The 57,811-nt window shown below is 34.9% G+C and overlaps 4 protein-coding genes across 6 annotated transcripts; 3 read left to right on the top strand and 1 right to left on the bottom strand.

Moving 5' to 3' along the window:
• Window positions 1–4,566: 4,566 nt before the first annotated feature.
• On the top strand, window positions 4,567–5,504 carry SOUL-1 (SOUL heme-binding family protein). Its single transcript, XM_088873373.1, has one exon. The coding sequence runs from the start codon at window positions 4,660–4,662 to the stop codon at window positions 5,422–5,424; it is 765 nt and encodes a 254-aa protein (XP_088729499.1). The 5' UTR covers window positions 4,567–4,659; the 3' UTR covers window positions 5,425–5,504.
• Window positions 5,505–16,745: 11,241 nt separating this feature from the next.
• Window positions 16,746–36,453, top strand: LOC18437786 (structural maintenance of chromosomes protein 2-1). Of its 3 annotated transcripts, none has more exons than XR_016060351.1 (21): window positions 16,746–17,459; window positions 19,718–20,398; window positions 20,617–20,760; window positions 20,940–21,230; window positions 21,422–21,607; window positions 21,735–21,899; window positions 21,985–22,044; window positions 24,656–24,718; window positions 26,909–27,000; window positions 27,279–27,375; window positions 27,924–28,040; window positions 28,242–28,569; window positions 28,906–29,046; window positions 29,198–29,365; window positions 29,752–29,936; window positions 32,823–32,916; window positions 33,016–33,104; window positions 33,482–33,707; window positions 34,816–34,890; window positions 35,250–35,392; window positions 36,002–36,453. XR_016060351.1 is itself a non-coding variant. In XM_006847985.4 (21 exons), the coding sequence occupies exons 1-21, from the start codon at window positions 17,142–17,144 to the stop codon at window positions 36,033–36,035; spliced, it is 3,588 nt and encodes a 1,195-aa protein (XP_006848048.2). In that variant the 5' UTR covers window positions 16,746–17,141; the 3' UTR covers window positions 36,036–36,453. The 3 variants fall into 3 exon arrangements, 2 of the variants coding, with proteins under 2 accessions (XP_006848048.2, XP_020525120.1); XM_006847985.4 differs by having other exon boundaries at window positions 28,351–28,569; XM_020669461.2 differs by lacking the exon at window positions 19,718–20,398 and having other exon boundaries at window positions 16,814–17,459; window positions 28,351–28,569.
• A 2,760-nt stretch (window positions 36,454–39,213) lies between these two features.
• FLN1 (fructokinase-like 1) lies at window positions 39,214–43,207 on the top strand. Its single transcript, XM_011626398.3, has 2 exons — window positions 39,214–40,755; window positions 41,878–43,207. Exons 1-2 carry the CDS (start codon window positions 39,457–39,459, stop codon window positions 42,568–42,570), a joined length of 1,992 nt encoding a protein of 663 aa, XP_011624700.2. The 5' UTR covers window positions 39,214–39,456; the 3' UTR covers window positions 42,571–43,207.
• Window positions 43,208–49,755: 6,548 nt separating this feature from the next.
• LOC18437789 (O-fucosyltransferase 19) lies at window positions 49,756–57,235 on the bottom strand. The gene is made up of 8 exons (XM_020669638.2): window positions 56,491–57,235; window positions 53,572–53,644; window positions 53,272–53,339; window positions 53,050–53,138; window positions 52,623–52,755; window positions 51,878–52,110; window positions 50,740–51,216; window positions 49,756–50,449 (listed from the first exon to the last, which is right to left on the bottom strand). The coding sequence occupies exons 1-8, from the start codon at window positions 56,896–56,898 to the stop codon at window positions 50,173–50,175; spliced, it is 1,758 nt and encodes a 585-aa protein (XP_020525297.2). The 5' UTR covers window positions 56,899–57,235; the 3' UTR covers window positions 49,756–50,172.
• Between the last annotated feature and the right edge of the window lie 576 nt (window positions 57,236–57,811).

The following is a 57,811-nucleotide window of genomic DNA, read 5'->3' as shown; positions in this document are numbered from 1 at the left end:
AAAGTTTGTAATTAAAGATGAAAATATATTTTAAGACTATCACAAAGATTTCCAATATTGAAACCACATTTCTCCTATTTGAAGTTGCGCGTTACTTTGATTGTTTACAGCCTCAGCGCTACAAAAACCGCACCATTTTTTTTAAGGGTAAAGTTGGCATACGGATGCATCCATAGGTGTAGAGGTAAGGTGCACCTTCAAATTTATCATGGTATATAATTTTGATGTAAAATGTTTTTAAGGATTATCTCAAAATCTATTTTTATATCTAATTATAAAATTTTAAATTTAAAAAATAGTTAAAATCAAGTAGATCTATAAACATATGAAAATCTTGAAAATAAACAATGTAGATAATATATTGTAAAATGTACTATTTTTGAGACTTAAAATCTTTTTATTTTTCATGGTCATACATCTCGATGTCGAGATGATCAATCAAAGGGTTTTTTAATATTAAAACTACCTTTTCCGATGGATTTTTTAGGTGCATCCGTAGTTCTATATTATAAGGTTGCATTTTTCGTTTTTTTAATACTTAATTGAGATGGAAATTGTGATTAATTTTTCCTTGGACAATTTGTTATTAACGAATTCAATGGTTTATGAAGGAATGTGGTCTTATTACTTGAAACTAAACGATATTCTAGTGTTTATGGAGCCTGTTTATAACCAATGGCTCCTCTCATATTTCTTCTAGAAATCGGTACTCTTTCACAGCAATATATGATAATATGTGAATGTGATTCAATTTCAGCCGCTGAGAAATTTTGGTCTTTGCATATGGAGTCCCCTGTGACGATATAAACCTTAGAGAGAGAGATGCAATGTGCTGGAAATTTCGATTCTTTATGAAGCCTGGAGAGAGAGAAGAGAGCGAGATGCCGTCTACTTACCGGTGTAATTGCTCAAATTGTCTTGCTGATGGGAGTTTTCGCGGATCTAATCAAAAGCAAAAAAAAAAAAAATAGTTAGATAAAATATAACCAAAACAATTGCTGATGGGAGTTTTCGCGGATCTAATCCAAAGCAAAAAAAAAAAAAATAGTTAGATAAAATATAACCAAAACAAATATTGATCAATGCGGGAAATAGTCCACGGTGGCGAAAACTAAATCCGGTAAAAAATCAACCAAAATAAATGTCTGACCAATTGTTACTAGCCAAACCCATTGGCCTTGTGCAATAAAGTTGGAAATATTTCTTTGTAATATATTTTATATTTTTATATTATTTTTTATTTTTTAAAAGATTATATACTATGAGACAATTTATCTTTATTACAAAAAACTCACAATCACTTGTGGCCATTATATGTTACATTGGACGACTTGAGGTGTCATAAAGTTTGAAAAAAAAAAAATTTGAATTTCAAGTGTAGTCAATGACACTCATACAATCATTTGATTTGGAATCTGACGGACAAGAATGATTATTATCTTCTTATACTAAAAATAAATAGTCTCTTTGTATACTTTCTTTGGTTTTAAATCTTATCAAACTGATCCGATTGATCAATTTTATCAATATTAATAAGATGGGACCCTCGACCATTTTAGATCCAATTATGATTTATATAAGTCCAGTTCTGATGACACTGTTTGTGGGACGTGCAGATGAAAATTTTTTATGAAAAAATATATAATTAAATCGTTTACTTTTGATACAAAGTGGTCACAATTAATCTTAACCATTGAATTGAATGTGAATTTGAGTGGCTACATTTATTCTATTGACCGAGCACAAAACTTTTTTTTAAAAAAAAGAAAAAAAAAAAAAGATTTTTTTTTTGAACTTTCTGAAACATTAAAGCTATAAAATTTCATACCAAATAGATATAAATACTTGTGACTTCCTTGTATCGTAAATGGTCTCATCATATACAATTCCAATTTTTATTTATTTTGTCAAAAAGGCTTGTGTAGAAAGAGACTAGGAGTAAGAGAGCTTGAAAAGGGCCGATTGAGTTTCAAAAGAGCCGTCAACTCGGCTCAGCGAGTCGTCTGAAAAACATGGAAGTCGACTCGTCGAGTCCATGTGGGTTGGATATTGGGTTAATTATCAGCCGGAAAGTTTGAATGTTAGTCTTAACAAAACCGAAAACATGGAATGCTGGTGAATGAATTGTGGTGCAACAGAGGGTAGGGTGATTGAGTTTGCATTGGCAAAACAAAAGGCAGAGTTGAAGTGGAGGAAACCGTATCTGAGCAGCTCAGCCCGAGGCGAGTCGCCTGCTACCATATATTTATGCTTAAAAAGTAGGATTTTGATATATATTTTTATCGACAATTATACCAATACTGCTGCTCCAAAAATCAATCTTTTAACACCTTATTTTTTATTAAAAAATAGTTCATTTGGATTGATTTGAGATTTTAACAAGGGTTTCTCATAAAAAAATGTTCTTCAATCCTAATAGTCAAATCTGCCATTATTCCGATTTCTCTCTTGATTTGAACAAAAAACACTTAGAAACTTATTCCAAATTAATCATACTTAAGCCCTTCAACAAAACCTCACTTCAGGTGGAAAACAAAAATAAGAGAAACCGAGATTCCAAATTTCAAGATTTTTCTAACTCAAATATAAAAAATCATCCCTCTCTCTCTCATTCTTTCACCAGATTCATTCAAATTTGTCCCAAAATGTTTCTCATAAATCTATAAAAGCCTAACAATTTTTTTGAATCAAAATAGAAAATCTCAAAAATCGATTTTTGGTTAATAATTCCGGCCATTATCTTTCCAAAATGCTTTTTTTATGTCAATTTTGATTTGTAGCTCTCATAATATGATTTTGAATTATTAATTTACATAATCTTCATATTTATCTCTTTTACTTTATTTTTCTATTTTGTGTAATATTACTTGAGTCGAGCCAAATTGGGGTCAGCCCAACTAAGACACGGTAGGCAAGGGTCGGGATTCCCAAGCCGTCACCAAATAACCAGTCCCCTTCTTCTCTTGTTTTTTCACAAGAAGGGAGCCATGTTGAAGGGCCTCTAACGAGCGTTTTAAAAAACGCCGAGTCGAACCGGACTCGCCCGGTTCGACTCGGAAATCGTGAAAAGGGGACCGGATCGCCTAAACATCGGAAATCGTTCGGTTCTAGAGAGAACCGGACGATTTTGTACAGTGAATCGCCGATTCACTGTACCGAATCGGCGAGTCCGTACGGTTTTTTTTTTTTTTTTGTAATCCATGATAGATTTTTTTGTAATACTTGATCGATTTTTTTGTAATCCATGATCGAATTGTTTTTGTTTTTTTGTAATCCATGATCGAATTTTTTGGTTTTTTGTAACCCATAATAGAATTTTTTGTAATCCATGATCGAAATGTTTGTTTTCTTTTCTTGTAATCCATGATCGATTTTTTTTTTTTTTTTTGTAACCCATGATAGAATTTTTTGTAATCCATGATCGAATGTTTTGTAATACATGATCGAAATGTTTGTTTTTTTTTTGTAATCCATGATCGAAATGTTTGTTTTTTTTTTTGTAATCCATGATTGAATTTTTTGTTTTTCGCTTTTTTTGTAACCCATGATAGAGTTTTTTGTAATCCATGATTGAATTTTTTGTAATCCATGATCGAACAGTTTTTTTCTTTTTTTGTAATCCATGATTGAATTTTTTGTTTTTTTTTGTTTGTTTTTTTTTGTAATCCATGATCGAATTTTATGTAATCCATGATCGAATTTTATGTAATCCATGATTGAATTTTTTGAAAATTTGTGATTTTTTTTTTTTAATCCATGATCGAATTTTTTTTTATAATCCATGATAGAATTTTTTGAAAATTTGTGATTTTTTTTTAATCCATGATCGATTTTTTTGAAAATTTGTTTTTTTTTTTTTTTAATCCATATTATTCAAAGAGAAAATGAGCGAGATGATGATTCTGAGGCCACCCTATCCCAACCATATTATTCACATATCGAATCCCAACAGTAACAGTGTAGGGTTGAGCACGAAATACTGTAAATTAAATGCTGAATGGTGGTTCATGCAGAGAAAGAACATATCAATATTCGCATATTCATTCAAAAACATGAAAATTCTTAATGGAGTACCTTCATTTTTTATTGAATTCCTAAAAAACAATATTTATAATGAATTTTAATAATTTTTTCGAATTTTTTTTAAGCTTTATTCGAACCGATTCACCCGATTCCTAATCCGGATCGCCGATTCGCAGATTCATCGATCCGAATCAGTTTTTTAAAAACCCGATCCGAGTCACCGATCCGTTTTTTAAACCATTGCCTCTAACCTTAACAGAGAAGGAATAAGGAAGCGTCCAGAGTGGCTCCACTCAATGTCTGATCAGAAAACTTCTAGAGAGAGAAAGAGAGAGAGAGAGACAGGGGGATTACTTGTGGACTAAAACGAGCCAAGTAGAAGGAACGAGAGAGAGAGAGAGAGAGACAGGGGGATTACTTGTGGACCAAAACGAGCCAAGTAGAAGGAACGACCCCAAAGCAACCAATAGGAGCCACAAAATGAAAGTCCAACACAAACCCTAGACTTCACTCTCTCTCTCTCTCTACAATAAATCTATCTTCTCGCCAGGATCGATTAAGAAAGCTGTATAGACCACTACAACCCCCCCACCCCATATCACAGACCCTTCACTCTCTCTCTCTCTCTCTCATCAAATGGGCACTGTGTTTGGAAAGATTGGGGTCGAAACACCAAGGTTCAAGGTCCTGTACACCGCATCCGAATTCGAGGTTCGAGAGTACGAGCCCAACATAGTGGCAGAGGTCACCTATGATCCAACCCAAATGGGAGGAGATCCTGATGCTGGCTTCCAGGTCCTTGCAAATTACATTGGTGCCCTTGGAAACCCACAGAACACTAGACCTGAAAGGATCGCAATGACCGCTCCTGTAATTACCCATACTTCGAATCCCGAAAATGCTACCAAAGTGCCCGTAGAGGAGCATGATGGTGACCAAAATGGTAAACCCGAAAAGATTGCAATGACCGCCCCTGTAATTACCCAAAAGTCGAGTCTTGGTAACAAATCCGAAAAGATCGAAATGACTGCCCCTGTGATTACCCAGAAGGTGAGCACCGCCAAAATGACCGAAATACCCCAAGAGAAGAAGAGTGGCCAGAGAGAGGAGCTGGTGACCATGCAATTTGTGTTACCATCCAAATACTCCTTGATTTCCAAGGTTCCGAGGCCTACTGACTCAAAAGTGGTCATTAGAGAGGTTCCAGGTAAAAAGTACGGAGTAATTAGATTTAATGGAGTTGCAGATGATAAGTTGGTTAAGGAGAAGGTTGAGAAGCTAAAGGGTGGACTAGAAGGGGCAGGTTATAAAATTATTGGAGATTGGCTTCTTGCTAGATATAATCCTCCTTGGACTTTGCCAATTTTCAGGACTAATGAGGTCATGCTTCCTGTTGAATGAGAGAGAGATGATTATGCTATAAAATAATGTTTATTTGATGTTATATAGCTTTGAGATAATGCATGTTATATTTATGTAAATCCCTAGATGAAAAAGGCGAGCAAACCCTCGTATCATTTCTTTTTTCTTGCATGGTACTATCAAGTTGCCATTTCAACTGCACTTCTCCCAATTTTTCTGATATGTTAGATTACAACCTTTCTTGGCAGTCATTTCAGCTAAATTTGCCCAAAGTAGACTGGTTTATTATGCACAGTGAAAAGATGGAAAGCAGCTGATACTTGTATTAAAGCAATCATCACTGTTATTGCCCTTGAGACATTCATTTAGATCTTACCCAGAAAAGATGAGAACCACAATGGCCAGTAAATTCGAAAGTATTAGAGGAATCCTGAAGACTTGAACTCCATAGACAAAGCTGATTAATTGCACAATCATCGACTTTGTTCTTCTCCCTGAGACTTCTGTGGAGCTGTAACTCCGAGGAGCAAGAAACCGATCTTCATTAAGTACTGCAAGAGCATTAGTTACAAGTAGGAGAGGCCTTTGAAAATTGTCCACAAACCCATCCCTGCATGACATATACAATTCCTTACAATATGTCATCGATATCAAGTACGAGCCCCAGGTTTGTTTGTAAACTCTTGTGTAAAAGATTAATTATCTCAAAGGAGAGAGAGAGAGAGAGAGAGAGAGAGGTTATGACAGTCTGGATGCCTCAATGCGACCATGTCCGAACAAGAGAGAGAGAGAGAGAGAGAGAGAGAGGTTATGACAGTCTGGATGCCTCAATGCGACCATGTCCGAACAACAAGCCTCAGCAACTCGATTTATGCATACAAGCAAACAAGACTCATCCAGGAGTCAGGAAAGTGAGAGAAATCTCTCTGGTCCTAAAAGCAGTGATTAGTAGCAGTAAGTACCTTAAAAACAACTAGTATTCTAGTAAGGCTAGGAGTCCATAGCTTCAGAGTCTACCATGCTTCGGATGAATCGAATTAAAACAGATGCATGCTGTCCATTAAGCAAGACGAGCCTTTCATGGAGGGAGTGCACTGGCATTCCTACCAACCATTTCAGCTATCAACATTGCAATGTGTCTGACAAAAGATGGAATTGCGCTCGCTCTCTCCACACATACAAATGCATAGACCTATGCTGCTAGTATCAAGAAAGTAAGTTATTTGCATGTTGCATAGTTGTTAGGATTGGGAGTGGTACCAGGATTGTGAAATGGTTGGGAACGCTAATTGTAATATGCACTAGTGGGATCTACATCCCCAATGTTAGGGATCGAGATGCCTACCTTCTGGGGATCTTGATCCCTTCATGAGACCTTGTTCCAAATCGTTTGAGGTCCTTGCTACCAACCTTAAAATTATGTATAATAAATACATTTGGGGAAATTTAGGTGTAGCACCAATAAGTGATCAGATGAGATAGAGTAGACTTAGGTGGGCTGGCCATATAGGGTGCAGACCCAGTAAAACACCTGTCAGGAAGTTTTACTCAAAAATAATAATAATAATTTACTCAAAAAAAAAAAAAAAATACTTGTTAGGAGGTGCAAGTTAGTTCAAATGGAAAGCTCAAAAATGGGAAAGGGAAGTTCCAAAAAGACATGGTTCGAAATAGTGAAAAAATATATGGGCACTTATATGACCTCATTGAGGGTATGGTCCTTAATAGTGTAGAATGGCAAACCAGGATTCGTGTAGTCAACTCCAATTAGTTGAGAAAAGGTTTTGATGATGATGATGATGACGATAGTTTAGGATTATAAAAACTCTTTAAAGTAGGGATATCTCTATTTATAACCAGCAAGCTATGCAACTATATTAAAAGTATAGTTATGTTTCTAGTTGGCTATAAATTGTTCTTATCATGGTCTTTAAGTTGGATCAAATCCCTAACAGTAGGAATCGGGATCCCTAACAGCGGGGATTGAGATCCCAAAGTTTAAAAATCAAGATGCCTTTACCAGACTGCTAAGAGGGAGGTTTTGGAGCAGAATCGCCACTATATTGAAAGATCCCCGCAACTGTGGTATGTTGCAACTGCATTAAAATGTTCAAGGAACATGGAACATGGCTCCACATCTTTAGAGAAGTCCAATGACAAAATTTGAGAAAAGTGGGAGCCTATTTAATAAGGAAAAAGTTTATATAAGATTGCAACCTTAAAATGTAGAATCTCGACATTGAGATGTAAGAATATGAAAAAAATTTGAGTCCCGAAAATAGTGCATCTTGCAACAAATTATCTAGACCATCCATTTTCAAAATTTTCATATATTTCTAGATCTACTTGATTTTAACTATTTATGGAATTTAAAATTTTCTAATTAGGTACAAAAAATAGATTTTAAGATAATACTAAGAATTTTTTATAACAAAATTACATGTTATGATAAAATTTTAAGGTGCGCCTTAATTGGATTGTTTAAGGTTGCATCCTTATAGAAACCGCACCCATTTAATAATATTGACATACAAAAAATCAATGATACCACTCATAACTGTATTCCCAGAATAAAGAAAAGTAGGAACCACATTAGACCTCTTCAAAATTAGGGTGTGACACAACAATTGGACCATTGCGTGTGGAGAAAATTATCACATAGTGTCCATCAACAAAAATACTCCAATTAAAATAAAATAAAAATCATTAAATTAGAGGAGAGCTAGAATCCCAGAAGTGCTACAATATGAAAATAAGTTTTAGAAACCATAAATTAGTATTTACACTTTACACCTATGATAACAAACCAACATAGAATGGCTTCATGGACGAACTCAGAGTAAGCCATAAATGAACATGGGCAGCAACTGATTAACTAAATAATTCAACTCATGTACATAAACCGAGTGAATAATTCTTGTGCACAGTGAAATAGAAGCACACACCAAAAACATGAACTTGCAATAAACAAAAGGGAAAATTACAAAATCCCACTAATTATAATGTTTTCCCCATAATGCCCCATTGAAAAGTCTATCATACCCATTGCCCTAAGAAACTTTCTTTTTTCATTTATCCCGCTAGTGTACTTCCACTAAAATTCACGACTAAAACACCCTCATTGATAAGGATACAAAGAAAACCATCTTTCTTTCCCATCTCTCTCTTCCTTTCTCTCTCTTCCTCTCCTTTTCCCATCTCTCTTCCTTCTCTCCCTTCCTCTCCTTTTCCCATGTCTTTCACTTCCATTATCTTCCTTCCTCTCCTTTTCCCATGTCTTTCACTTCCATTCTCCTTCCTCTCCTTTTCCCTTCTCTCTCTATGTTCCTCACTCTCTTTCCCATCTCTATCTTTCCCCCTCTCTCGTGCCCGTCTTTCTCTCTCTTTGGCCAAGTGGGCATTTGCAAGCAGAGAGAAGGGAGGAGTGGAAAAGAATGGAGCCTCTTGCAAGGAAAGGCAAGGGCCCCACTTGTCTAGAGAAAGAGAAGAAATAGGGAGAAGAAAGACTGGAAAGTGTGGGGGACACAGGAAATAGAGAGACAGAAACTGAGAGAGGGAGAAAGAGAGAGTGGAGAGAGAAAGAAAAAAGTGAGGGAGAGAGATTGGCGACAAAGAAAAAGACGAGAGGAAAACAGGGAAGAGAGAGAGAGAGAGAGCAAGGGAGAAAGGTTAGACGTTTTCTTTTTTTTTAATTTGTACCCTCATCAATGAGGGTATTTCAGTCATAATTTTTACTAAAAAGGTGCCTTGATGGGTAAGTGAAAAAAGAATAGGTCGTATTAGGATAATGTGTGTAAGAGACTTTCTAACAGGGGGGATCATAAGGAGAACACTACACCTAGGGGCGATTTAGTAATAATCAAGATTATAATATACTCGGTAATAACTTGATCATAAGGGAGTACTTATTCCAAACTAATTGAATTCCCTTATACAACAATAGACCCTATTCCATCTATACATGACAACATTAGAACAACCTAACTTCCATTCAGCAAAACCCCAGTGGAATTATCAGATGAACACCAGAACAATCACAAAACATGCCATTACATATTTCCTTTAGCAAGCACCTGAACATATCTCCTCAGTATCCTATTCTTTTCTTTTCATAACAGTTTGGGAATGTTTTATTTTTCTCATTTGCATTCCAATTTTCTTATACTGTTCTGACTAAAAAGACGCATGCAAGTAATTTTTACAGACTAAATGTTTTAACCCGCTGCAAATAGATAAAACTAAATAACCCTTCTATTTTGGAAGATTCAAAATTATTCCACTCGGCTGCAGTTTGTTCATAATAATAACTTTTTATGACCCAAGTTGATTCCTTTCATAGAACAATGCCTAATCAATGTTAATGTAAAAGTATTTTCAATCCAATAAGAGAGAAATACCAGTAGAAATCTCTTTCGAACCAATAAGAGAATGAAACATCATAGCAATGAAGCTGAAGGGGAAGTTATATAGAACAGTTGTAAGGCTAGCTTTGCTTTATGGGGCGAAATGTTGAGCAATCAAAAAACAACATACCCATAGGATGAGTGTAGCCGAGATGAGGATGTTGAGATGGGTGAGAGGCAAAACAAAAAGGGATAGCATTTGAAATAATATATTCGGGAGAACATAGGCGTGGCTCCAATAGGCGATAAGATGAGATAAAGTACACTTAGATGAGTTGACCATATGCAGCACACACCCAGTATAACACCCGTTAGGAAGTGCGAGTTGGTTCCAATGGAAAGCTCAAAAATGGCAAGGGGTAGGCCCAAAAGGAAAAGATTAAGTATTGGCAAAATATATGAAAACTTATGGCCTCACTGAGGGTATGGCCCTTGATAGAGCAAAATGGCGAATCAAGATTCATGTAGCCAACCCCACATAGTTGGGATAAGGCTCTGATGATGATGATGATCTCTTTAGGGATTGACTATTACGTATTCTGAGGATACTCTACTTGGTTTCCTTTTAATAAGGCACAAAAGCGTATTTGTTTCTGTCTTATTCTCAATTTCATCCTATTTGCCCATGTTTACATCATGCATGTGCCTAGTTTGAAAAGTTTGAAAAAGGGGAATTTTGGTGCCAAAATTATAATTTTGCATTTAGGATCCACATTTGACACATTCCTTAAATCCATATATTACAATAAAAAGTGTATGATTTTTGTGGTGATTTATGAACTAAAATGGCAAATATCAATTTCAGATGGTTTTCCAAATTTCAGTGGCTTTTGAAGAACCACTCGCATATCATAATCAGAGGCTGCACACTGAACTCCATCGAAGTAAGGTGTAATACTGTACAATACAGGGAAAGGCCAGAAAATACAATCATGGGATTGGTCAGCACTGGCAAAAAAGTGAGTTGGACAATCAGAGCCATTGAAAAGAAACTCTAAACACATAGATTAATTTCAACACTTGAGCTTTCTTGATGCAAATTCTGCCATTATAAAAAATATTTATCAATAAAACCACAATCTCAGGACACTGACACCCAATATTTTAGGAGTTTAAGAGCACATGTGAACCATCAGAAAAAGAAAAACAGATCTGAACCATAACTCACCAAATTTTGTTTTTAACCAAAATTGGGCAAGACGGCTTTCATCGGCAAGCAAACATCACTAGATCAGATCTTGGAATGGACCACGTACCAAGATAAATTTCAGTCACCAATAGCCAAATTTAGCATCAAAACCATGAATAGTGTACTGTTCATAAATGACAAATAATGAGCCTCATTCTAGTCATTCTTACCAACATTCTTGATAGTTCTAAAAAAACCCAAAACAGTGGAGGTTAACACAAATCAAGAAGCAATTCTATTCTGATCAGGCAATGCGAAATCATACCAGAAACCCATTGAAATCTTATAGACACTGGAAATATGACATTGTATTAAAAAAGAAAGTCATTGATCCGAAAATTTGATCTCTGAACAATAAAATATCAAGAACTCACAGAATCTTAGTTCTCATCATAATTCTAGAAGAAAATAAAAAATGAAGTACATAATAAAATTTGCTAATCAACAAAATCATAAAAGAAATCATCCTAATTATATAACTGGACAATACAGAAGTTCAATATTACAGGTGCAGCGAACCCATTACTATATTATATTAAAAACGAAGTTGGACAATATCAAATACAAGACAACTCGGAATCTCAGTTTTCCTTATAATTACAAAACAAATAAAACAAGTAGGTAAAAGAAATAGATGAATAGATACACAAATGAAACAAAAGTGATCACTCCTGAACAATTTGTTAAAGTATGCAACTTGTCAATCTTTAATAGAAGTTTAACATATCCAATCATTCTATAGAAATTAATGGAAACAATCAACTCTTATTAGTTGCTACTGCAGAAAAAACTTCAAAATATTTATTTATTTCTTTATTTTGAAACTTCTTTTTTTAAATAAGTGTGAACTTTTATTTTGAAACTGTTAACTGTAAACTTGCAAATAAATATTGGAACATTGCCTTCAACACACCAGCTTGCACTGCATAAATCAAAGAATAAAATAACCATAATCATAGAAAAATCCAACACACAATAAATACCAATTTATCTGGAAGTTTTGGATTATATTAGCAAATGAAGGTTAAATGGAGTCTAAACACTGGATAAACAGAGACACAGAGATAAGACCCTGAAAGGCTAGAACTTAACAGATGGAGACAAATTATTGACATGAATAGACCTGTGGAAACCCTAATCGTAGGTTTAGAACCTTGATGATCAGCGAAACCCTAGGTCTCAAATCGCCTAAATAAGGCCGATTTGCAATGTAAATACCTGAACTGTCACGGCATATGATGCAGAGGAGACTGAATCACCGCGCCAGCTGAGAGGGCATAGAGAGAAAGCGAGACAGGAGAGTCTACAAAATCTATTTCTATATCTAATTATAAAATTTTTAATTTAAAAAATAGTTAAAATCATAAAATTTTTAATTTAAAAAATAGTTAAAATAAAGTAGATCTATAAACATACGAAAATCTTAATAAAGGAGATCTATAAACATTTGAAAATTTTCAAAATAGACCGTATAGGTAATATGTTGTAAAATGTACTATTTAAAAAACTTAAAATCTTTTTATTTTTTAGAGTTCTACATCTCGCGTCTCGATATCAAGATGACCAATTAAAACTATTTTTTAGATGCATCCGAGAGGTAAGGTTGCAACCTTACGTAAACTTTTTCCTTTTAAAATTCCAAAACCAGCTCTCTGACCTGTTCTTTTGGATAAAGTTTAGAAAGTCACAGCATGATTTGTATGGTCATGATAACAGCATGACCATGAGTTTATTACCGTCAAATCAATAAATTGGATGGCGATGAAGGGAAAGCGGGATGCCCATGGCATGTGAAGTGTGACCCACTCCGTGATACCAGGTGCAGTGATACATATTGGGATTGTATACTTAGGGGTGGCAACATGTCAGGTACAGGTTAGATCGAATTGGACCTATACTCGGACCCAAATGGTATTTGGATCCAAAATTTAGACCCAAACCTAAACCCATTGGGTTTTGGGACCTGTCGGGGGGTCTCGAGTCTAATCGGATCCATTGCAGCCTTATGATTATGAGCTTTTTTTTCTTTTATTTTTTTGCTCTTTTTTAAACAATCATATACCATGTAATTATGAGCTTCTTCTTTTATTGCCAATAATATTGTAAATGTTACCAATATTATGACAATATGAACACCCACCTAGAGACACATGATTTTCATCATATATCCTATTACTACAGATACGAGTCAGGTATAGGTTCGGGTCCCGCTCGAACCGGACCCAAATAATATTTAGGTCCAAAATTTATATCCATTCCAGACCCGAGGTTGGGTTTACACGTGGGGTTCCAAGTCTGGTCGGGTCCTTGCTAGCCCTTTGTATACTACAATACCGTTGTAGTTCCAACTCTACGAAGAAGCTTACTAAATAGTATTAAAAAAAAATTGAAAAAAAAAAATTAAAGCTTAAAATTTATTTATTCATTTCAAGCTAATGATCACCTAGACTGGTTTGAAACAAACCTATGCCATGGGTCGTGCCCGTTGCCGGCCCAGTGATTCACCTTTTTGTTTGTTTTTCAAATAATTTGAACCTTCTCTCATCCAAAGTGACATGTCTACCACTAAACCAGATCTCTCAAAGGGCAAGGATTAAATGTTTGGATGGAGGCTTTCTTATGTATATATTGTAAAAGGGACTATATTGTAAATGGTGTTTATAGAAGGTTAAGGCTCTAACCAATCAAGGCAAGGCTCAAATAATGTCCAAAGGTGTTGTTTTGGTACTATAAAACTTTATGATGGCCTGAAAATTTCCTTTCATCTTTAATTATAAAAATTAAAGCTTAAAAAATAGTGTAGATTGAACATATCTATAAACACTTTAAAATCTTGAAAATTGACAGTTCAAAAAATGCATTACAAGATGCACTATTTCCAATATTTGAAATTCATTTTTTCTCTTCTTTATACATCTTGAGGTCGAGATGATCGATTTGAATATTTTTGGACATCTAAACAAACTCTTATAGTGAATATTTTAGGTGCGCTTCAATTTCATTGTTTAGAGCCTTGCCCTTATATTTTTTTTTTTTTTTATAAAATCTTCAATCTTTAGCTCAAATGATGTCATAATCCCTTTTATAAATTAGATGTGAAATTTATAAAGAAGTCTATTGCAAAATTTCGAGGAAATTTAATTTGAACTTTATTGCCAGTCAAATGAGATATCCTAACTAACCAATTTCATGTCTATTAATAAAAAATAAACGTGTCCTCCTCATGCCAAAAGTAAGTGGACATCTTTTTTAGCAAAACTCTTTCTAATGCTCATAGGCGAAAATGTACAATAATTTTGCCCCTGCAACGGCTCTCATTGTGGTTCAAGGTGGAGACCCTTCGACCGTCACATACCTGTTATGTTTATGACACCACCGCATTGGCTCTATTAAAGCCATTGCAGTTCGCAACAGCTTTAATATAGCCAATGCGGTGCCACATCCCCACCATCCGTGAAAAATGAATGGAGGTGAGACTATAGGTAAAATTACTGTACAATTTCGCCATAGGTAATGCAAAGTGCTTCCCTATTTTATAAATGGGTACAATCCAGTTAAGGCGCACCTCCAAAATTTATCATAATGTGTAATTTTGTTGTAAACATTTTTTAGAATTGTCTTAAAATCTATTTTCATATCTAATTAGAAAATTTTAAATTCCAAAAATGATTAAAATCAAGTATATCTATAGACATGTGAAAATCTAGATAATGTGTTGCAAGATGCACTATTTTTGGGACTCAAATATTTTTTTTTTCATATTCATACATCTTGACATCGAGATGATCAATTAGAGGGTTTTTCGGCATTAAAACAACCTTTCAGATATATTTTTGAGGTGCATATGTAATTCTACATTTTAAGGTTGCCACTTTATACAAACTTTTCCCTTTATTATATTTCCATTGCATAGGGAAAAGGGTCTAAAGCACCATTTTAGTTAGCTATCTATTTGGAGTAGTTACATCTCAACCTTTCGATAAAATAAACGGATCTGAGCTTCCCCAAGGCACAGACTAGTATTCTTTTAAGCCCACAAACAAAATAACAGCACTTTGAATTTCCACCACGACCGAACTGCGAAATAAAAAGACATGAAAAAATATGACTTTCAAACAATGTTTTAAAATTTGGCGATTCTCGATCAGGATGGGGATTTAGTCAATATCGAACTGGTTTTTTGACGATATGAGTCCCGACCCTGTTCCCCTTAAAACCTGGCCTTTAATTTTTTTAAAAAACTTATTTAAATTTTTCTTAGGTCCTTTAAATCCCCATGCAATAAACCCATACTTTAATGTTTTATTTATTTTCTTTTATGTTTTAATAATGTTATAGATCATTGATTCATACCAATCTGAATCATTGATTTATAGATCTACTTGATTTTTAACCATTTTTGGAATTTTAAATTTTATAATCAGGTTTGAAAATAGATTTTAAGACAATATTAAGAACTTTTTACAATAAATTACATGTTCTGATAAATTTTTAAGGTGCGCCTTAATTATATTGTTTAAGGTTGCAACCTTATAAAAACTGCACCCTTACTCAATATAGTTAATTTTCCTTCAATAGTGAACACAAGTAAGATTGGCAATGGACCTAGACCCGACCCGACCTGGGACCCACTGGGTATACTTGACACGAGTTCGGGAATGGTGCAATATTTGGACCATACAGGTCAGGTTCGGGTCCAAGTCCAAAACTTGGACCCGAACACTATTCGGATCGGGGTCTGGTTGGACCCGATCTGTACTTGAAATCTAATGGCGGGTGATTGTGACTTTGTTGTCAATAATATGAGTATCTGATGGTAAAAAATGGGCAAAAAAAAAAAAAGCTCATAGTAAAATTGACAATGGACCCGACCAGACTCGAGACCTGATGGGGGACCCAATGGATACTGGGTATGGGTCTAACTTTTGAACATGACAGGTTGGATCCAATACTATTTGGGTTTGGATTCGGGCCAGTTACCACCTCTACACAAAAGGTATTTTGAGAACATTAAATGGAAAATAACACTGTTCTTACTGCTTGGAATGGCACAATTTGCCCCAAGCCCTATTGGTTTTTTTGGCTATCAAATCAGGTTTTCTACACAGACGCTCTCTCTCTCACGCACATTTTCTATCTCTTTCCCCAAAATGCAACCGGTTTGGACTTTCAAACCCCGAAAATAAAGCATTAGCAAATTAATTAAAATATCATGATTCTACATGGGTTTTCTGCCCCCATTATGTTTCGGATTTTAAAAATCCGAACGGCCTTTTGGTTCAGATTTTCAAAGTCCATAACCAAATCCTCACAACCCATCTCGTACCCTATCTCTTGTTTTGTCCAAAAACATTATTCGGATTTTCAAAAATCAAACCAGAATGTGGACAAAAAATTGGTTTGAAACTATAATTTTTAAAATATTTTTGTTATTACACTCGATTGAGATTTGAAAATTCCAAACCAATAGCATTTTGGGAAAAAAAAATAGAAAAAGCGGAAAAATGAGGACATGAGCCTAAATTACAAAATATCGGGCCTAGATTTTTAATTAAAAAAAAATATAATCATAAATTTCGCTAAACTTTGGACCCTTCACCTAGTTATTTGCACATGAAGAAATCAGCTTTGTTTTTTAAACTACAAATTTTATGAAACAAACGTGGAACGTAACTACAGTGTTATTCTCATCGAGGGATACGACAGGCATTTCGAAAATTAACAAGCATACATCACATATTAATGAGGAAACTCAGTGTTATTTTAGTAATTTCTCATTTCCACTAAAAAAGTTAAATATCTACTTCAATATATTTCCCGCCCTTTTTCATCTCTCTGAAATCACTTGGGTTTTGGCTCTCTCTTTTCACTCTCGGATCACATCAAAAAAAAGTTGCAGAAACCCGAACCCTAGTTTTTATTAAATTGTTTATCCTCCATTTCTTTTTAGCAAATTATCCATTTTCACTTCAACTGTTTCACCTCAGAGCAAAATCCATTTCCAGAAACAAAAACCCTAAAAGGTCATGTGTTTCAATCAGATATCTGCAACGCTTCAGGCCTATCTCTCTATTTTGGAGAAAATTCCATTTCCAGATACAAAAACCCATAACTTTATGTGTTTTTACTAGATCTCTGCGACTTTTAGTCCTCCTCCACTCAAAATGTACATCAAAGAGATCTCTTTAGAGGGTTTCAAGTCTTACGCGACAAGAACTGTTGTTCCTGGTTTTGATCCCTATTTCAATGCTATTACTGGTTTGAATGGATCTGGAAAATCTAACATTCTGGATTCTATATGCTTTGTGCTGGGAATCACCAATCTACAGCAGGTTAGGGCTTCAAATCTTCAAGAGCTCGTGTATAAACAGGGCCAAGCTGGGGTGACCAAAGCCACAGTCTCAGTTATCTTTGATAATTGTGATAGGAGTCGGAGTCCCCTTGGCTACGAGGAATTTCCAGAAATTACAGTCACTCGTCAGGTATTTTATTCCTGTTTGTTTCCCTCTCCAATCCAAGTTTTCCTTGTTTGCTGATTTTCAGTGGATGTAAGAGAGTCCAGTCCGTAGATTTTGGTTTTTTGGAGTTCATTAAGTTTGTGTTATCTCCCTCTTCTTTATTTCTCTGGTGAGTTATCCTGGACATATATTTGTAGAAACTGCCTGTGTGGACATGGCCATTTTCTTTTACTGACTTCCTTCCTAAGCTGAAATTTTTATATGCTTGTGTAAACCCTGATCATCAACATTCTTCTAAAATTTTGTGTGGTTTCATTCGGATCATTGGTTTAGGTGTTATCTCTACCACTATTTCCTTTTCCAGTCTCCTGCTGCTTTTTATTTATTTGCAGCTGAAAGTAATTAATGCATAGTAGTGAATTTAAATCCTTTAAAAGTGTTGTCTTTTGGGATTGTAGTTCAGGTTCTATGTGTAGGATTTGGGCCTGGATTTCTTCTTTTCGCACATTGTTTGTTTCTTTTTGTATTGACTACTGATTTTTGGTGCTTACTACAAGTAAGATTTTTTGGTTTGCATTGTAGTGTCTCCAGCTGATTCCTTTAAATAATTTTAATGAGCCCCTGTTTACCATGTTCTTCATCTCAAGGTGGGACTCTTCTGGTTTTTCCTTATATTGGATTTGAAATGCTGAAGAAAATACATTTTCCTATGATATGTTTTCTGGTAAGACATTTGTATAATCGCTTGTTTTTTCTCGTCATTTCCAATTCTATATCAACAAGAGATAAAGATTCTATTTTTATCCCCAATTCTCTCTCATTACCATTATTTGGTTGTTGAACACTGGAAACCATGAATTGCTGTATGATGTGACCTTATTCTGAGATTTTTGGAGCTAGAGGCTTGCATTTTATTTGTGCATTTTCTGTATTTTATATCTTTATGGGCCTGTTTCATTTATGATGCTGATGCTTTCAAGGTATGTTTCATGCTTATCATTTACGTTCTGCGAGCTTCAAAATATGCATTTACTTTTGAACTACTCAAAATAATTATAAACTGGGGAAAATGCTAGTGTAGGCCAGTGGGCCTACAGCTACATATGAGCCCAACGGCCCAGATTCAATTTGGGCCGATCCAATGATCATGATTGCATTTCGTATTTGAATTTTAATTTTGTTCTAAATCCAAATCACTTGAAATTTTGGGCTTGTGTTCTTAAAAAATAGGAGAATCCAATAAAAATATCAAAAAAATATTATGTAAGAAATAAATTGACCAAAATAACCTCGAAACTTTTCAGGAGTATTTTGGTAAATTTATATATTACGAATGATTTTTTTTAACAATTTTATTAGGTCATCTTGATGAGAAGAACACCGACCTAAAATTTCACGTGATTTGGATTTCTAGAAAAAAAAATTAAAATTAAAATACGAAATGAGGTCGTGTTCGTCAGATCGGCCCAGATTGAATCTAGGCCATTGGGCTTATTTGTAGCTGTAGGCTCACTTGCCTACGTTAGCATTTCCCTATAAATATGTATCAGATGCAAGATAAAATTATGATAAACCATTAATAGTTAGTTAACTTCTATTTTCTGTAAATTGAGTATCACGTAGAATATATTGCTTACTTAATTTCAATAGAACAAGCTTATCCTAGGAAGTTTGTGTTATCTGATAACTAAAAATATCTGACTTTTGACTTTTCTGATCCCCTTGATTAGTGGTCCTTATTTTCTGCTTTCCCTTTTCATATTTTCTTTTAATTTTTTTGAAAGTATTGTAGTTATAGTAAGTTGTAATTCTTTCTCTTGTGGATGCATGGTATTTCGTTTTCTATGTATATTATTTTTGGTTTGTTTGATGGGTTGATGTCATTTGTTTCCATTAAAGGTCTTCCCTTTGGACCATGACCATAGGTCCAGAGAAATGTGTAGACATGCCACACTTAGTATTTGTTTATCTTCATCTCTTTTGAAATATAGCACTTTTAGTATTCCCCACTACAGGTCTGGTATACACAACCTGTAATATGTGTTCAATTAAAGGAATTTTTGGGTGTTGCTGCATTTGATGTCATGTAGACTCATATTTGATCTCAGTAGAAAATCAGTGTGCATTTTACCCAAATTTCATGCCAATTTCATTTATTTCTTATTAGGTTGCGCTGGAACCTGTAAAATGTAGAATATTGTTGTTTCTTCATTGGCAAAACCCTAAACCCTATCTCATTACTAAATCAGTACTCAGGAGAATTTGTTTATTTGATATTATAGATTGTTGTGGGTGGAAGGAACAAGTATTTAATCAATGGGCACCTAGCTCAGCCCTCTCGGGTTCAGAACCTTTTCCATTCTGTGCAACTGAATGTGAACAACCCACATTTTCTTATAATGCAAGGGCGCATAACAAAGGTCTTAAACATGAAACCACCGGAGATACTATCCATGCTGGAAGAGGCAGCCGGGACTAGAATGTATGAGACAAAGAAAGAGTCGGCCCTAAGAACACTTGAGAAGAAACAGACGAAGGTCGATGAGATTGATAAGCTACTTGATCAAGAGATACTGCCTGCTTTAGAGAAACTTAGGAAGGAGAAAGGGCAGTACATGCAATGGGCAAATGGAAATGCTGAATTAGATCGACTCAAAAGATTTTGCAATGCTTATGAATTTGTTCAAGCAGAGAAAATAAGAGATGCGGCAATTGGTGGAGTGGATCGGCTAAAGGAAAAGATTGCTGATATTCAGAGTAACATGGAAAATCTGAAGGCCGAAATACAAGAGAAGGAGAGAACAATTGCGACTTTGAGGAGTGAAAAGGAGGCAAAGATGGGTGGGGAGATGAAAGCTTTATCAGAGAAGGTAGATGCTCTCTCACATGATCTTGTGAGAGAAACATCTGCCCTTACTAATAAAAAAGATTCTCTCAAGGCTGAGCAAAAGGCTGCACAAAAGGTAACAATTTCTTGGATCAGGAGATACCCGGTACCTTATCTCGATTTCTATGTTGTGGATGGCACTGACAAGATAGTAAATTTGCATTGCTGTTTCTGCTCCTTTTCCACCCTTTTTTGCTTCTTTGTTTTGTTTTATCAGCTTATGGTGTACGAGGCATGTGGGTTGGGCTTGCTTCATCTATGAACTTACTATTGATTTATCTGGTTATCTGACAGATTATCAAAGGTATTGAGGACAGCGAGAAGTCTATACAAGAAAGAGATGCTGCTGTTAAAAGAGCAGATGATGGAGCGGCGGATCTTAAAAAGACAGTGGAGGATCTTTCCAGGAAATTGGAAGAGCTTGAAAAGGAATACCAGGTACATGTGTGTTGTCAGTGCTTTCATGGGCATTCGGAATTGTGTTTGATCTCATGAAGTTTACCTCTTTTCTTTATGTGATATTTGCACTTTTGAAGATATACTACATTATTCCATCCCCTTCTTATTCATGCTTTGGAGCAAGTGGTGGATGATAACACCATGCTTACCATTTGTAGGGGGTTCTTGCTGGCAAGAGCAGTGGAAATGAGGAGAAATGTCTCGAGGATCAACTAGTGGATGCTAAAGCCTCAGTTGGCAATGCTGAAACAGAATTGAAACAATTGACTACAAAAATAAACCACTCCGAGAGAGAACTAAAGGAGAAGAAGAAACAGTTAATCTCCAAGTGCCAGGAGGCCTTGGCAACAGAAAATGAGCTGAAATCTAAGAGGAAAGATGTGGAGGATGCAAAATCTGCACTGGAATCTGTTGTTTACGAGGAGGGTCAAATGGAAACCTTGGAAAAGGTTTTGCGCATATCAAGACTTGATCGCCTTCTTTATACCTCTTTGGTGTTTATCTTTGATAGTAGTTGTTATCTGGTCATGTGCTATATCCTCACTAAGTATATCACATGGAACTCTTTTTTAAAATCAAGAGGCCTGCTTCTACTTAATAGCCTTATTGGAAGAACTAATTTATTGGAAAATGTTACCAGGAGCGTGTTGAGGAATCGAAGCTGGTTCAGAGGTTGAAGGATGATAATCGGGCTCTCTCAGCACAGTTGGGAAATGTTCAGTTCACATATCGTGACCCCACAAAGGATTTTGATAGATCTAAGGTGAAAGGAGTTGTGGCTAAACTCATTAGGGTGAAGGATAGCTCTGCATTGACTGCTATAGAGGTTGTTTTTCATGACTCAACTCATACCATATAAATTGTTGCCCCTTTCAATTTCTTCAAATTTGCAGTTATGCAGACCAATTTTTTTTCCCAAGGACAATACCTAAAGCAGCTCGTCCACTCTTTAGGTTACAGCTGGGGGAAAGCTGTATAATGTTGTTGTAGATACAGAACAGACAGGAAAGTTATTGCTTGAAAGAGGTGACCTTCGAAGACGAGTAACAATTATACCTTTAAACAAAATCCAGTCCAATATCATCAACCAAAGGGTGCAACAGGCTGCAGTCAGGATGGTTAGTTTATGGCTTTGTGCTTTGACATTTCTAAATGTTTTATGTGGATTTCGCATGGCTTAATGCATGCTTTAATATTCTGCAGGTTGGCGAAGGTAATGCTCAATTAGCACTTTGCTTGGTTGGATATGATGAAGATGTAAAGGTATGTTGTACTTTCACCCGAAAACAGGTCAATTAAATGCAAGTTGTTGTGTTTCCAATGAATAGATTTTCATTCACCCAAACCTTGTGCTGTATGGATGACAAAAGCAGCCTTCAAACTGCAATACAGGCACTTCAATCTCTTTGCATGATGATGGCAAGATTGCCCATTGAATATGGTGCCATTGTTCCCCAGTGGTCAGATCAATTGGGGTATTCATATATGTGAGAGTGAGACAATACAATACTACTTAATGGAAAGGAAATGAATGAAATGATCACTTTGCAGTGCCATAATTCTCAAATCAAGTTTAGAAACATTGATTTAGTCCTGAATTCTCAATGAGACAACTACCGAAATCTAAATAGAAACATTTAACTAACATGATTACAGCATCTCCTCTTGATGTCTGTAAAGTGTAGACCAACTCACTTGAAACACAATTCAAGATAGCTTCAAAGGCCTTCATTCCAATTATATACTAGCTCGCCATTCCCTCGTTATCTGATTGTTGGTGAACCTTAGTGTTTGACATGCTCTTTTGGATTTGGAATGTAAAAGTCACAAACACAGAAATACCTTATGTATATTATGTGGAAGAACACAGTTAGCAAACAATCTAGTCTACATTGCACAAAATATTTGGAAAAATTAGTGCATTATCCCTAAAAGGTAGGTCTTGAGTATAGCTATTGCACTTACATGTATCCGCTAAATCACAGCGGCGAATATAGTTACATAAATAAGATCTATTGGCTTTTTGGATCAGGTATTTACTGTTATTGATACCGAGTTTCATCCTTTGGATTTGGCTTGAGATTTGTACTTGGGGCATGCCAACTCAACCTTTATAGTTGAGCTGAACCAACTGAACCTGCTCCTAATTGCAACAAACATAGGGAAACACCCTCCAATATCTGAAGTGAAGTTAATTACTGGCTCGAGTTGGGGCTCCCAGGCATGATGAGACACCTCAACTGAGTATGTTCTCTGAGGCCTCACTAGAACTATCTAAAGATTCTAAGCTAGACTATTATCGGTTGTGAAATGCATTGAGTTGCTCCTATGTAAAGGAGTAGTGCATTCTAGTCTGCTGCTAGGGAGATCGATTTCTTAACAGTTAGGTTAAGGTTTAGATTCTAATTTCTTTGACTGACCCAAGAGATTGTCCATCTGAACTTCTGAATGGTATAATACCGATCCAAAGTGTCCTTCGGGAAAATTATGAGTTATTAGCATATCTAGCGTCATAGCCACTTTACAAAACCTTCCTACCTATGAAATTTTAACAAACTGTTGTGGTTTTAATTTGGCACCGTGATGATGTGAAAGAAGCACGAGAAATTGAATCTATATTTATTTAAATCCTTGAATGATATGAATTCAACAAGTATAAGGAGGAAGAAAGCACTGTTAATTGAGACGAGGGTTGTTGAGTCTTTCGTAAAAAAAATAATCAGGTCCAAAAACATTAATATTAGCATCCTAGGGAACTTCCAAGAGAGTTATTTACAATACAAGCAATTCAACCCCCCCCCCCACACTCCCCCACCAAAAATAATAAAAATAAATAAATAAAAAAACCTCCACCCATGAACTCCCACTCTAAAAAATTCCATGCACTTTTCCTACCAAACCACCAACTTTGATACTACCTACAATTCAGGACCCTATCTCAAACTCGTCTATGTACTGACCCCTTAACTGTAGGAACCCTGTCTCAAACTCATATATGTACCGACTCCTTAATTTACGACTTTCCATGTGACTATCTCTCTACCTTTCTATCCATATATTTAGGTTTCTCTACATGATAACTAACTTCAGAAAAGAACTGCAACAAAAAAAAACTATCCACACTACTAAATAAGGCCTTTCCTAAAAATCCTAAACAAGCAGAGACATGCTATTCTTGACCCTTTTTCGTGAAAATATTGGAATACTCCTAATATGTATCCAATCCAATAAGGACATTCTACCCTATCCCAAGGAAAAAATAATTTTACTAAAAGCTACTTTGCATGCCACCATTAATAATAAAAATCCTTTCTAATCCCCCTGTGCTATTTGACCCAATCTAAACAATAACAAATAAATTAAAAATCCATCCACATCCCTGAAATTAAAGTTAAAAGGGAGTAGAAAAAAAAAAAAAAACTAAAAACTCAAATTGAGCCCTCCTCTTGATCACGATTTGCATCATGTTGTAGTCAAGTATTTATTTTGCTTGGGACATTAATGGATGCATTTCATTGTTTAGCATCTTCTATTTGATCTTTGGATTTTTCTTTTAATGTTTTCTCTTTGATTGGTGGTAGTAGATTTTAATCAAATGTTATTCCTAGCATCGACATAATTAAAATTTCTTTGAAAAAAGTTGATGAATATTTGCAAAATGATATCTATTTGAATTCCTCTAACTTCTCATTGTTAACCGTTGACATTATACAGTTTAGAGGTTTTTTTGAGTTATTTTGATGTAAGGAAATGTTAGGAGAACTTTGTGTCCTTGTCAAAGATTATCAATGGAACTAAATGCTTTTTTTTTTCCCCCCTAAATCATTCTACTGGGCAAATGTTCTGATAGTTCGTACTGCAATATGTGTTGTAGAATGCAATGGCCTTTGTGTTTGGGTCAACATTTGTGTGCAAAAGTTCTGACATTGCAAAGGAGGTATGTGTATGTTTCTATAGATAACTCAATTGTGAAAATAAGGTTCATGTAGCTTGTTAAGGCCTGTGGTCATTGCCTAGAGTATTATATTGTCCTCCTGGACCATATTCAGCTTTTATTTTCTGTCGCATTTAATTCATGTTTTCCTTCATATTTATGATTTTTTCATTATGGTGTTTGTATTCTTGCTTTAATCATATTTCACAATTCAGTAGTACAAAAGACAGGAGTATTCATATCAGTTGGAAGGAGCGAATCATTACTTGACCTGAAGTTTTTATTTGGGAAATTGTGGTTCGATGATTCAATAACTTCAATATCATAACAATTTCACTGTAAACTATGCATGGGTGATGATTTGAGAGAATGAGGGTTTTAGGTCGTAATGCATTCTTCCTTTCATATGCATGTAGCAATTCTAGAATAATTTACATCACTTAAAATGGAAATGTCCGGCATGTACAATCCTTTGGTTAGTGAACAATGAAATGATAATGGTTCAATAACTTCAACATCATAATAATTTTTTGGGTAATTCAGTGGCAAGACCGGCCCCTACCTGTGTTATTCAATAGATTAGGGAGTTACATTTTGAAGGTGGTAATTGGGGGTGTCAGTCGTAGGAATGGATACCACAATGTGGTAACTAGGTGTGGGGATGCTACCACCACGACCCCAGCCCCTTTCCTACTCAACATCATAATAATTTCACTATAAATTATGCATGGGTGATGATTTGAGCGAATGAGCATTTTAGGTCGTAATGCATTCTTCCTTTCATATGCATGTAGCAATTCTGGAATAATTTACATCACTTAAAATGAACATGTCTAGTATGTATACTCCTTTGGTTAGTGAACAATGAAACGATAAAAAATTCTTTTGGTTTGTGCTTGACATGAATGTAGTTAGAAATCTTAAGCTGTGCTTTGCTCCACCTCCTTGCGGACATTTAGGCTTTGGGTATCATGTCGACTCAATATCCCAAATGTCAGTGGCAGAACAAATTCTTGAAGAAGGTGCCACACCTGGTGTTCATCAAGGCTTTTCAGCAAGTTTGCATTTCTAAGACACTCCTTGCTGTTTGCACCTATGTTTTTTGAACTGTTTGCTGTCTGCACTAATCTATGGCTATATAATTTCTTTGTGATTTTGGTGTTCTATTTTGGATTATGGAGCAGGATTAGTAATTTCAATATTGTGGAAGATGACTCTTCGACGTGTCAAAGTAGTTGCTTTTCCTTGGAAATGTAGATGCCAGAGCATGGGAATCTAGTAATTTTATATTTAATTAATTTGCAGCATTTCGCTGTGTCATGGATGCATAATAATAAAATGGCAGAGGACATTTCTATGCATATTTTCAATATTGAACAAGGGCAATCTAGAATCTTGAAATCGAAGGTTCATTGAAATGTTAAAAAGTTCTTAGGAGTTCAAGGGATAGTAACAATAAGAATGTCAAATATGGAATTTGATCTTACTGGTTTCGTATCTTATCATTGAAACTCAAAGCGTATACAAGTGAGTAACCACCTGTGATTTGCAATTGCACTAATGAGAATACTCGTTAGAGCAAGTAAGCATAAAAGAGATAAGACTTTCAGAAATTCACAGTGTATAGGCATTAACTTATAAAAGATTAACATAACAATTGTCTATGGCTCTTTGCTTTAGAAAAATGCATGTTGCTGTTTTGAATATCCTTAGAAAGGAAAAGTACTAATTTTCTCGAAACTGTTGTCAAAATGGAAAAGGCATGTGGTTTTAGGTCTTCCTTAATGCTAAAAACAAAGCTAATACCAATTATTGAGAGAACTAGCAGCAGGAGTGGTGTGCTGATTTTTCTTATCAGTTTCAGTTTCATCTTACAAGAAAGTGAAAATGCTTTTGGCAAACTTTTATTCTTGCTGAAAATATTGACTTCTGTAGTTTTATTTTATGAGCATGGTGAGACAGCTAAATTTTCGCCCTTAGATGCTTATACTCTAAAAGATTATTCAAACATCACTAATGAATCTAATTGCATAGTTTTTCTTTACATCCTATGGGTACTGTATTAATAAAAGTTGATTCCATAGTTGATGTGGATCTTTTGCTTTGTTATCAATTAACTTGTGTATTATTTTCCTGGTTGAGTATTAGATATTAATGGCGAGGTGCGTTTCAATTTTCGGATTTTTATTGTAGGTTACATTCAATAGAGAAATCCAAGTACGCAGTGTAACTCTTGAGGGAGATATTTTCCAGCCAAGTGGTCTTCTTACCGGTGGTAGTCGCAAGTTAGTATTGCAGCCCTGCTACCCTCTTCATTGGCATCATTTTTCTTTATAGATTTTTCCAATGTGACCATTTTTTTTTGTATTTGGTAATCATTCATGTTGAGTTTTTTGGTTTTTTTTTTTACTCTGTTTGTTAACGAAATTGATTAACTAGTGTTTCTTAAATTTTACTTTTAATTAAACTATGCATTGTTGGAAGCTCATTTTGATTTAGTGATGTTGCCATATATGCTTTTTTTTGTCTGTTTAATGAATTATGAACTAGTTTATGTTTTTAGAGGTGGAGGTGACTTGTTAGGACACCTTCATGCGTTATCAGAAGCAGAGTCAATGCTCCATAGACATCAAGAGAGACTATTGAAAATCACAGATGAGGTTAGTGTGTGCTTCCATCTCTGAATGATCTTAATGCTTCCCATGGACCTGCACTATTTGCATATATCTCTTATGGACACCCTTAAATATTGAACGACACTAAAATTGATAGAAGGCATGTGACTTTGGAGCATGACAGTTGATCTCTCCATCTTAGGTATACAACATCTTACCTTTGTCCGAAGTATTTTCTTTTTGGAGTATATGGATACTTTCTGTGCTATTGCAGAGTTTAATGGTCATTGAGGATTTTTTACATCTGGCTGTATTTTTCTAAAGTTGTCTAGGTCTTTAAATTCCTCAGAAACCATGTAATCTATATACCTCATGTTAAAATGCTGGATCAGTACTTTATGTCCCAGCAAGTACAAAATCTGAAGTACATGTTTCTGGTTTGCCTTTTCATGCAGAATGAGTGAGTTGTGTTACGTACTGCTCTACTTATATGTCTTCAAACCTTTTTTTTTCTATCTACCTTAGTTATGTTGCATATACATGCACGCACATACACATATTTGTGTTTCTTATGTGGTTTTCTGGTATTGCAGATTGCCCGTCTTCAGCCTCTTCAAAAGAAATTCATGCACCTGAAGTCACAGTTGGAGCTGAAGTTGTATGACCTCTCGCTTTTTGAGGCTAGGGCTGAACAGAATGAGCATCATAAGGTAAATGAGCATTTAAAAAATGAAATTGAAAAGGGTAGGTTAGATTAGTTGACTTTTGGGTTGAGCTTCAAGGGTTGAACTGTCAGCTGCCATCATGCAAACCAGATGTCTTATCATTAGAACAGAGCCTAAGGATCACTGTCTCTAAATTTTTTGCTTGAGATCCTATGACTTTAGGTATTTACAAGACCTTATTTGCAGATATCCAGTTTTAGTTGGACCACCTTGTTATGGGAAGGATGCTTTTTGCACGTTTGTTGATGAATTCAGTGTCAGAACATGATGAACTTGGGGTCTTTGCATGGTACAGCTTGGTGAACTGGTAAAGAAGCTTGAGGAAGAGCTTGAGGACGCAAAGCTTGAAGTGAAAAGGTGTCAAGCTCTGTATGAAACATGTGTTGCTAATGTCTCATCTCTTGAGAAATCTATAAAGGACCATGGCAAAGATCGCGAGGGTAAACTAAAAACTTTGGATAAAAATATAAAGTCGGTAAAAGCTCAGATGCAATCGGCTTCTAAGGATCTTAAGGTAAAATATGCTTATTTTTAAGGTTGTATGTTTCTATTTGGATGTCTGTTGTGATATTATAAACATATTATTAATTCATCATCTTCAAGTTCAAAATAATGGTTACTAAGATGGCCTCTTACTTGTTTCATGCATATTTTCTGTTGCATCGGTGTTTGAGATCTTCAGAGAAATGTCCTCCTTGTGATCCAATGAGCTGATTAACTTTCTTGTAGTATGGTGGATAAGCAGAAAACAACAGCTTCTACCATCTATGAATTTCCTTTTGGATTGAATGTTGTTTGACATTTTTAGGTAATATTAATATTATTGATGTTTGGTTGTGCATGATGGCAGGTACATGAAAATGAGAAAGAGAGGCTTGTTATGGAAAAGGAAGCTGCTGTTCATGAGAAGACCTCTTTGCAAAGTCAGTCAGCTTTTGTAGAGGCACAGATTAAGGTTATGGCTGAAGAAGTCGATGGACTAACCAGCAGGGTACTTCCAACTTTTTGGAGCTATTAGTAGCATCCTTTGATGACAGATCATTTCTTTTGTGTTTTTTTTATTATTAATGAGTTGATTTTGTGGCCAATCTGTGGCATAATGCCAAATCACATGTACTTTGTCTTCATCATTCCTATCATAGGTAGATTCCATCAAGAAAGAGTATGATAAAGCTCAATGTGAACTCAATGCATGCCGGACAAAGTTGAAAGATTGCGACGAGGATATTGTTTGCTTTACCAAGGAGCAGCAGACACTTCAACAGAAACTGAGTGATGCAAATGTTGACAAAAAGAAATTGGAAAATGAGGTATGTCTATGGTATACTTTTCTAGTTGTAATCCTACAGTGAAACTTTTTCTGAAGAATTTACTGTTGAAGTAATTTCTTTGGGTAGATAGAGCTAGAAATTAACAAAGAGGTAAGAGAAATAGCGCTTTTATATTTTTTTCTATTTTAAAGATTTCAAGTTCATTGTTTTCTTGTCATTTTTAGAACTGAGATATTTTAGAAAATAAGAGAGGAAGTTAACGTGAGATATCAAAAGGCATTATATTGTTTAGAATTATCATATTTATTTGTGAGTTTTTTTTTTTTTGTCGTCTTTAAAACTGAAGATATTTTTTGCTCAGCATGGTGCACACACTGTACAAGGACTTTTTCTATTTGATGAATGCTTACCTTTTGTTTCGACAGGTGAAACGGATGGAATTGGAACAAAAAGATTGTTCTTCCAAAGTGGATAGACTATCGGAGAAGCATAGCTGGATTGGTGCTGAGAGGCACCTTTTTGGCAGAGGTGGTACTGATTATGACTTCTCATCTCGTGATCCCCATAAAGCAAAGGAGGAATTCGAAAGGCTGCAGGCTCAACAATCTGGGTTAGTGGTTTTCCTTTTACCAGCACTGAGCATTCTTGCTTGATGTTTTGATTTTGAGAAACATTCACGTATCATGGTTATTGACATTGTTTTTGGGAAAACTGTACATGTGACCCCACCCACGTATAGTGTATATGTGACCCTTTCTCTTAGCTGTCAGATCTGAGTAGATGGTTGGGATGGCTTGAGTCACAATGTTACAAGTTACCTCTTGAACAGTAGATCTTGATCCAACAGCTCAGAGTGCTTTATTTTTAATTTTTACTCTATAAATCATTTTGCAGCAAAATTTGGGGCATGCATACATCTGATAGGGCACACATGATGAAAATAATAATAAAATATTTCCTTTGATAAAAATTATTGAATATCAATGTTTTAAAAATCCGTGATTTGGATCAGAACTGGCCGATCCAGACGGGTGTCGGTGAAGCTGATCCGGATCCTGTTAAATATTGGGAACATGCCGGTTCCCTTTGCAAACCGGCCGGTTCGAATCGGCTCTCTGACAAAACCGGCAAGTTTTGAAAGCTTCTGTCGGAGAACTGGCTGACAGAACTAGTCGGTTTTGCATTAAATTGGCTCAGGTTCCCTTCCCACATTTGTTTTGTAGCATTTATTATATGAAAGCAGTCCCACCTCCATTTAATGGATTTTTTATTGCTTTATACCTTTATCCTCTCATACTTTATTACATAGTGGGCCCACCTCATTATAGAGGAGAGGCCCAACTCCAACCCATCAAATGGGCAACATTGTGATGCCTCTACGCCTTTTTTGTGTCTCGACTTTCATACCACATCTTCAATGTGGGATTTTTTGTGTATGTAAAAAAATATCACCCTCCTTTTGCTACATATTTGGCAAAGATCTGCAATGACTAAATAATTTTATGAGATAATGTTAAATTGGTAGGCGTATTACCTTACAAAGGAATTCTTTTTATCTGAAATTTTCCTAATCATCCACAATCAATTTAAAAACAAAATTAGAGCTAAAAAATGCTCCAAATTAGGAACCAATTGTGAATCATTCATTTGAGGACAATTTATCAAGATCTTTCTTTGAGTTTTACAAGAGAGAATTTCTCTTTTGTTTTAGGCATGATGCAGCAAATGGGTTTGTGCATTGTATTTCTTTTTTATTTATACACAAACCTATAAAATGAAACCCACTTTGTGTAAGTGGCATTCGAGATTGTAAAAAAAATAAAAAAAAGTGGTGTTAGAAACCATTTCGTGCAATTGTGGATTGTGTACCATGGAATGACATTTTGTGAGAACCACTATCACAACAAGGGGCAAAATATTCATGATCTAGAAGGTGGGACGGATTTGAAAAATGGGAAAAATAAATTGAAAAAGTTCATGTTTTGGGAAAAACAAACTAAAAAATGCAAAGAAACATAAGGTAGCCCCTCTTTTGAAAATTCTCATTTTAAATAATGTTAAATTTCTTTACTTTCTCCTAAGGAATAGTTGATTTACACAATCCATGATCTTTTTTCAGCCCCAAAACGCTCTAGAAAGCGAAATTAATGGTCAATAACATCAAGACAGGGAAATGACATCTCAATATTTACGTATTTTGGAAAAATAATGGGAGTGCATGATGCTCCATTCTCAATTTTTTTAGAACTCACATAAAACTATTTTTAGGGATTTTCAGTGAGTTTTTTAAATTTTTTTTGAGGTCATAACCGGCCCATTCTTTGATCTGGATTGCCGATAGGACCCGCTTTTTGGGATGGCCAATCCAGGTCATCAATCCATTTTTTTAAACTTTGATATATATATATATATATATATTATGTGTGGGTGTGCTTTATGTAAGGCGTTAGTCCTAACCTATCAAAGTAAGGCACACCTTCAAATAGTGCTGAAATATGTTTTTTCACTATCATGAATCTTTTTGATGGCCCAGAAATTTATTTTTATCTGTAATTATAAAATTTAAAGATTAAACAACAGCGTAGATCGAGCGGATCTACGAACACTTGAAAATTGATGGTCTAAATTATATATTATAAGGTGCACAATTTCCAAGATTTGAATTTTTTTTTTTTTTTTTTTTTTCTGAGTTCGTACATCTTGTGAGTGACATGAACGAATTGAGGGTTTTGTAGCATCAAAACAACCACTTCTTGGGAATTTTTGAGGTGCGCCTTAATTTGATTGTTTAGGGCCTCGCCCTTATATAAACCTTTACCTCTATATTTATATGGGTGAGGGTTGGATAAGGTGTCAACCTTATATTATTGAAGTAAGGTGCACCTCAAAACTATGCCGAAAATGCAGTTTCGGTACCGTAAAGCCTTGCAATGATATGAAAGTCTATTGTTACCCCCAATTATGAAATTTAAAGCTCAAAAAATGGTGACGATCAAGCAGATCTATAAACATTTGAAAATCTTGAAAATAGATGGTCCAGATAATGTGTTAGAAGATGAACTATTTTTAGGACTAGAAATCCCCTTTCTATGAATCTCAAGGTCTAGATGATCGATTTTGGGGTTTTTCAGCAAGGAACAACCTTCTCTAGTGGGTTTTTTAGGTGTACCTTACTCCTACAATATAAGGTTGACACCTTATGTAAACATTTTCCTATATATATTGCTAGGTGCGCCCCAATAGGAAGATAGAACATCCCAAATTTCTCTAAAAAATGCTTTGTAGAAAAAATTAAAAATCCAACAATATTTGGCGTGATATTGTGATATGAGCAATCCTAGCCATCCATTCAAATTGAATGGTTGATAAATGGGGTCACATATAATTTATACGTAGGTGGGGTCATATAGAAAGCTTTCCCTTTTGTTTTATGTGTTTTATTGACATAAAATACCCAGTCATATTTTTCTCAAATTGATTTATTTTGTTCTTGAAGCCTAGAGAAGAGGGTCAACAAGAAAGTTATGGCAATGTTTGAGAAAGCTGAAGATGAATTCAAAGATCTGATATCGAAAAAAAATATTATTGAGGTAATCCTTCTTCATCTCAATGTACCAGGGATACTTTCATTAGTTCAATGTTATTGACATTTTGAGTGTGATTGTTTCAAATTTGTTTCTCCTCCATAGAATGACAAGTCAAAAATTAAGAAGGTGATTGAAGAGCTGGATGAGAAGAAAAAGGAGACCTTAAAAAATACATGGGTTAAAGTAAACAAGTGAGTAGTTGCATTTTAGAGGTTTGATTAGTTTTAACTTCTCTATCTCAACTGACATCTGAAATTTGTTAAGTATACAGAAATGCATCAGACTATGGAAAACCATAATCCACGGGATTCATCACCTTCACTTGACATGGTGGATGGTTATAAGAGGGGAGCAGCACCCTCCAGAAATGTGCATGATTTCAATGGTGGCTCTTGCCCTCCTTTTTGCCATCACCCACCATTTCATTGGACAGTGATGACCCCAGTGGACTACAATTTTCCACAGTTTAAATAGAATATTTTCCTTTAAAAGATTCCTGTATATCTTTTGCCCACATGTATGAAATTCATTTCAATATTCTTCTTTGATTGCTTCTATATATTTGCAGAGACTTTGGATCCATCTTCTCTACACTTCTTCCAGGAACAATGGCAAAGCTTGAACCTCCAGAAGGTGGAACGTTTCTAGATGGTCTTGAGGTGCGTGTTGCTTTTGGAAGTGTTTGGAAGCAATCACTATCAGAACTTAGTGGTGGCCAGAGATCTCTGCTTGCTCTCTCACTCATCTTGGCTTTGCTGCTCTTCAAACCAGCACCGCTATATATACTTGATGAGGTAATGGCAGTCTGTTTTGTAGGTGGATCAAACATTAGATATCATCTGTATGCATATCGAACAATAGATAGACAGATTAATATATATATATATATATATATATATATATAGGATGCGGCTTCTATAAGGTTGCAACCTTAAACAATCCAATTAAAGCGCACCTTAAAATTTTATCATAACATGCAATTTTGTTGTTAAAATTTCTTAGTATTATCTTAAAATCTATTTTCATACCTACTTAGAAAATTTTAAATTCCAAAAATGGTTAAAATCAAGTAGATCTATAAAAATATGAAAATCTGAAAATGGGCGGTCTAGTTAATATGTTCCAAGATGCACTATTTTTGATATTCAAAGTTTTTTTTTTTTTCATATTCATAGATCTCAATGTCGAGATGATTGATTAGAGGGCTTTTTCAACATTAAAACAACATTTCAGATAGATTTTTGAGGTGCATCTGTGATTCTACATTTTAAGGTTGCAACCTCATATAAACTTTTCCCATATATATATATATATATATATATATATATATATATATTTATAGATGGAAAGATAGATATCATGAATCTTTCCATTTTCAGCTATTTTCGTGCTGTTGACAATACTTGGATACATGTCTTTTTTCCGTTAGTATTTGTGGCCAAAAGTGCTGCTTTTGACTGAATACTCCTTGTGCAATAACAGATACCGTTTTCACAATATTCTTTCATGCATGGCTTCTGAATATCAGAATATCTATCTCAGTCGAAATACATAATGTAATCAAGCATATACAATTAAGAGGCAAGGGGCTGGGGTCGTGGTGGTAGTATCCCCACACCCAGTTATCGCATCGTGGTATCCATTCCTACCGCTGACACCCCCAATTAACACCTTCAAACTGTAACTCCCTAATCTATTGAAAAAACGGGTAGGGGCTAGTCTTCCCCATTGAATTACCCAAAAAAAAAAAAAACATGTCTAATCACAAGTTTGTTTCTGCATCTCATTTTTAACATGGCTGTCATTTATGTGGCTTTATGTTGGCAAACATGTGGTGCTATTCGATGCCTACAATTGCATCACATACCTTGTCACATTTTGTACTTTCTTCCCTTCTTACAGGTTGATGCGGCTCTTGATTTAAGCCATACGCAGAATATCGGGAGAATGATTAAAACCCACTTCCCACACTCCCAGGTTGGTATATTATGTATTTTTAAATCTTTCCCTTCAATCTTCTTTGAAAATGTTTTAGGTACACAATGCCTTTTCCCTTCATTGGAAACCAATTCTGGACATGGTTACCTATTATTGTTTGCTTGTGATAATAATACAATTTAACCATAAATAAATGCTCGAAACTTCTATTTGTAAAAAGTTCTGGATATCTAAACATTTTCTGAATACATACTCTTTTTTGACTTGCAAGGAGTAATGAGGTAAATAAAGCATAATGGGCTGCAATTATATGTATTTAGATGCATGCACGTAGATGAAGGATGTTTGCTGGTTCCTTTTAAACACAGCATTTGGATTCTAATCTATGGTGGATGCAGTTTATTGTGGTTTCTCTAAAGGAAGGCATGTTCAACAATGCCAATGTCATCTTCCGGACAAAATTTGTAGATGGGGTTTCCACAGTCCAGAGAACTGTTGCACCAAAACAGAGCAAAGCATCTTCTGGCAAGACACCAGCTCGGTAAAGAACTAAACTCTACGGTCTTCACTGTTTAGTTGTTTCTCTCATGTGTGTAAGCATAAATATATATTTAACATAGATCATGTTTACTTGTGTGCATGTGTTTTTGTGGTGTACCCATGAGAAACCTCTAAGATTTCTTGAACTGGTAAAAGACAATACAACTGGACTTTTCATGGAAGGTTTTTTTCATGAAAGTTTAGATAATACGGTTTATGAAAATTACAGATAACGCTGCTTTATTTTGAAATTTGATATTACTTGCTTTTTCTTCTTTTTTGAGAGAGAGAGAGAGAGAGAGAGAGAGAGAGAGAGAGACTCTCTTTGCTAGGGTTGATTGAGGGAAAAAGCCTCTGTATGGTTCCTAGGATTGGGGTGGCTCTGCTATAGCCTCCCATCAGTCCCCTTTCTGCTCCTTTGCTTCTCTCTCTCTCTCTCTCTCGCAAGTATTCTCAGAGCATCAAGTGAATGAGGAGAGAGAGCCCCCTGTGGCTTTGCTTTCAAGGTCTGCACAGCCATACAAAGCAAGAACATGGTCTTTAGGAGTTGTGTACGTAAGTTTTGCTGGCTATGACACCAATGCATTGAAATGCTTGTCTATTGTTGCAGAATGCCATTATCTGAAAATCAGACCTTGCAGTGATCGGTATATGGATAGAACATCCTTAGAAGTTTCAATGGCAGCAAAGCAGGTTTGTTTCCTAACAGAGAATCAAAACTTGTAGTGTCTGGCTTTGAGCTTGAGCTATTGACTCTTGCATTACTGCATCCCAAGTATGAATCCTATCGTTGAACTATTGAAAACGAAAAAGGAAAATAAGGAAAGAACTAAAATTTCAAGAATTCTGGTGATTCTTTTGTGAACTTGTGGAGAATTTGTTGCCAATTCTAAGAGGATACATTGGTGGTTGTTGATTTTGTGGAAGGCTTTGTTGTGTTTAATTGTTAAGCTCACATGGCTTCCATGTAAATGTAATAGAGTTATGTATGCCTTGTAGAAGTGCTGTTTTGGAAAGAGGAACTGGTGATGCCTTTTATTACCAAGCTAAGATTGTTTTACATTTGAGTCTCTCTCTCTCTCTATCTCTCTCTCTCTCTCTGCTAAGATTGTTTTACTTTAGAATCTCTCTCCCATCCCATCTCTATAACCATGGACTCGAAAGAAAACAATTTTAAGCCTAAAAAATAGTTCATTTTTCTTTGGTTTTTTTTTAATTGTTCATCTTGCTTTTGTCACAAAAAATAAATAAAAAATCATCTTGCACAACCTCCTTTGGATTGTTGATTTCAAGTCTTTGTATATGTTCCTCAGATTAAAAAATATGAATTCCACGATTAGGGGTGGAAAATGGATATGGAAGCAAGATGTGTTTCAGATCCTCAATCCATGTCCAAAATGTTTGTGGAAGGTGCTGCCTCATGCAGCTGTGAAATCTTAAGGAACTTTTTTTAGTTCTTCCTTGTGTAATGGTTAATGACATGTTTGGTAGGACCGCCCCACTGTGAGAACGAGATGTCTAGGCTCAAGGGTTTTCAGGAACTAAAATTGCATTTTTCAATGAAGTTTTGAGATCGGCAGTGATTTAATAATAGGGCGAGTAGTTTCTATTCGGCTAACTTACTTGGGCTGGGGTCCTAGTTGAAAAAATATAAAAAATAAGTAACTTATGTTGGATAATATTTTTATTTTTGTTTTTGTTTTCTATCATTTTGACAAAGGTTGGAAAGTGTTTTGGCTATAAATGGTTATTTTTAAATTTTCTGTTTTTTTGGATAATTCTAAAGTACCCCTAGCGACAAGTTGATTTTTTTAAAATCAATTGTTTTTACTGTTTTTTAACCTTATTTTTATGTATGTTATTAATTTTACTTTAAACATACATTTTCTATTTTTTTTAATTTTTTAATAAATTTTCAACCTTTTGTTTTGCTACAAGATTTGGCACTACTGGCCGAGTTACTTGGACTCGGTCCGAGTACTCAGATCAAGCATGGGCTGAGTGCCTGTTTCCAACATTGGAGATGAGTTTCACTAAAAAATTAGAAAGTTGTTGCGGCCCAACTAGAATAGACGATGACTATATTTTTACTTAAGATGCAGTTAGCATGCGGCCAAGCCCGTGCATGTAGAAATGCGGGCTTGGCAATTAATATATATGTTAGATATAATTTGATCTTAATTTTTGGAGAATATAGAATATTTAACATGGAGATCATGAATATAAAAAAATAAATAAAATTTCAAAACTAGCAATAACAATTTTGATAAGAAAACATCTAGTTTCAGTTGTGTTTAGTCGGACCACCCATTTGCAAAGATGAATGATTTATACCTTCAGATTGCATGTTGTAGCATATATGCGGTGCAGCCTGCATGAAACAATTGTTCTATTACTTATTCATATTACTTTTTGAATGCTCACCCTCTTAACATCTGTACGTCCTCTCGGTTTATGGAGGGGAATGCTCAACTTCCAGCTATTTGATTGGATAGGGGATAACCCACATGCAAGCTTGTTATCGTGATTATATGAATCATACCATATTTTTAAGGGCAAAAAGACCTCTTTAAAATTATAATCTCAAATGACTCCTTGTTGATGTAAATCCTATTGTCCTCTCTAAATTAAAAGAAAATAACGTTTTATCCCCTCATCTTGTCCAAATTACAACTTTTACATTTTTACTATTTTTGTATACACGCATGTTTAAATAGAAAATGAGATGCCACTTTTAACCTACTTATGAGATTTAGGTGATGTGAGAGAGATATGAGGGTTCAAATGAGGTTGAGAGAGAGATAGGGGAAGAGGTTCACGAGTGAGGAACATACAGAGAGAAAGCAGTTTTTCTAGGGTTTTTATGTATGAGTCATTGGAAAAAACAAAGGCATATTATAATTTAGAAAAGGTTTATATATTGCAACTTTATACTATTGAAGTGAGGTACACCTAAAAAATCCAACGGAAGAGTGTTTTGATGTTCAAGAAACCTATAATTCATCATCTCAACTTCAAGATGTATGTACATGTAGAAAAGCAAGAATTCCAAGTTCAAAAAATAATGTATTTTTTAACAAGTTATCTAAATTTTTATTTTCAAGATTTTCAAAAGTTTATTGATATGTTTGATGTGTACTATTTTTTGAAAATTTTTATTTTATAAATAGATATGAAGATAGATTTTCATGCAATCCTAAAGTTTGGCACTGGAATGACATCTCTAAGCAAATTTTAGAGATGGTATCTTACTTCTCCATTGCAAGGAGGTAACCTTATACAAACCTCACTCTTAAAAGTTAAATAATGAAACAGGTGCTTAGGAGGCTTGAGGTCCTTTTTTTTTTTTTTTTTTTTCCTTCAAAAAAAAAAAAATAAAAAATTAAAAAATAAATATAGGGTCCGATGGAGTCAATGGGCTTTCTTTGAACTGCAAGGTTGCTTTGTATTATGATGTTGGGGAATATATCGTACACATTTGGTTAGTGTGAAAATATTTTGAAGTACAAAAGTTTTCTCACATGATTAAATGGGGAAATATTTTCACATCAATCGGTCACGCCATCTCAGCAATCACCAATCGATAACTAATGAGTATAAAATATTTTTAGCAATCACGAATCAATAACTAATGAGTATAAAAGTATTTTCACACCTAATGACACGAGAGGATGCCAAATGTGCTAACTAGCTTTTTGCCCTATTTTTTCAAAATAATAAGGGTAATTTCGCTATTACCTAGTAGGACTCGCCCTAAATAGCACCTTCCCTTTAGATAACGAAAAATGGTCTTTTAGGACGCTCCGCATGAGAAGCTCATTCAGTGAAGCTTCGAGCTCCATTGCCATGCCTCACTGATTAGGCTTTTTCTTCGTTGATTCTCTGCAACTTTAATTGCTCCTTCAATTCTTCTACACATTAATATGAGTTGCTTTCAACTATTATTAGGGTTTCCTATGTGAGTTTTTCTCTTGCTCTAATGGCTTTGGCAATGATTCTGAAAGTTTTTCATCTCAGGCGTGCTTTCCTGGATTAGGTCTTATTTATAAGTTTTCTCTTTCTCTAATGGCTTCTCCAGTATATCTGCAACATTCTTATCAGGTACCCTCTCCTCTTTCTGTAATGTTCTTGAGGTGCCCTCCTTGCCATGAAATTCTAGGGAAGTCACTGAAAGTTAGCTCTGTTCGTGCTTCAAATGCTTTGAATTCACTGAAAATGGAAACTGTAAGTCCCTGTAGAGTTGTGAAACTTCCGTCAATAGATGACCTAAGGGCATCACGTGCACTGAATTTACCTAGAAATGAAGTATTTATGAAATCTAGTGTGTTGCAATTGCCTAGAACAGCGATGGTTAGATCCTTGAATGTGTCGAAGCCATGGACGAATGAGTTTTTTAGCACATCAAATGCCCCAAATGTACAGAAAATGGAGGCTCCTAAGGCTTCAAATTTATCTGAATTACCAGAAATGGATACCAGTACAGTGTCAAAGAGAAAGAAAGCAAGTGCTTCGAAAGTGTCACGAGCATCAAAAATTCCCGAGAAAAGGACTACTAGGGAATCAAATGCATTTAAATTACTTGAAAAGGACAGTGTTGAGGCATCAAGTTCATCAAAATTCCAAAAAATGGATATTGTTAGGACATCTGAATCACATGTAATGGAGAACATGACTTTATATGATCTCTTGAAATTACCAGATATGGAAACTGATAGTGAATCAGATTCACCGCACTCTCTAGAACCAGAGACACTCATGACATCCACAACTACCCGTCGTACTCGAAAAAAAGATCCATCTTCTTCTCCATCCCCAAAAAAGGCTAGGCGTTCAAAAAAGACTGAACCTGTGCAAGAACCAGAAGGCTCAAAAAAAATACAAGAATATGAAGAAGAAGGAGATGGTGATGATGAAGACCCAATGGATTTCCCTTATGAATGGCCTCCACTAATCTGTTGTTTTGGAGCAGCCCAAAGAGAGTTTCTCCCTACTGTTAGAGTTGCAGAGAGGCAAATGCACCCTGACATCTACTCGACGTGGAAGGGTTTGCAATGGAGCCCACCTGAATTTACTAGGGCACCTGGGGGGCCTCCATTTAATGTGGCCATATCGCATGTTCGGTTAGGTGGGCGAGCTGCTTTTATGGGAAAGGTCGGAGGGGATGACTATGGGGATGAGTTGGTTTACACCTTGAATAAAGAAAAGGTTCAGACTCGTGGGACGAAGATTGATCCATCGGTTAAGACTGCACTTTCATATATGAAGATTGTTTGTAAGGATGGGAAGCTGAGTTTAGAGCCGGTGAAGGAGTGCGCTGAGGATTCATTTTGTAGCTCAGAAGTGGACATTGCTGTGCTGAAAGAGGTAAGCAGTGGGGCTTGTAGTCCTATGACAAGGTATAACGCAAATCAATGGGCAATAGATCATGGAAACCATTTTTCATAGAAGTTATTGCTGACCAATGAAATGATGTATGATGACATTGAGTGGGATTCATTGCAATAGGAAATAACCCCAATGCTGACCTTGCCATCTCCATTACTGTCCATTTCATTTGATGTGTGACAGCAATGGCCTATAATTTATCATAATCCATTGGGTTAGGGTATTCATTCCTTTCCTTTATGTTTATTATATGTATTATTTTGTAGGTGAAGTTGTGGACAATTGTACACTATACCATAGCCTAATTTAGACCATATTATGTGGAACATGGCTCCCTTCATAGATAGCCTTTTCGTCTCCTCTAACATAGGTTTGAGGCATTTGCAGATAAAACGTTGGCAAAATTACTCCTCCGATTGCAAGGTCCATTTAGGATGAGAATTTGAGGAAGAATCCCCTGACTCTCTCAGATTTCCTCAAAACAATTTCACTTAGAATAAAAGCTGAAAAGTACCTGGCTCTTGTTATATGGTAACCGCCTCTACTGATAGAAGTGAGCAACTTGTTATATTTGTAACTAGGGATTACGGAAGAACCCAACTATTGATCTTGATTATTGAAGTCTTATTTATGTGGGCCTCTGTATTTACAAATGCGAGAACACTCACTTAAGAAAGACAAAATAGTTAACATCTATACACATGAAACACATTCAATCATCCAAGGTATTTGAATGTTGGTCCTTGAATGATAAAATTACTCAATTCACCTTGTGAAGATGTCCGCTAGTAAAAAGTGCTAGACCAAAATATTCTGCTCTCAAAACCTGTTATGTGTTTCTGAGTTTATATATTTATGGTTTTAAGATGTGATTGATAGAAATGTATCAAATATAAAACTTCTTACTTGATTATGATTGAGTTCTTTCATGAAGTCATATGCCTTCTCTTAGTAGGTCGATCTTTTTATTCTGGGTGAAGATATTCCATTCTTTTGGAAGTTCTCATCTCACCATTTATTCCTCGTCCATATTTCAAGTGAAGCTGTCAAAAGACACTGTAGCTAATTTCTTTCAATCTTTACTTGCCCAAAATCTTGCAGGCAAAGATATTCCATTTTAATGCTGAAGTTCTCACCTCACCATCTATGCATTCTGCTCTATTCAGAGCAATAGAACTCTCAAAGAAATATGGCGGCCTCATATTTTTTGATCTGAACTTGCCATTGCCTCTCTGGAGGTCCCGTGATGAGACAAGAAAAGCTATTCAAGAAGCATGGAACCAAGCAAACATCATTGAGCTAACAAAGCAAGAACTAGAATTCTTGCTTGATGAAGATTATTACGAGAGGAAAAGAGAATATAAGCCCCAATATTATGCCGAGTCCTATCAGCAAACGAGGAAACAGCGTAACCATTACCACTACACTCGAGAGGAGATAGCCCCACTGTGGCATGATAACATCAAAATCTTGTTTGTGACTGATGGGACTTTTCGAATACATTACTATACACCATCTTTTGATGGGGCAGTTATTGGGACTGAAGATGTGCTCCTCACCCCATTTACTTGTGATAGAACGGGTTCAGGTGATGCTGTTGTTGCTGGTCTAATGAGAAAACTTACCACACATCCTGAGATGTATGAGAACCAAGACATTTTAGAGAGACAACTTCGCTTTGCCATTGCAGCTGGGATCATATCGCAGTGGACTATTGGTGCAGTGAGAGGGTTTCCAACTGAGAGTGCTACCCAAAATTTGAAGGAACAGGTATATGTCCCCTCTATGTGGTAGGGCTCTTATAAATTTTACATGATCCATGTCATCAGTTGTGAAAAGTGAAGTTCTTGGAAAAGATTCATACTGCTGTTTTATGGGGGAAGTTATTTTATGAGAAAGAAGTGTTCTTATCTTAGAACCTTCTTATGGTGCAAGTCCAAATGGATCCCTACAAAAGAGATTCTTGCACTATTTTGGCCTATGTTCGCCCCATTAAGTATCAGGTGGGCCTTTCTGAATCAAATTTGTAGTGTGCGAAGCTTACCAGTTGTTGCCAAGAAAATTTTTCTGCCGGCATGTACTCAGCAAATTTTGACCGAAATATGAATCTTGTTTCTCTAAGTTTGCACTGACGTTTGCTTTGTTCTCCTCAGAAGTTTTGTATCTACAAACCAAATAGAGTTTTCTGGGAAGAGTTTGTGGCAGCATACTAAGTACCATATATCGTAGCCGATTGGACTATGGTGCAATTTCCCTCCACATAGATCAGCCCTCTCTTGGATTTATTTTCTGTTTCTGATCATTTAGAGGGTTACTTTCTTCAAATGTAGAATTGTAAGTTTCCTTATTGTGTGGATATTTGCAGTGTCGTATTTCAGAAAAATTATACCGGTCATGCTTATTTATCGAGGAAGTAAAAGATATTCATCAAGCTTGCTTGTTTCATAATTGTTTATTCTCAAACTCAACATGCTTTATATTTTCCTGCGACATTTACAATCTTTGATGAAACTCCCCGTTTTGATTTGATGGCCATGCATACTCATTCTCCCCTTACACTTAGATGCTACGGAATGCCTCATATAATCATCAGTGGAGACATCAATTCTAAAAAAAAATATGAAAAAAATTCAATTTTCAAATCCATTGCATTCAATTTTTTATGGGATTGGGATATGACAGTGTTCCCTTCTCATTAGAGACCATAAAAGTCTCTAGTGTTAGTTACTGAAGGATGCAGTAATCTCTACTTAGGACAAAGAAAATTGATTCCAAAAAGGTGACATGATGTATTTACCTACAAATAAGAAGTTGATGAGATCAGTAGAAAAAATATATTAAAAAATTTACATCCCCTTGCATGGGAAATATCACAGGAAAGTTGCGATATGAATGATATTCCATTAGCATTACTGTCGCCATTCGCCATCTAATGAAATGATAGATGGTGATGGAGAGAGGGGCCTACCATTTGAGTTCTTCCTTTATCTGGTAGGTCCCACTTCCTCCCCATCAATGCCTATCATTTCATCAGATAAACGCCAATCAGCAATTAGTATGTGACACTCTTGGTGATTACTGTTGAGCTCACTCGATCGAGCGTTCTCCTAAAACTGCAGATGTCTGCAACGGAGCCTAGATACATAAAAAAAATACACCAAAATGTGCGTGTGTATGAGCGAAAATAAAACAAGCAATAAATCAAATAAATACTGAGACTAAATTTAGGTGGTTAACTTTTTTAAATTACGTCCACAAGAAAAATATCAAATGCACTATTAAAAATAGGAAAAGTATATAATGAGATCATTTAACTTTGGTACAATGTAAAAGTTAGTCACAATTAATCTTGACCATTGGATGTGAAATTAATTGGTTATATTTATTGCATTGTATAAGCTCAAACTTCAAAATAACTTTTCTCGAACTTCGTGAGACATCCAAACAATCAAATTTCATATCGAATGGTTTTATGTAATTGCAACCTCGAAAGGAAATGGTCTCATTTTATACAATCCCTTAAAAATAATGGTTATAAAATCATCCAAAGATTTCTTATAGAGGATTTTCTCTGTCGAGGATTTCCTTTCTCTCAGGTTTTCTCTTAAAAGCTTTCTTCCTTTCTCTAACATGCTTATCCCTCTCTCTCTTCTTTTTCTAAGGGCACCTCTTTCTCTTCTCTTCTTCTCTCTAAGAGGAGGCTCTTTGTATCTATCGATACAACCATAGGCCTCAACATAAGGCTTTTATATAGGAAGAGATTTTACTTCCTAAAATCTCTATCCACCTCATATTGAGTCTATCTCACAAACCAACTCATTCACTTTTGTCTCCAAGTCAATATTTTGATATGCATAATTGCCCCTCTAACTTGGGGAAAAGACGTGGAAGTCCTCCAACAATTACAACATATCAATAAACTCTTGAGGTGACCATTATGCAACATGATCTTATGTTAAGAATAACCTTAATTAGAAATCATTTGTTAAGAATAGTCATCATGCATAATCTCAAGTAATGTTAACCTTTGAAGCAATCTCACGTTTTTTTTTTTTTAATTCCCATTTTCGTCTTATGGGTAAGGTTTTGGTAATGTCGCATAGAATTGCAGCTCAAAAACTTGTTGGTAAAACTCATAATCAGCACAAGAAAAACAGTGTGTTGGCCTGGAAATCAATTTCTACCCCTTATTGTGGAATTTGGAGCTAAAAAAGGGAACTTAAATTGGAAAGTTCACATAATGCTTTGTACAATGAACCATTTTTAGACATTGTAATCGATTGGGTTTTTCATATCTTATCAAGGTGGAGATGTTAGATTTGTTGAGTTTCCAGTACATGGACTGGTTTTTTGGGATGAGTCAAGAAGTCCGAGAATTTTTTTTTTTAAAACTTTATCTATTCAATGATACTCTTAAAAATCACACGTTTAGAAATTTAAAAAACGAGAATGATTGTGACCTCCATGTACAAAAGATAAAAAATATTTTTGTAGACAATCCCCAATAATAATGTATGTCAGCTTGCTAGCTTCATGCTTTTGATTGTTTTTATTTTCTAGATTGACACTTTGAATTCTCTCCCTTGGTGCTTTGGAGAGTTCATATATTTACGTTTGTTTGCGTCAATCTAATTTAAATTAGAACTTCATTGGCCAAGTGGGTCTGGCATGGACAAGAATTCAATATGGTGTTACAAAGTTCACAATCGGGCTCAGACCCACTACGGATTATGATTCACCTAGTCTGACTCGAGGGACCCAAAGTCGGACAAAGAAATTCAAGAAAAGAAGTAAGGAATTAGGACGATTCCGGAGTTCTTCTAATCAGGCTCCTGATTCTGATCTAATTAAAGCGTTCTCGAATCGGCTCAACAAGAATCACATAATCAATTTGGCACAATTGGGCATGAAAATTTCACTATAAGTTCGCCCAACCAAATGAAGACAATGAGGTCAAGCTCTCTGTCTAAAATAAGCAATCCTTTCTGACTGTGGGCAAGATCGTTAGGAAATGGACAAATGGATGAACTATTTGTCTGATTTACAATGAAATCAAACGCTTAATCTACTAGAAATTATTAGAAAAAGAAAAAACAGAAAATCAAAGGCCTTATGATGTTGGTGTCACGCATTCAGCACAAAGATTTGACAAACCCAAAAGCAAATGTTAGTTATGAAGTAAATTCAGGGACCGATTAATATAGAGACCTGACCAAAATGGGTTCATAATGATGACATGGGAACTTAATGATCTGATTTAGATGCCCTTTGAAGGATAGTGCAAAAGCCTAAATAATGGAAAGGATGAGGTTCTATAAAGCCTAGGTTTTATGACAGCAAAATAAAGATTCGCCTCAAATCCTAGTTCGGAAAGCACTTTTGACAATGGATATCTCCATGATATCAATTTCCAACACCAATAGTAAAATTCGGAACTCAAAAATGATATAAATCTACAGATCTATGAACACTTATTTTTAGGGTGAAATAGACGATCTAGATAATTTGTTACAATACACATTCTTTTTAGAGCTTGAAATCCAAATTTTTTTTTACAACCATAATGTTCAAGCCAAGATGATTGATGTAAAGGTTTCTAATACTTGAATTACAATTTTTGATGAGTTATGAGGTGAGACTTGACTTCTTGTGATAGGGCTACAACCCTATCAAACCATTTTCCTAATAGAAATTCAATAGTATTAAAATATTAAGGTTGGCAAATTGTTTATGGATGAGGTTTCTATAAGGTTAGATTTTATGAAAACAAAATAAGGCCTTACCTTAAATCCTCGTCAAAAAAGCATTTTCGGCAATGAAAATCTCCATGATGGCTCTAAAATTAATTTCTAACACCGACAATAAAATTCGATAATAAAAAAATAGTACAGATCTTGTGGATCTATGAGCACTTATTTTTAAGGCAAAATTGACCGTCTAGATAATTTGTTACAAGGAAAAAGTTTATATAAAGATGCTACCTAATAATGTAGAACTACAAATGCCCCTAAAAAATCCATCAGAAGAGATAGTTTTAATGTTGAAAACCCTTTGATTGATCATCTCGACATCGAGATGTATGACTATGAAAAATAAAAAGATTTTAAGTCTCATAAATAATGCATTTTGCATCATATTATCTACACTGTCCATTTTCAATATTTTCATATGTTTATAGATCTACTTGATTTTAACTATTTTTGAAATTTAGAATTTTATAATTAGATATAAAAATAGATTTTGAGATAATCCTAAGAACATTTTACATTTAAATTATATAACATGATAAAATTTGAAGGTGCAGATTACCTCTACACCTACGGATGCATCCGTATGCAAACTGCACCTTGTTACAATAACCATATTTTTAGAGCTTGAAATCTTTTTTTTTTTATAACTATAATGTTCAAGGTAAGATGATTGATGTAAAGGTTTTTTAGTGCTTGAATTCCAATTTTCAATGAGTCAAAAAGTGAGGCTTTACTTATTTTGTTAGGGTTACAGCTCTATCAAACCATTTTCCATTTTTTATAGAAGAAAAGTATTCGGTAGGTTGACCTGAAAAACATTCTAAACCATGGTAAATACTCGTTTTTTTTATTTTTTATTTTTATTTTTATTTTTTACTTATAAGATCTTTGAATTTGAATTTCCAAAAATTGATACATATTTGATGATCTTTGAAGAGATAAAATGGAGTTCCAAAGAAGAAGTACAAAGTAGATTATTTTCAAGCTCGAAATTATTTATTTATTAATTTATTTTTCTTAGATTCATGATTATGGATCCATAAAAATTTGGATCCAAAATCCATATTTAAGAAAGATTCAAGAGGCGGGATGTTGATACCATAGAAACCGTATTATGAATCCCCATAAGCTGGATTAAGATCATAATAACATATATTTTTTCTTCGGCCAACCATTTGGTTATATGCACAATTTACAGTTCTGATCAATCTTTTTGAAATAAAGTACCGTGTATGTGCAATATAATCACAGAGAGAGAGAGAGAGGGAGAGAGAGAGAGAGAGAGAGAGAGGGGTCCAACCATTTGTATTTTGGCCAATGTTAAATTACTTATTAAAGAAATAAATGGGCCCAATGTAAAGATTTGCATACCAAATAAATGGGCTTTATGGGCCAACCATGAGTGTTTAGACATGTTGAACTAGCAAATGTGGTCGACCCATTGACACTTAAAACCAATGATTCAATGAATTACTATCTTTAAGTTGTGTGGCCACTGAAGATTCCTTATTCAAATGTTTTGTCGCTTGAAAAAGGCACTTTTGTTACTTCATTGACATTTTGAAAAGGAAATGGTAATGGGGTTGGTTCATGACCAGTAAGTGGGACAATGACCAGTAAGTGGGACAATGAACAAATGAATGAATTTGTGACTTGTATATGGTTTTTTGGAAAAATTGAACAAATAAAGGAGGTCAATGAAATGGCTTTTGTCTTTGGTTTTCTTTTTTTTTTTAATAATTCAGTGGGGAAGACGACTAACCGCTGCCCCCGTTTTTTCAAATAATTTAGGAGTTAGTTTTTTTTTTAAAGTGTTAATGGGGTGGTGTGAGTAGAAATGAAAACTACAACGTATTGAACCCTAGCCCCTTTCATGGTTCTTACTTCAGTTTATGAAAGCAGCTAAAATCATATGAAAAACCCACCTTAGAAACTCATTTTAGAGATAGTTTAAGACCCAAAACTTCACAAATCCACTTAAAAATATTGAGATCTAAAGTCCTACTCATTTTAGAGATAGTTTAAGACCGAAAACTTCACAAATCCACTCTTTTTCGAGAAAAAATATTGAGATCTAAAGTTTTAAAAAGTCTCCATATTGACTGCTTGGTCGTGTAGGGTACCCATTTTAACATCTGATGGTTTGGATTCGGGATTGTAATCGCTGGACTGAAACTACGATTTCATATAAACCTTGACCCAAAATGGTTCATGATTATGGTTATGACTTGATTTGTGGTTAAGTGAATAAACTATGTTTCTATTGCTTCAAAAGGGAACTTCATGTATTTAAGTGACACATTGAACAAATAAGAGGGACCTCATTAAACAAATTATGATAAACTTTAATAGAATTAACCTTCTAGTTTTTATATACCTTATGGTGTCAACAAGACATATTCAACAAATACTTATTCAAAAGGATGAAGTTTCTATAAGGCCTAGGCTTTATGAAAATGAAATAAAGCTTCATCCAAAATCCCAGTTCAGCAACGGAAATCTCCATAATGGCTCTAAAATCAATTTCCAATATTGACAATAAAATTTTCAACTAAAAAAATGTATAGATCTTACAGTTTTTTGAACAATTATTTTTAGGATAAATTGATGACATTGACAATTTATTAAGATATATACTATTTTTAGAACTTGAAATCCTATTTTTTTTCACAACCATAACATTGAAGCCGAGATAATCGATGTAAATGTTTTCCAACACTTGAATTGTAATTTTCAAAAAGTTATGAGATGAGGCTTTACTTAGTTTGATAGAGTTGCAGCTTTATCAAACAATTTTCCTCTCCAAAAACTTATATTGAACAAAAGAATGACTTGACTAAAAGGAAGGTTTGAGTGATGGAATGAATGAGGCTCATGGGCAAGGAAAAGCCCCAAATGAAAGAGCTTAAATGTGTAGCTTAAATCGGTAAGAAGAATAGAAGCTTAATTAGCCATTATAACAATCGAAGTATAGATTGTAATAAAACATAAATCCACGAATTCTAGGAAGTTTGAAACTAAGTTTAAAAAACATAATATTTCAATTAAGAATCGCATTTAGAGATAAAAGAGGAAAAGAAAAGCGGAAAATCATTGGATATTAACAATTGAAGTGATACATAGATTGTAGTGTGCATGGATAGCAATGAGTTATACATAAGCATCAAAGGTATAAAAAACCGACTTGAATTCACAATTGCACTATCGATGAAATAAAGAAGCTGAAAACTGATCAAAGATCAAAAAAATGAATTAATGATCTATAAATCAAATGTATAGCTATACGGCATTCCATCCAACTATATCCTATACATTTGTCCCTAACTGTGAAACCAGAAAAATTATCATTTGTCTATCCTTCGTCCCTGACTATGCAACCGGCTCAGAAACCAAAAGAAATTATCCTTTGTCTCCCAACTATGAAACCAACAAAAGTATCCTTTGCTTCCGGACTATGAAACCCAGAAAAAAAAGAAGCCAAAACTTCTCAACCAGGCCTTGGGGAACCATATCGACGTCTTAACATGAAACTCATTTTTCTAAATTCTGCAAAATTTTCTTGTTTCATTGGATACATTTCAGTGAAATTCTAATCTGAAACTCATTTTATCTGAAACTCATTTTTCACTATGCAAAATTCCTTGTTTCACTGAATCTGTTTCAGTTCTGAATTTGCAGATGCAGCCGATTTTTCACTATGCAAAATTCCTTGTTTCACTGAATCCGTTTCAGTTCTGAATTTGCAGATGCAGCCGGGATAAGGGTTTGCATGAAAGTTTTCCTCAAGTCGAGGGAAGTCACCACTTTCTCTGAATGAGGGACCTCCAGTCTTGTTCTTATGTGCAGCCTGCACCTTATTTGAGAAATTTTCCCAATGAAGCTCACCCCTGTCTAGTTTATCAATCAATTGGACGAACTTATGCCTGAAACCACAAAGAAAATTAGAAAATTAGCATAAAAGTTAGAAAATTAACATAAAAGTTAATATATAATAGCATAATCCTTTCAAAAAGAAAAAAAGACATCACTACAAAAACACAAACAAACAAAATGTTTGCATATTAAAGAAAGAAAGACATCACTACAAAAAACAAACAATGTTTGCACATTAAGAGACGGTATTCATTCATGCATGAACAGAGAGATAGACACAAAGAGATGAACAAAGAGTTTTAGTCTCCCGACATAAATGCACAAAGAGTTTTAGTCTCACTTGTCGGGTATTATGGTCTTCTGAAAATCTTGAAACTTTCGATGACCTTGTACTGCCTTAGCCATGTTCCCGTCATAAGTGTACACAAATACGTCACTTTTAACGGCTAACATGTAGTCCACAGCTGCAAGCCTGTTCTGATACTGTTTAAACAGAGCCAGTTCATCTTCAGTTGCAAGAGTAGAGTGAGTGTACACATGCGGGAATTCACTTCGGAGAATTTTCATGCTATTGCTCCCATATATCTCTCCTGCAACAATGTAGATGATAGTATCTTCGGGGTAACCCATGGCTTTCAAAAAGATTGCCGTTTCTCTAGGGGTCATTGGGCACCCTCCTTGAATCCGTTTATCTTCTCCATCGATCTCTTTCTCTTTCCAATGCTTGACTGCCTTTCTCATTTCATAGAGATCTTCTGATTCTTCTGAGGTAAGGTTGTGACTGCATCCTGTGAACGCAAGCATGTCCTTCTCGTATCTGCAGAAATAAGTGGAACATAACACAAAGGATAAGCAGCTGAAAGAAGTGGAAGATAACACAAGGGATAAGCAGCTGAAATAAGTGGAAGATACAACAAGGAAGAATTTGATAAGAAGCTGTAATAAGTAGAAAAAACAAGGAAGAATTTGATAAGCAGCTGAAGGAAGCCGAAATAAGTGGAAGATAATGCAAGGAAGAATTTAATAAGTAGCTGAAGGAAAAAACACAAGCAAGAATTCATAAAAGGTTCAGAGTTTACTCGGTTTACACTGGTTATCATCCATAAATGAGCATAAACATGATAAATGTTTAGAGCAATATTTATAATCATGAATCAGTAACATTCATTATCGTCTGTCATAAGGCTAATAATGGATCAGTAACATCTATTAATCTAGAATTTCAAATCAGAAGCAAGAAAGACTTTGTAAAACCTTCATATCGAATTAAGAAACATCTATCATTGGTCATTCACACATTCACACAATTATAAAGTTCCAGAAAATTGAGATTCTATCATTCACAATTATTAGTCATTTATATCATTCACAATTATTGGTCATTTACAATTATAAAGCTTTAGAAAATTGACATTTTTCACACAAAGCAAGCAAGATTCTACAGATTTTTTATAAAAAAGATTCTCATACGAATATACCTCAAGTGCAAAGCAATAAAAGGCTTGCCGTCCTTTGTTAATCTATCGATCAATTTCTTCCCAAACTCATCAATCTCTTTAGTAAATCTCAGAGCCCCATAATTTGCCTTGCAACGAAGCTTTTGAATTGAATCGGCAAGGCCATTGTTCGCTAGTCGAGAATCAGTGTGGGTGAAATTGATCACCTTGTGTTGTAAAAGCAAAGGAACAATCTCTTTCCGATAGTAACTCGCCTGCAAAAACAAAGATGTGATTTTTCGTAAGTGATAATCCATTGAATCACTGTCTTATTTCTTCTGTAAAAAGTGATAATTCACTAAAACTGGGGTTTTTCCTTTAGTGGTGATTCAATATGCTATGCTAAATTTTGTTTCTATAACCGATCGAAATGGTGTACTCCTTTCTCAACCTAATAGTATACTAAAAGTCCAAAAGAAGTGCTGTATTCCTTTCTCACCATAATAGTTCACAAGAAGTCCAAAAGACCAAAACTAACATGCATGTTTATCATTCACTTAGATGAGTAGTAGGGTTTTTTTTCTCTACACATTGGACAAGACAAGAGGGGTGGGTTTGATTAAACTACATTGGGCTACACATTGGACCGCACAAAAGGGTTTTGATTAAAGTACCTTAGGAATAGTGGGGTTTTTCTTCTTTTTTTTTCTCTACAGATTGGACCACAAAAGAGGGGTTTGATTAGACTACCTTGGACCACCACACAAGAGGGGTTTGATTAAAGTACCTTGGACCAAGACACAGGAGCTTTGTCGATCTTATTAGCAGCTGCAAGCTCGGGTGGCAGCTTCTCCACTATGTGAACATCATCCTTCAGATAATCGATAAAATGTTGGGCATCGAAAATGTCACCAAATTCACTGTGAAAATTAAAAATTAAATAATTCGAAAGAAGGATAAACAAAATTTGGTCAGAGGGGGAACAGATAGTATGTATGTCTCAACAACATTTGATTTGGTAACAGGGAGAACAGATAGTATGTATGTCTCAACAACATTTGATTTGGTAACAGGGAGGACAAGAGAACAGGGGGAACAACATAGTATGCGGTACATGTATGTCTCAACAAAATTTCTTTAGTGGGGAGGGGAGCAACAAAATTTGATCAGTGAGGAGAACAACATGTCTCATGAATGATTGGTTTCCAAAATACCTTGGATCAGTCCAGAATGAATTGTGATCAAGCATAGGAAGCACAAGAGTCGCGTTCATGATTTTTGCAATGGCAACCATATCACAGATCTGCAATTTAACAAAAATGCAATTTTTCATGAGAATTAGTTTGAGAATTATATGTCAATTTAATAATTCAAAAATAGAAGAAGCAAAAAAGTAAGAATTGCATCAATGATAAGTAAGAGAAATGGAGAGATACCCCTGTTCTCATTTGATTTAATCCCCCGTTGGCACGAGCGAGAATATATCCATTTGTTGCATCCACTCCTGATCAGGATATCAAATATTATTTAATATTTATTATTGATCATTATTCTCGTACATTATACAATCCAATTATGTGGAGATGTTACAGACATTATTTATTGTCTATAATTATTATTATACATTATTATGTAGAGGAGAAATAAATGGGTATGGAAAAAGTATATAATGCTTGAGAAATTGACAAAAAGACAAAAAAAAGAAAAGAAAAGTGCATAATGATTGACTGACTTACTGTGAGATTTTCTCCGAGAATCAATACACTGGGAAAATCCATTGCTATCTGGTTTACTCCATATTGGAAGTTGCTGCAAGAGAGATAGATAAATATTAGAGAGAATCATGAAAATTCAATAAAAGGAAAACCTTGGGATTAGAAGGGGTGAATTAGTGTAAAGTCTAGAGAGAGAGAAACAAATTTAAGAAAAGGAAAACCCTTGGGATTGTATGGGTTTACTTACTTTAAAGAGAATTACCCCCCCTTAAATAAATTAAAAATATCAAAAATCTTAAAAATAGAGAAATATATTTCTCAGAAATCAGTGTTTAGATGATCTAGATAGTTTTGAGGATGTGTCGGATCTTTCGCCTTCTCTTTTTTTGAAATATAAAAAGTATAAATCAAAATTTTCAACAATCCATAGATTACAGTTTTTTTTTTCATCTTTTTTAGCCTTCTAGTGATTTCTATTATCTCTAAATACTTCTTCTTATTTCTATTAACTGTAAATATTTTTTGTTATTTTTTAGAAAAAAAATTACTTCTTTTTTTCCTACATTCTAAATATGGGTGCATAACTAAGCCCAGTTACTCCCCTTGGGCCAGGACGATTTTCCTAAACACCGATTTAAAGTCTTCACCGGAAATAAACAAACCACATAAACATCATGAAATAATTTTGATTCATCAACTACCCAAAACAAAAAGCTAGAAAAAAGAACACCAAATTGTACAAAATCAAACCAAAATTCAACAATTTTTTTTAAAAAAAAGTGAAATATGTGATGAACAGGGAAAAAAAAAGAAGAGGGAACTACCGGGGAAAAGATGGAAAATATGGGGCGGATATGGAAAAATCAAAAATAAAAAAAAAGAATGGGGTGAAAATCGGGAAAAGGGAAAACCCTAGAGATTATATGTGGTGAATTTTTTTTTTTGGGGTGTAAATGGTGAATCATTTTGACGCCTTAAACAGAAATAAAAAATTTGCATTAGGGATTATATGGGGTGAATTAATTCAATGTTTTTGGGCAAATAGTGAATTATTTTAAAGTATAAACAAAAATAACAATTTGCATTAACACCAAATATGCATAAACATCAAATCGTACAAAATCAGAAAAAAACTCATCAAATACAAAAGCAAACAAAGTAATCATGAAAATTCGATTGAGTTAATACAACAAATTGTAAAAACCTTTAGAACTGCTCCTCCAAAGGATGATAAAAACAGTATGAGGACAAATATATTAGAAACAAAAAAAAATCAAATATCTTTACGTTAAAGAGAGTGCAACAAACAAACAAGCAAACCAGAAAGAATCAAACGAGTAAAAATACATGCTCATACAAAAATCATCAAATTTGGAATCATCCGAATTATAATAAAAAGAATCACAATAAAAACAGCAATCAATCCTACAAACCATGAAAATTTAATCCAAATATTGAATTTCAAAAATTGGAGAAAAAAACATTCAAGTATTTGAAGAGTAATGAAGATTTGAGACCCTCCCCTTGATGATCGTAGATCCAAATCCACATCTAAAGAAAGCTTTCGAGCCCTTTCCTCTTTAACCTCTATACCTTCTGATTCCCTCAATACACTAAACTCCATTCAGAATGTTAGCTCTCTCTAAAATCCATTCAAAATTTCACCTACCTTTCTCTCTCTAAACTCTAAACTCTAAATGACTTCCAAGTTCTCTCTCTAAAACCCATTAAAAATTTATTCCCTCACTAAATTCCATTCAATTCAAAATTTCACCTACCTCTTTCTAAACTCTAAATAAACGAGTATCTAAGACTAAACTGTAAAGAACTTCCAACTTCTCTCTCTAAAACCCATTCAAAATTTCAGCTACCTCTCTCCCAAAACTAACACAATCAAAATTTTAGTTACCTCTCTCTCTAAACTAACCCATTCAAAATTTCCGCTACCTCTCTCTCTAAACTAACTTCCAAGCTCTCTCTCTAAAACATTTTCAGATTCCCTCACTAAACTCCATTCAGAATTTTAGCACCCATTTATTCAGAATGTTAGCTCTCTCTCTCTCAAACCCATTTACTCAGAATTACCCTAAAGAACTTCCACGCTTTCTCTCTAAAACCCATTCAAAATTTCAGAATTTCAGCTTTTTTTTTTTCTCTCTCTCTAAAATCAAAGTTTCAGCTATCTCTCTCTCTCTCTAAAATCAAAGTTTCAGCTATCTCTCTCTCTCTCTAAATCAGCTTTCTATCTCTAAAACCCATTCAAAATTTCAGCCCTCTCTCTAAAACACATTCAAAAAAATTTCTGCTCTTTCTCTCTCTAAAACCCAAATTCGAACTTCCAAGCTCTCTCTCTAAAACCCATTCAAAATTAAAACCCATATTCAGAATTACTCTAAAGAACTTCCAAGCTCTCTCTCTAAAACACGTTCAAAATTTCAGAATTTCAGCTTTTTCTCTCCCTAAAATCAAAGTTTCAGCTATCTCTCTCTAAATCAGATTTCTCTCTCTAAAGCCCAGCCCATTCAAAATTTCAGTTCTCTCTCTAAAACCCATTCAAAAAAATTTCAGCTCTCTCTCTCTAAAACAGAGTGCTCTCTCTCTCATCTCTCTCTAAAACCCACTCAAAGTTTGAGCTCTCCAAATTCTGAACAGCGTCCCCAGCAATAGTCATCCGCAGGAGAGCTTCTAAGCCATAGACATCCGCAAATACCGTCAAAAAGTAGAAAACCAAACAAATTTCTATAAGAACGTAATGCAAGAAAAATAAAAAATCAAAGAAAAAAACAGAAAAAGAAATAAGACAAAACCAACTCAACATCAATAAAACATCTAATATTCAGAACAAAATAAAATAATATTTCAATCTGAGTAAGAATTCACAAGTAAATACATCAACCATAAAAACTTTGAATTAAAAGACAAAATTGAAGAAATACAAACCTTGTATTGATATTGTCCTGCATCAACCTCTTGAATAGCAGCATTATATGGATTTGATGTCCGCAGAGGAACTACCAAACGCTCCTCTCTATCGAGTGTTTCATCAAAAAAGTAGAGACCACGGAAGTTCCAAAATTGGAAAACAACGATGATAACAATAAAAAAGAGTGTCATACTAAAGTTAATCCATTGGACTCTCAAATTCGTAGGAAAAAAGAAGCCAGAGCCCGATCTCTCTTCTTTCAGTTCCCCAACGCCTTCGAGATTATGATTCGGTTCTTTCGATTCCACTACTTCGAGATCATAATCGGCATGTCTTCTCCTATTCATGGTACCCATTAAACCAGAGACAGGAGAATTGGAATTCGAAGCCGAAACATGGTTGCCGGTAGTAGCAGCATTAGCCATATTTGTATAAATTTAAAACTTTAAATCGTTGGATAAACATAAAATAAAGGATAGATAATCTTATGAAAGAAGATAAATTCGGGGAATCAAAAGATATTTGTAAACAGATGATTATAACAATGAGATATAGATAATTATAAGAATCAGATATATCGGATGGAATTTAAAGAATATTTATAAGACATATTGGGCGAAATTAAAAAAATATGTATGAAATGAGATGATTATAAAAGTGAGATTCTATCGGGTGGAATTTAAAGAATATTTGTAAATGGTGCTGGAAAATGGGTTCTTAATTTTATTTCTCTCTCTAAAAATTTGACGAATTTTGAAACATGGGTCACGTAATCTTCCCATATAGAGAGAAACGGAAGCTCCTTTAAAACAAAATTCTCTCCAGAAAATGACTCCTCTCTTCCTGAATCAGAGGGAGAAAATAACACTCATCTCTTCCTAAAACACGGATTTCTTCCCCAAAAAAAAAACAGAAGGTTTTAGAGAGAATTTATTCACCCAAAACGGATTTCTTCACCCAAAACAATAGAAGGTTTCAGAGAGAGAATTTATTCACCCGAAAAAAAGAAGATTTCAGAGAGAGAAACAACCAGCAACGGCCTTGTAAATCTCTCTCTAACTCAAAGTTATTGCAGCAAACTGGGTTTTTATATTCTCTTTCTAAAATTTCAAGGGGATGAGAGAGAAGGTGAATGATTTCTTTCTATTTTTTTCTCTCTAGACAAAAAAAAGAGAAATCTTTCTATTTTTTTTCTCTATACAAAAAAAAAGAAAAAAGAAAAAAGAAAAATCTGAAAGCTTTTTTTTTATCGACCCAAAAAAAAAGTTCCTGCAAAATTCTCAGGGCAATGGAGAAATCTGGGGCGTCGGTGGATGTACGGACGTACGGAATTTCAAC

This window comes from Amborella trichopoda, chromosome 8 (genome assembly GCF_054954075.1).
Source record: "Amborella trichopoda isolate Santa Cruz 75 chromosome 8, AtrichopodaSantaCruz75HAP2 v2.0, whole genome shotgun sequence".
NCBI lineage: Eukaryota > Viridiplantae > Streptophyta > Magnoliopsida > Amborellales > Amborellaceae > Amborella > Amborella trichopoda.
Note: the sequence above shows the minus strand (reverse complement) of the source record. Positions and strands in the feature narration are given on the sequence as shown.

What these genes read in the sequence shown, in the direction of transcription:
- SOUL-1 (XM_088873373.1), top strand. Translation starts at nt 4,660, where the DNA reads ATGGGCACTGTGTTTGGAAAGATTGGGGTCGAAACACCAAGGTTCAAG.
- LOC18437786 (XM_006847985.4), top strand. Translation starts at nt 17,142, where the DNA reads ATGTACATCAAAGAGATCTCTTTAGAGGGTTTCAAGTCTTACGCGACA. An exon ending in CTGCAGGCTCAACAATCTGG is followed by an intron (nt 29,937 to 32,822) that starts GTTAGTGGTTTT and finishes TTGTTCTTGAAG; the next exon opens with CCTAGAGAAGAGGGTCAACA. An exon ending in ACATGGGTTAAAGTAAACAA is followed by an intron (nt 33,105 to 33,481) that starts GTGAGTAGTTGC and finishes ATATATTTGCAG; the next exon opens with AGACTTTGGATCCATCTTCT.
- FLN1 (XM_011626398.3), top strand. Translation starts at nt 39,457, where the DNA reads ATGGCTTCTCCAGTATATCTGCAACATTCTTATCAGGTACCCTCTCCT. An exon ending in ACATTGCTGTGCTGAAAGAG is followed by an intron (nt 40,756 to 41,877) that starts GTAAGCAGTGGG and finishes AAAATCTTGCAG; the next exon opens with GCAAAGATATTCCATTTTAA.
- LOC18437789 (XM_020669638.2), bottom strand. Translation starts at nt 56,898, where the DNA reads ATGGCTAATGCTGCTACTACCGGCAACCATGTTTCGGCTTCGAATTCC. An exon ending in TTCTCGGAGAAAATCTCACA is followed by an intron (nt 53,340 to 53,571) that starts GTAAGTCAGTCA and finishes TATCCTGATCAG; the next exon opens with GAGTGGATGCAACAAATGGA. An exon ending in CTCCTGTGTCTTGGTCCAAG is followed by an intron (nt 52,111 to 52,622) that starts GTACTTTAATCA and finishes TTGTTTTTGCAG; the next exon opens with GCGAGTTACTATCGGAAAGA.